The following is a 72,089-nucleotide window of genomic DNA, read 5'->3' as shown; positions in this document are numbered from 1 at the left end:
TTCTTCAATGATCATTGATCCTTGTTCATTCTTCATCGTTCATTGTTCATTGATCATTGATCCTTGTTCATTCTTCATCGTTCATTCATTATTGATCATTGATCCTTGTTCATTCTTCATCGTTCATTCTTCAATGATCATTGATCCTTGTTCATTCTTCATCGTTCATTCTTCATTGATCATTGATCGTTGTTCATTCTTCATCGTTCATTCTTCAATGATCATTGATCCTTGTTCATTCTTCATCGTTCATTCTTTAATTATCATTGATGCATATTCATTCTTCATCGTTCATTCTTCAATGATCATTGATCCTTGTTCATTCTTCATCGTTCCATCTTCAACGATCATTGATCCTTGTTCATTCTAAATCGTTCATTCTTCAATGCTCATTGATCCTGGTTCATTCTTCATCGTTCATTGTTCATTGATCATTGATCCTTGTTCATTCTTCATCGTTCATTCTTCAATGATCATTGATCCTTGTTCATTCTTCATCGTTCATTCTTTAATGATCATTGATCCATATTCATTCTTCATCGTTCATTCTTCAATGATCATTGATCCTTGTTCATTCTTCATCGTTCCATCTTCAATGATCATTGATTCTTGTTCATTCTAAATCGTTCATTCTTTAATGCTCATTGATCCTGGTTCATTCTTCATCGTTCATTGTTCATTGATCATTGATCCTTGTTCATTCTTCATCGTTCATTCTTCAATGATCATTGATCCTTGTTCATTCTTCATCGTTCATTCTTTAATGATCATTGATCCATATTCATTCTTCATCGTTCATTCTTCAATGATCATTGATCCTTGTTCATTCTTCATCGTTCATTCATTATTCATCATTGATCCTTGTACATTCTTCATCGTTCATTCTACAATGCTCATTGATCCTCGTTCATTCTTCATCCTTCATTGTTCATTGATCATTGATCCTTGTTCATTCTTCATCATTCATTCTTCAATTCTCATTGATCCTTGTTCATTCTTCATCGTTCATTGTTCATTAATCATTGATCCTTGTTCATTCTTCATCATTCCATCTTCAATGATCATTGATCCTTGTTCATTCTAAATCGTTCATTCTTCAATGCTCATTGATCCTGGTTCATTCTTCATCGTTCATTGTTCATTGATCATTGATCCTTGTTCATTCTTCATCGTTCATTCTTCAATGATCATTGATCCTTGTTCATTCTTCATCGTTCATTGTTCATTGATCATTGATCCTTGTTCATTCTTCATCGTTCATTCATTATTGATCATTGATCCTTGTTCATTCTTCATCGTTCATTCTTCAATGATCATTGATCCTTGTTCATTCTTCATCGTTCATTCTTCATTGATCATTGATCCTTGTTCATTCTTCATCGTTCATTCTTCAATGATCATTGATCCTTGTTCATTCTTCATCGTTCATTCTTTAATGATCATTGATCCATATTCATTCTTCATCGTTCATTCTTCAATGATCATTGATCCTTGTTCATTCTTCATCGTTCCATCTTCAACGATCATTGATCCTTGTTCATTCTAAATCGTTCATTCTTCAATGCTCATTGATCCTGGTTCATTCTTCATCGTTCATTGTTCATTGATCATTGATCCTTGTTCATTCTTCATCGTTCATTCTTCAATGATCATTGATCCTTGTTCATTCTTCATCGTTCATTCTTTAATGATCATTGATCCATATTCATTCTTCATCGTTCATTCTTCAATGATCATTGATCCTTGTTCATTCTTCATCGTTCCATCTTCAATGATCATTGATTCTTGTTCATTCTAAATCGTTCATTCTTCAATGCTCATTGATCCTGGTTCATTCTTCATCGTTCATTGTTCATTGATCATTGATCCTTGTTCATTCTTCATCGTTCATTCTTCAATGATCATTGATCCTTGTTCATTCTTCATCGTTCATTCTTTAATGATCATTGATCCATATTCATTCTTCATCGTTCATTGTTCATTGATTATTGATCCTTGTTCATTCTTCATCGTTCATTCTTCAATGATCATTGATCCTTGTTCATTCTTCATCGTTCATTCTTTAATGATCATTGATCCATATTCATTCTTCATCGTTCATTCTTCAATGATCATTGATCCTTGTTCATTCTTCATCGTTCATTGTTCATTGATCATTGATCCTTGTTCATTCTTCATCGTTCATTCTTCAATGATCATTGATCCTTGTTCATTCTTCATCGTTCATTCTTTAATGATCATTGATCCATATTCATTCTTCATCGTTCATTCTTCAATGATCATTGATCCTTGTTCATTCTTCATCGTTCATTCATTATTCATCATTGATCCTTGTACATTCCTCATCTTTCATTCTACAATGCTCATTGATCCTCGTTCATTCTTCATCGTTCATTGTTCATTGATCATTGATCCTTGTTCATTCTAAATCGTTCATTCTTCAATGCTCATTGATCCCGGTTCATTCTTCATCGTTCATTGTTCATTGATCATTCATCCTTGTTCATTCTTCATCGTTCATTCTTCAATGATCATTGATCCTTGTTCATTCTTCATCGTTCATTCTTTAATGATCATTGAGCCATATTCATTCTTCATCGTTCATTCTTCAATGATCATTGATCCTTGTTCATTCTTCATCGTTCCATCTTCAATGATCATTGATCCTTGTTCATTCTAAATCGTTCATTCTTCAATGCTCATTGATCCTGGTTCATTCTTCATCGTTCATTGTTCATTGATCATTGATCCTTGTTCATTCTTCATCGTTCATTCTTCAATGATCATTGATCCTTGTTCATTCTTCATCGTTCATTGTTCATTGATCATTGATCCTTGTTCATTCTTCATCGTTCATTCATTATTGATCATTGATCCTTGTTCATTCTTCATCGTTCATTTTTCAATGATCATTGATCCTTGTTCATTCTTCATCGTTCATTCTTCATTGATCATTGATCCTTGTTCATTCTTCATCGTTCATTCTTCAATGATCATTGATCCTTGTTCATTCTTCATCGTTCATTCTTTAATGATCATTGATCCATATTCATTCTTCATCGTTCATTCTTCAATGATCATTGATCCTTGTTCATTCTTCATCGTTCCATCTTCAACGATCATTGATCCTTGTTCATTCTAAATCGTTCATTCTTCAATGCTCATTGATCCTGATTCATTTTTCATCGTTCATTGTTCATTGATCATTGATCCTTGTTCATTCTTCATCGTTCATTCTTCAATGATCATTGATCCTTGTTCATTCTTCATCGTTCATTCTTTAATGATCATTGATCCATATTCATTCTTCATCGTTCATTCTTCAATGATCATTGATCCTTGTTCATTCTTCATCGTTCCATCTTCAATGATCATTGATTCTTGTTCATTCTAAATCGTTCATTCTTCAATGCTCATTGATCCTGGTTCATTCTTCATCGTTCATTGTTCATTGATCATTGATCCTTGATCATTCTTCATCGTTCATTCTTCAATGATCATTGATCCTTGTTCATTCTTCATCGTTCATTCTTTAATGATCATTGATCCATATTCATTCTTCATCGTTCATTGTTCATTGATCATTGATCCTTGTTCATTCTTCATCGTTCATTCTTCAATGATCATTGATCCTTGTTCATTCTTCATCGTTCATTGTTCATTGATCATTGATCCTTGTTCATTCTTCATCGTTCATTCATTATTGATCATTGATCCTTGTTCATTCTTCATCGTTCATTCTTCAATGATCATTGATCCTTGTTCATTCTTCATCGTTCATTCTTCATTGATCATTGATCCTTGTTCATTCTTCATCGTTCATTCTTCAATGATCATTGATCCTTGTTCATTCTTCATCGTTCATTCTTTAATTATCATTGATGCATATTCATTCTTCATCGTTCATTCTTCAATGATCATTGATCCTTGTTCATTCTTCATCGTTCCATCTTCAACGATCATTGATCCTTGTTCATTCTAAATCGTTCATTCTTCAATGCTCATTGATCCTGGTTCATTCTTCATCGTTCATTGTTCATTGATCATTGATCCTTGTTCATTCTTCATCGTTCATTCTTCAATGATCATTGATCCTTGTTCATTCTTCATCGTTCATTCTTTAATGATCATTGATCCATATTCATTCTTCATCGTTCATTCTTCAATGATCATTGATCCTTGTTCATTCTTCATCGTTCCATCTTCAATGATCATTGATTCTTGTTCATTCTAAATCGTTCATTCTTCAATGCTCATTGATCCTGGTTCATTCTTCATCGTTCATTGTTCATTGATCATTGATCCTTGTTCATTCTTCATCGTTCATTCTTCAATGATCATTGATCCTTGTTCATTCTTCATCGTTCATTCTTTAATGATCATTGATCCATATTCATTCTTCATCGTTCATTCTTCAATGATCATTGATCCTTGTTCATTCTTCATCGTTCATTCATTATTCATCATTGATCCTTGTACATTCTTCATCGTTCATTCTACAATGCTCATTGATCCTCGTTCATTCTTCATCCTTCATTGTTCATTGATCATTGATCCTTGTTCATTCTTCATCATTCATTCTTCAATTCTCATTGATCCTTGTTCATTCTTCATCGTTCATTGTTCATTAATCATTGATCCTTGTTCATTCTTCATCATTCCATCTTCAATGATCATTGATCCTTGTTCATTCTAAATCGTTCATTCTTCAATGCTCATTGATCCTGGTTCATTCTTCATCGTTCATTGTTCATTGATCATTGATCCTTGTTCATTCTTCATCGTTCATTCTTCAATGATCATTGATCCTTGTTCATTCTTCATCGTTCATTGTTCATTGATCATTGATCCTTGTTCATTCTTCATCGTTCATTCATTATTGATCATTGATCCTTGTTCATTCTTCATCGTTCATTCTTCAATGATCATTGATCCTTGTTCATTCTTCATCGTTCATTCTTCATTGATCATTGATCCTTGTTCATTCTTCATCGTTCATTCTTCAATGATCATTGATCCTTGTTCATTCTTCATCGTTCATTCTTTAATGATCATTGATCCATATTCATTCTTCATCGTTCATTCTTCAATGATCATTGATCCTTGTTCATTCTTCATCGTTCCATCTTCAACGATCATTGATCCTTGTTCATTCTAAATCGTTCATTCTTCAATGCTCATTGATCCTGGTTCATTCTTCATCGTTCATTGTTCATTGATCATTGATCCTTGTTCATTCTTCATCGTTCATTCTTCAATGATCATTGATCCTTGTTCATTCTTCATCGTTCATTCTTTAATGATCATTGATCCATATTCATTCTTCATCGTTCATTCTTCAATGATCATTGATCCTTGTTCATTCTTCATCGTTCCATCTTCAATGATCATTGATTCTTGTTCATTCTAAATCGTTCATTCTTCAATGCTCATTGATCCTGGTTCATTCTTCATCGTTCATTGTTCATTGATCATTGATCCTTGTTCATTCTTCATCGTTCATTCTTCAATGATCATTGATCCTTGTTCATTCTTCATCGTTCATTCTTTAATGATCATTGATCCATATTCATTCTTCATCGTTCATTGTTCATTGATTATTGATCCTTGTTCATTCTTCATCGTTCATTCTTCAATGATCATTGATCCTTGTTCATTCTTCATCGTTCATTCTTTAATGATCATTGATCCATATTCATTCTTCATCGTTCATTCTTCAATGATCATTGATCCTTGTTCATTCTTCATCGTTCATTGTTCATTGATCATTGATCCTTGTTCATTCTTCATCGTTCATTCTTCAATGATCATTGATCCTTGTTCATTCTTCATCGTTCATTCTTTAATGATCATTGATCCATATTCATTCTTCATCGTTCATTCTTCAATGATCATTGATCCTTGTTCATTCTTCATCGTTCATTCATTATTCATCATTGATCCTTGTACATTCCTCATCTTTCATTCTACAATGCTCATTGATCCTCGTTCATTCTTCATCGTTCATTGTTCATTGATCATTGATCCTTGTTCATTCTAAATCGTTCATTCTTCAATGCTCATTGATCCCGGTTCATTCTTCATCGTTCATTGTTCATTGATCATTCATCCTTGTTCATTCTTCATCGTTCATTCTTCAATGATCATTGATCCTTGTTCATTCTTCATCGTTCATTCTTTAATGATCATTGAGCCATATTCATTCTTCATCGTTCATTCTTCAATGATCATTGATCCTTGTTCATTCTTCATCGTTCCATCTTCAATGATCATTGATCCTTGTTCATTCTAAATCGTTCATTCTTCAATGCTCATTGATCCTGGTTCATTCTTCATCGTTCATTGTTCATTGATCATTGATCCTTGTTCATTCTTCATCGTTCATTCTTCAATGATCATTGATCCTTGTTCATTCTTCATCGTTCATTGTTCATTGATCATTGATCCTTGTTCATTCTTCATCGTTCATTCATTATTGATCATTGATCCTTGTTCATTCTTCATCGTTCATTTTTCAATGATCATTGATCCTTGTTCATTCTTCATCGTTCATTCTTCATTGATCATTGATCCTTGTTCATTCTTCATCGTTCATTCTTCAATGATCATTGATCCTTGTTCATTCTTCATCGTTCATTCTTTAATGATCATTGATCCATATTCATTCTTCATCGTTCATTCTTCAATGATCATTGATCCTTGTTCATTCTTCATCGTTCCATCTTCAACGATCATTGATCCTTGTTCATTCTAAATCGTTCATTCTTCAATGCTCATTGATCCTGATTCATTTTTCATCGTTCATTGTTCATTGATCATTGATCCTTGTTCATTCTTCATCGTTCATTCTTCAATGATCATTGATCCTTGTTCATTCTTCATCGTTCATTCTTTAATGATCATTGATCCATATTCATTCTTCATCGTTCATTCTTCAATGATCATTGATCCTTGTTCATTCTTCATCGTTCCATCTTCAATGATCATTGATTCTTGTTCATTCTAAATCGTTCATTCTTCAATGCTCATTGATCCTGGTTCATTCTTCATCGTTCATTGTTCATTGATCATTGATCCTTGTTCATTCTTCATCGTTCATTCTTCAATGATCATTGATCCTTGTTCATTCTTCATCGTTCATTCTTTAATGATCATTGATCCATATTCATTCTTCATCGTTCATTGTTCATTGATCATTGATCCTTGTTCATTCTTCATCGTTCATTCTTCAATGATCATTGATCCTTGTTCATTCTTCATCGTTCATTGTTCATTGATCATTGATCCTTGTTCATTCTTCATCGTTCATTCATTATTGATCATTGATCCTTGTTCATTCTTCATCGTTCATTCTTCAATGATCATTGATCCTTGTTCATTCTTCATCGTTCATTCTTCATTGATCATTGATCCTTGTTCATTCTTCATCGTTCATTCTTCAATGATCATTGATCCTTGTTCATTCTTCATCGTTCATTCTTTAATTATCATTGATGCATATTCATTCTTCATCGTTCATTCTTCAATGATCATTGATCCTTGTTCATTCTTCATCGTTCCATCTTCAACGATCATTGATCCTTGTTCATTCTAAATCGTTCATTCTTCAATGCTCATTGATCCTGGTTCATTCTTCATCGTTCATTGTTCATTGATCATTGATCCTTGTTCATTCTTCATCGTTCATTCTTCAATGATCATTGATCCTTGTTCATTCTTCATCGTTCATTCTTTAATGATCATTGATCCATATTCATTCTTCATCGTTCATTCTTCAATGATCATTGATCCTTGTTCATTCTTCATCGTTCCATCTTCAATGATCATTGATTCTTGTTCATTCTAAATCGTTCATTCTTCAATGCTCATTGATCCTGGTTCATTCTTCATCGTTCATTGTTCATTGATCATTGATCCTTGTTCATTCTTCATCGTTCATTCTTCAATGATCATTGATCCTTGTTCATTCTTCATCGTTCATTCTTTAATGATCATTGATCCATATTCATTCTTCATCGTTCATTCTTCAATGATCATTGATCCTTGTTCATTCTTCATCGTTCATTCATTATTCATCATTGATCCTTGTACATTCTTCATCGTTCATTCTACAATGCTCATTGATCCTCGTTCATTCTTCATCCTTCATTGTTCATTGATCATTGATCCTTGTTCATTCTTCATCATTCATTCTTCAATTCTCATTGATCCTTGTTCATTCTTCATCGTTCATTGTTCATTAATCATTGATCCTTGTTCATTCTTCATCATTCCATCTTCAATGATCATTGATCCTTGTTCATTCTAAATCGTTCATTCTTCAATGCTCATTGATCCTGGTTCATTCTTCATCGTTCATTGTTCATTGATCATTGATCCTTGTTCATTCTTCATCGTTCATTCTTCAATGATCATTGATCCTTGTTCATTCTTCATCGTTCATTGTTCATTGATCATTGATCCTTGTTCATTCTTCATCGTTCATTCATTATTGATCATTGATCCTTGTTCATTCTTCATCGTTCATTCTTCAATGATCATTGATCCTTGTTCATTCTTCATCGTTCATTCTTCATTGATCATTGATCCTTGTTCATTCTTCATCGTTCATTCTTCAATGATCATTGATCCTTGTTCATTCTTCATCGTTCATTCTTTAATGATCATTGATCCATATTCATTCTTCATCGTTCATTCTTCAATGATCATTGATCCTTGTTCATTCTTCATCGTTCCATCTTCAACGATCATTGATCCTTGTTCATTCTAAATCGTTCATTCTTCAATGCTCATTGATCCTGGTTCATTCTTCATCGTTCATTGTTCATTGATCATTGATCCTTGTTCATTCTTCATCGTTCATTCTTCAATGATCATTGATCCTTGTTCATTCTTCATCGTTCATTCTTTAATGATCATTGATCCATATTCATTCTTCATCGTTCATTCTTCAATGATCATTGATCCTTGTTCATTCTTCATCGTTCCATCTTCAATGATCATTGATTCTTGTTCATTCTAAATCGTTCATTCTTCAATGCTCATTGATCCTGGTTCATTCTTCATCGTTCATTGTTCATTGATCATTGATCCTTGTTCATTCTTCATCGTTCATTCTTCAATGATCATTGATCCTTGTTCATTCTTCATCGTTCATTCTTTAATGATCATTGATCCATATTCATTCTTCATCGTTCATTGTTCATTGATTATTGATCCTTGTTCATTCTTCATCGTTCATTCTTCAATGATCATTGATCCTTGTTCATTCTTCATCGTTCATTCTTTAATGATCATTGATCCATATTCATTCTTCATCGTTCATTCTTCAATGATCATTGATCCTTGTTCATTCTTCATCGTTCATTGTTCATTGATCATTGATCCTTGTTCATTCTTCATCGTTCATTCTTCAATGATCATTGATCCTTGTTCATTCTTCATCGTTCATTCTTTAATGATCATTGATCCATATTCATTCTTCATCGTTCATTCTTCAATGATCATTGATCCTTGTTCATTCTTCATCGTTCATTCATTATTCATCATTGATCCTTGTACATTCCTCATCTTTCATTCTACAATGCTCATTGATCCTCGTTCATTCTTCATCGTTCATTGTTCATTGATCATTGATCCTTGTTCATTCTAAATCGTTCATTCTTCAATGCTCATTGATACCGGTTCATTCTTCATCGTTCATTGTTCATTGATCATTCATCCTTGTTCATTCTTCATCGTTCATTCTTCAATGATCATTGATCCTTGTTCATTCTTCATCGTTCATTCTTTAATGATCATTGAGCCATATTCATTCTTCATCGTTCATTCTTCAATGATCATTGATCCTTGTTCATTCTTCATCGTTCCATCTTCAATGATCATTCATCCTTGTTCATTCTAAATCGTTCATTCTTCAATGCTCATTGATCCTGGTTCATTCTTCATCGTTCATTGTTCATTGATCATTGATCCTTGTTCATTCTTCATCGTTCATTCTTCAATGATCATTGATCCTTGTTCATTCTTCATGGTTCATTGTTCATTGATCATTGATCCTTGTTCATTCTTCATCGTTCATTCATTATTGATCATTGATCCTTGTTCATTCTTCATCGTTCATTTTTCAATGATCATTGATCCTTGTTCATTCTTCATCGTTCATTCTTCATTGATCATTGATCCTTGTTCATTCTTCATCGTTCATTCTTCAATGATCATTGATCCTTGTTCATTCTTCATCGTTCATTCTTTAATGATCATTGATCCATATTCATTCTTCATCGTTCATTCTTCAATGATCATTGATCCTTGTTCATTCTTCATCGTTCCATCTTCAACGATCATTGATCCTTGTTCATTCTAAATCGTTCATTCTTCAATGCTCATTGATCCTGATTCATTTTTCATCGTTCATTGTTCATTGATCATTGATCCTTGTTCATTCTTCATCGTTCATTCTTCAATGATCATTGATCCTTGTTCATTCTTCATCGTTCATTCTTTAATGATCATTGATCCATATTCATTCTTCATCGTTCATTCTTCAATGATCATTGATCCTTGTTCATTCTTCATCGTTCCATCTTCAATGATCATTGATTCTTGTTCATTCTAAATCGTTCATTCTTCAATGCTCATTGATCCTGGTTCATTCTTCATCGTTCATTGTTCATTGATCATTGATCCTTGTTCATTCTTCATCGTTCATTCTTCAATGATCATTGATCCTTGTTCATTCTTCATCGTTCATTCTTTAATGATCATTGATCCATATTCATTCTTCATCGTTCATTGTTCATTGATCATTGATCCTTGTTCATTCTTCATCGTTCATTCTTCAATGATCATTGATCCTTGTTCATTCTTCATCGTTCATTGTTCATTGATCATTGATCCTTGTTCATTCTTCATCGTTCATTCATTATTGATCATTGATCCTTGTTCATTCTTCATCGTTCATTCTTCAATGATCATTGATCCTTGTTCATTCTTCATCGTTCATTCTTCATTGATCATTGATCCTTGTTCATTCTTCATCGTTCATTCTTCAATGATCATTGATCCTTGTTCATTCTTCATCGTTCATTCTTTAATTATCATTGATGCATATTCATTCTTCATCGTTCATTCTTCAATGATCATTGATCCTTGTTCATTCTTCATCGTTCCATCTTCAACGATCATTGATCCTTGTTCATTCTAAATCGTTCATTCTTCAATGCTCATTGATCCTGGTTCATTCTTCATCGTTCATTGTTCATTGATCATTGATCCTTGTTCATTCTTCATCGTTCATTCTTCAATGATCATTGATCCTTGTTCATTCTTCATCGTTCATTCTTTAATGATCATTGATCCATATTCATTCTTCATCGTTCATTCTTCAATGATCATTGATCCTTGTTCATTCTTCATCGTTCCATCTTCAATGATCATTGATTCTTGTTCATTCTAAATCGTTCATTCTTCAATGCTCATTGATCCTGGTTCATTCTTCATCGTTCATTGTTCATTGATCATTGATCCTTGTTCATTCTTCATCGTTCATTCTTCAATGATCATTGATCCTTGTTCATTCTTCATCGTTCATTCTTTAATGATCATTGATCCATATTCATTCTTCATCGTTCATTCTTCAATGATCATTGATCCTTGTTCATTCTTCATCGTTCATTCATTATTCATCATTGATCCTTGTACATTCTTCATCGTTCATTCTACAATGCTCATTGATCCTCGTTCATTCTTCATCCTTCATTGTTCATTGATCATTGATCCTTGTTCATTCTTCATCATTCATTCTTCAATTCTCATTGATCCTTGTTCATTCTTCATCGTTCATTGTTCATTAATCATTGATCCTTGTTCATTCTTCATCATTCCATCTTCAATGATCATTGATCCTTGTTCATTCTAAATCGTTCATTCTTCAATGCTCATTGATCCTGGTTCATTCTTCATCGTTCATTGTTCATTGATCATTGATCCTTGTTCATTCTTCATCGTTCATTCTTCAATGATCATTGATCCTTGTTCATTCTTCATCGTTCATTGTTCATTGATCATTGATCCTTGTTCATTCTTCATCGTTCATTCATTATTGATCATTGATCCTTGTTCATTCTTCATCGTTCATTCTTCAATGATCATTGATCCTTGTTCATTCTTCATCGTTCATTCTTCATTGATCATTGATCCTTGTTCATTCTTCATCGTTCATTCTTCAATGATCATTGATCCTTGTTCATTCTTCATCGTTCATTCTTTAATGATCATTGATCCATATTCATTCTTCATCGTTCATTCTTCAATGATCATTGATCCTTGTTCATTCTTCATCGTTCCATCTTCAACGATCATTGATCCTTGTTCATTCTAAATCGTTCATTCTTCAATGCTCATTGATCCTGGTTCATTCTTCATCGTTCATTGTTCATTGATCATTGATCTTTGTTCATTCTTCATCGTTCATTCTTCAATGATCATTGATCCTTGTTCATTCTTCATCGTTCATTCTTTAATGATCATTGATCCATATTCATTCTTCATCGTTCATTCTTCAATGATCATTGATCCTTGTTCATTCTTCATCGTTCCATCTTCAATGATCATTGATTCTTGTTCATTCTAAATCGTTCATTCTTCAATGCTCATTGATCCTGGTTCATTCTTCATCGTTCATTGTTCATTGATCATTGATCCTTGTTCATTCTTCATCGTTCATTCTTCAATGATCATTGATCCTTGTTCATTCTTCATCGTTCATTCTTTAATGATCATTGATCCATATTCATTCTTCATCGTTCATTGTTCATTGATTATTGATCCTTGTTCATTCTTCATCGTTCATTCTTCAATGATCATTGATCCTTGTTCATTCTTCATCGTTCATTCTTTAATGATCATTGATCCATATTCATTCTTCATCGTTCATTCTTCAATGATCATTGATCCTTGTTCATTCTTCATCGTTCATTGTTCATTGATCATTGATCCTTGTTCATTCTTCATCGTTCATTCTTCAATGATCATTGATCCTTGTTCATTCTTCATCGTTCATTCTTTAATGATCATTGATCCATATTCATTCTTCATCGTTCATTCTTCAATGATCATTGATCCTTGTTCATTCTTCATCGTTCATTCATTATTCATCATTGATCCTTGTACATTCCTCATCTTTCATTCTACAATGCTCATTGATCCTCGTTCATTCTTCATCGTTCATTGTTCATTGATCATTGATCCTTGTTCATTCTAAATCGTTCATTCTTCAATGCTCATTGATCCCGGTTCATTCTTCATCGTTCATTGTTCATTGATCATTCATCCTTGTTCATTCTTCATCGTTCATTCTTCAATGATCATTGATCCTTGTTCATTCTTCATCGTTCATTCTTTAATGATCATTGAGCCATATTCATTCTTCATCGTTCATTCTTCAATGATCATTGATCCTTGTTCATTCTTCATCGTTCCATCTTCAATGATCATTGATCCTTGTTCATTCTAAATCGTTCATTCTTCAATGCTCATTGATCCTGGTTCATTCTTCATCGTTCATTGTTCATTGATCATTGATCCTTGTTCATTCTTCATCGTTCATTCTTCAATGATCATTGATCCTTGTTCATTCTTCATCGTTCATTGTTCATTGATCATTGATCCTTGTTCATTCTTCATCGTTCATTCATTATTGATCATTGATCCTTGTTCATTCTTCATCGTTCATTTTTCAATGATCATTGATCCTTGTTCATTCTTCATCGTTCATTCTTCATTGATCATTGATCCTTGTTCATTCTTCATCGTTCATTCTTCAATGATCATTGATCCTTGTTCATTCTTCATCGTTCATTCTTTAATGATCATTGATCCATATTCATTCTTCATCGTTCATTCTTCAATGATCATTGATCCTTGTTCATTCTTCATCGTTCCATCTTCAACGATCATTGATCCTTGTTCATTCTAAATCGTTCATTCTTCAATGCTCATTGATCCTGGTTCATTTTTCATCGTTCATTGTTCATTGATCATTGATCCTTGTTCATTCTTCATCGTTCATTCTTCAATGATCATTGATCCTTGTTCATTCTTCATCGTTCATTCTTTAATGATCATTGATCCATATTCATTCTTCATCGTTCATTCTTCAATGATCATTGATCCTTGTTCATTCTTCATCGTTCCATCTTCAATGATCATTGATTCTTGTTCATTCTAAATCGTTCATTCTTCAATGCTCATTGATCCTGGTTCATTCTTCATCGTTCATTGTTCATTGATCATTGATCCTTGTTCATTCTTCATCGTTCATTCTTCAATGATCATTGATCCTTGTTCATTCTTCATCGTTCATTCTTTAATGATCATTGATCCATATTCATTCTTCATCGTTCATTGTTCATTGATCATTGATCCTTGTTCATTCTTCATCGTTCATTCTTCAATGATCATTGATCCTTGTTCATTCTTCATCGTTCATTCTTTAATGATCATTGATCCATATTCATTCTTCATCGTTCATTCTTCAATGATCATTGATCCTTGTTCATTCTTCATCGTTCATTGTTCATTGATCATTGATCCTTGTTCATTCTTCATCGTTCATTCTTCAATGATCATTGATCCTTGTTCATTCTTCATCGTTCATTCTTTAATGATCATTGATCCATATTCATTCTTCATCGTTCATTCTTCAATGATCATTGATCCTTGTTCATTCTTCATCGTTCATTCATTATTCATCATTGATCCTTGTACATTCCTCATCTTTCATTCTACAATGCTCATTGATCCTCGTTCATTCTTAATCGTTCATTGTTCATTGATCATTGATCCTTGTTCATTCTTCATCGTTCATTCTTCAATGATCATTGATCCTTGTTCATTCTTCATCGTTCATTCTTTAATGATCATTGATCCATATTCATTCTTCATCGTTCATTCTTCAATGATCATTGATCCTTGTTCATTCTTCATCGTTCATTCATTATTCATCATTGATCCTTGTACATTCCTCATCTTTCATTCTACAATGCTCATTGATCCTCGTTCATTCTTCATCGTTCATTGTTCATTGATCATTGATTCTTGTTCATTCTAAATCGTTCATTTTTCAATGCTCATTGATCCTGGTTCATTCTTCATCGTTCATTGTTCATTGATCATTGATCCTTGTTCATTCTTCATCGTTCATTCTTTAATGATCCATATTCATTCTTCATCGTTCATTCTTCACTGATCATTGATCCTTGTTCATTCTTCATCGTTCATTGTTCATTGATCATTGATCCTTGTTCATTCTTCATCATTCATTCTTCAATGATCATTGATCCTTGTTCATTCTTCATCGTTCATTCTTTAATGATCATTGATCCATATTCATTCTTCATCGTTCATTCTTCAATGATCATTGATCCTTGTTCATTCTTCATCGTTCATTCATTATTCATCATTGATCCTTGTACATTCTTCATCGTTCATTCTACAATGCTCATTGATCCTCGTTCATTCTTCATCCTTCATTGTTCATTGATCATTGATTCTTGTTCATTCTTCATCATTCATTCTTCAATGCTCATTGATCCTTGTTCATTCTTCATCGTTCATTGTTCATTAATCATTGATCCTTGTTCATTCTTCATCGTTCCATCTTCAATGATCATTGATCCTTGTTCATTCTAAATCGTTCATTCTTCAATGCTCATTGATCCATGTTCATTCTTCATCGTTCATTGTTCATTGATCATTGATCCTTGTTCATTCTTCATCGTTCATTCTTCAATGATCATTGATCCTTGTTCATTCTTCATCGTTCATTCTTTAATGATCATTGATCCATATTCATTCTTCATCGTTCATTCTTCAATGATCATTGATCCTTGTTCATTCTTCATCGTTCCATCTTCAACGATCATTGATCCTTGTTCATTCTAAATCGTTCATTCTTCAATGCTCATTGATCCTGGTTCATTCTTCATCGTTCATTGTTCATTGATCATTGATCCTTGTTCATTCTTCATCGTTCATTCTTCAATGATCATTGATCCTTGTTCATTCTTCATCGTTCATTCTTTAATGATCATTGAACCATATTCATTCTTCATCGTTCATTCTTCAATGATCATTGATCCTTGTTCATTCTTCATCGTTCATTCATTATTCATCATTGATCCTTGTATATTCTTCATCGTTCATTCTACAATGCTCATTGATCCTGTTTCATTCTTCATCGTTCATTGTTCATTGATCATTGATCCTTGTTCATTCTTCATCGTTCATTCTTCAATGATCATTGATCCTTGTTCATTCTTCATCGTTCATTCATTATTCATCATTGATCCTTGTATATTCTTCATCGTTCATTCTACAATGCTCATTGATCCTGTTTCATTCTTCATCGTTCATTGTTCATTGATCATTGATCCTTGTTCATTCTTCATCGTTCATTCTTCAATGCTCATTGATCCTTGTTCATTCTTCATCGTTCATTGTTCATTAATCATTGATCCTTGTTCATTCTTCATCGTTCATTCATTATTGATCATTGATCCTTGTTCATTCTTCATCGTTCATTCTTCAATGATCAATTATCCTTGTTAATTCTATATCGTTCATTCTTTAATGATCATTGATCCTTGTTCATTCTTCATCGTTCCATCTTCAATGATCATTGATCCTTGTTCATTCTAAATCGTTGATTCCTCAATGCTCATTGATCCTGGTTCATTCTTCATCGTTCATTGTTCATTGATCATTGATCCTTGTTCATTCTTCATCGTTCATTCTTCAATGATCATTGATTTTTGTTCATTCTTCATCGTTCATTCTTTAATGATCATTGATCCATATTCATTCTTCATCGTTCAATCTTCAATGATCATTGATCCTTGCTCATTCTTCATCATTCATTCATTATTCATCATTGATCCTTGTACATTCTTCATCGTTCATTCTACAATGCTCATTGATCCTGGTTAATTCTTCATCGTTCATTCTTCAATGATCATTGATCCTTGTTCATTCTTCATCGTTCATTCTTTAATGATCATTGATCCATATTCATTCTTCATATTTCATTCTTCAATGATCATTGATCCTTGTTCATTCTTCATCGTTCATTCATTATTCATCATTGATCCTTGTACATTCTTCATCGTTCATTCTACAATGTTCATTGATCCTGGTTCATTCTTCATCGTTCATTGTTCATTGATCATTGATCCTCGTTCATTCTTCATCGTTCATTCTTCAATGCTCATTGATCCTTGTTCATTTTTCATCGTTCATTGTTCATTAATCATTGATCCTTGTTTATTCTTCATCGTTCCATCTTCAATGATCATTGATCCTTGTTCATTCTAAATCGTTCATTCTTCAATGCTCATTGATCCTGGTTCATTCTTCATCGTTCATTGTTCATTGATCATTCATCCTTGTTCATTCTTCATCGTTCATTCTTCAATGATCATTGATCCTTGTTCATTCTTCATCGTTCATTCTTTAATGATCATTGATCCATATTCATTCTTCATCGTTCATTCTTGAATGATCATTGATCCTTGTTCATTCTTCATCGTTCATTCATTATTCATCATTGATCCTTGTACATTCTTCATCGTTCATTCTACAATGCTCATTGATCCTCGTTCATTCTTCATCCTTCATTGTTCATTGATCATTGATCCTTGTTCATTCTTCATCATTCATTCTTCAATGCTCATTGATCCTTGTTCATTCTTCATCGTTCATTGTTCATTAATCATTGATCCTTGTTCATTCTTCATCGTTCCATCTTCAATGATCATTGATCCTTGTTCATTCTAAATCGTTCATTCTTCAATGCTCATTGATCCTGGTTCATTCTTCATCGTTCATTGTTCATTGATCATTGATCCTTGTTCATTCTTCATCGTTCATTCATTATTGATCATTGATCCTTGTTCATTCTTCATCGTTCATTCTTCAATGACAAATTATCCTTGTTCATTCTAAATCGTTCATTCTTTAATGATCATTGATCCTTGTTCATTCTTCATCGTTCCATCTTCAACGATCATTGATCCTTGTTCATTCTAAATCGTTCATTCTTCAATGCTCATTGATCCTGGTTCGTTCTTCATCGTTCATTGTTCATTGATCATTGATCCTTGTTCATTCTTCATCGTTCATTCTTCAATGATCATTGATACTTGTACATTCTTCATCGTTCATTCTACAATGCTCATTGATCCTCGTTCATTCTTCATCGTTCATTGTTCATTGATCATTAATCCTTGTTCATTCTTCATCGTTCATTCTTCAATGCTCATTGATCCTTGTTCATTCTTCATCGTTCATTGTTCATTAATCAGTGATCCTTGTTCATTCTTCATCGTTCATTCATTATTGATCATTGATCCTTGTTCATTCTTCATCGTTCATTCTTCAATGATCAATTATCCTTGTTCATTCTAAATCGTTCATTCTTTAATGATCATTGATCCTTGTTCATTCTTCATCGTTCCATCTTCAATGATCATTGATCCTTGTTCATTCTAAATCCTTCATTCTTCAATGCTCATTGATCCTGGTTCATTGTTCATCGTTCATTGTTCATTGATCATTGATCCTTGTTCATTCTTCATCGTTCATTCTTCAATGATCATTGATCCTTGTTCATTCTTCATCCTTCATTCTTTAATGATCATTGATCCATATTCATTCTTCATCGCTCATTCTTCAATGATCATTCATCCTTGTTCATTCTTCATCGTTCATTCATTATTCATCATTGAACCTTGTACATTCTTCATCGTTCATTCTACAATGCTCATTGATCTTGGTTCATTCTTCATCGTTCATGGTTCATTGATCATTGATCCTTGTTCATTCTTCATCGTTCATTCTTCAATGCTCATTGATCCTTGTTCATTCTTCATCGTTCATTGTTAATTAATCATTGATCCTTGTTCATTCTTCATCGTTCATTCATTATTGATCATTGATCCTTGTTCATTCTTCATCGTTCATTCTACAATGCTCATTGATCCTCGTTCATTCTTCATCGTTCATTGTTCATTGATCATTGATCCTTGTTCATTCTTCATCGTTCATTCTTTAATGATCATTGATCCATATTCATTCTTCATCGTTCATTCTTCAATGATCATTGATCCTTGTTCATTCTTCATCGTTCCATCTTCAATGATCATTGATTCTTGTTCATTCTAAATTGTTCATTCTTCAATGCTCATTGATCCTGGTTCATTCTTCATCGTTCATTGTTCATTGATCATTGATCCTTGTTCATTCTTCATCGTTCATTCTTCAATGATCATTGATCCTTGTTCATTCTTCATCGTTCATTCTTTAATGATCATTGATCCATATTCATTCTTCATCGTTCATTCTTCAATGATCATTGATCCTTATTCATTCTTCATCGTTCCATCTTCAATGATCATTGATCCTTGTTCATTCTAAATCGTTCATTCTTCAATGCTCATTGATCCTGGTTCATTCTTCATCGTTCATTCTTCAATGATCATTGATCCTTATTCATTCTTCATCGTTCATTCTTTAATGATCATTGATCCATATTCATTCTTCATCGTTCATTCTTCAATGATCATTGATCCTTGTTCATTCTTCATCGTTCCATCTTCAATGATCATTGATTCTTGTACATTCTAAATCGTTCATTCTTCAATGCTCATTGATCCTGGTTCATTCTTCATCGTTCATTGTTCATTGATCATTGATCCTTGTTCATTCTTCATCGTTCATTCTTTAATGATCCATATTCATTCTTCATCGTTCATTCTTCACTGATCATTGATCCTTGTTCATTCTTCATCGTTCATTGTTCATTGATCATTGATCCTTTTCATTCTTCATCACTCATTCTTCAATGATCATTGATCCTTGTTCATTCTTCATCGTTCATTCTTTAATGATCATTGATCCATATTCATTCTTCATCGTTCATTCTTCAATGATCATTGATCCTTGTTCATTCTTCATCGTTCATTCATTATTCATCATTGATCCTTGTTCATTCTTCATCGTTCATTCTACAATGCTCATTGATCCTCGTTCATTCTTCATCCTTCATTGTTCATTGATCATTGATCCTTGTTCATTCTTCATCATTCATTCTTCAATGCTCATTGATCCTTGTTCATTCTTCATCGTTCATTGTTCATTAATCATTGATCCTTGTTTATTCTTCATCGTTCCATCTTCAATGATCATTGATCCTTGTTCATTCTAAATCGTTCATTCTTCAATGCTCATTGATCCTGGTTCATTCTTCATCGTTCATTGTTCATTGATCATTCATCCTTGTTCATTCTTCATCGTTCATTCTTCAATGATCATTGATCCTTGTTCATTCTTCATCGTTCATTCTTTAATGATCATTGATCCATATTCATTCTTCATCGTTCATTCTTGAATGATCATTGATCCTTGTTCATTCTTCATCGTTCATTCATTATTCATCATTGATCCTTGTACATTCTTCATCGTTCATTCTACAATGCTCATTGATCCTCGTTCATTCTTCATCCTTCATTGTTCATTGATCATTGATCCTTGTTCATTCTTCATCATTCATTCTTCAATGCTCATTGATCCTTGTTCATTCTTCATCGTTCATTGTTCATTAATCATTGATCCTTGTTCATTCTTCATCGTTCCATCTTCAATGATCATTGATCCTTGTTCATTCTAAATCGTTCATTCTTCAATGCTCATTGATCCTGGTTCATTCTTCATCGTTCATTGTTCATTGATCATTGATCCTTGTTCATTCTTCATCGTTCATTCATTATTGATCATTGATCCTTGTTCATTCTTCATCGTTCATTCTTCAATGACAAATTATCCTTGTTCATTCTAAATCGTTCATTCTTTAATGATCATTGATCCTTGTTCATTCTTCATCGTTCCATCTTCAACGATCATTGATCCTTGTTCATTCTAAATCGTTCATTCTTCAATGCTCATTGATCCTGGTTCGTTCTTCATCGTTCATTGTTCATTGATCATTGATCCTTGTTCATTCTTCATCGTTCATTCTTCAATGATCATTGATACTTGTACATTCTTCATCGTTCATTCTACAATGCTCATTGATCCTCGTTCATTCTTCATCGTTCATTGTTCATTGATCATTAATCCTTGTTCATTCTTCATCGTTCATTCTTCAATGCTCATTGATCCTTGTTCATTCTTCATCGTTCATTGTTCATTAATCAGTGATCCTTGTTCATTCTTCATCGTTCATTCATTATTGATCATTGATCCTTGTTCATTCTTCATCGTTCATTCTTCAATGATCAATTATCCTTGTTCATTCTAAATCGTTCATTCTTTAATGATCATTGATCCTTGTTCATTCTTCATCGTTCCATCTTCAATGATCATTGATCCTTGTTCATTCTAAATCATTCATTCTTCAATGCTCATTGATCCTGGTTCATTGTTCATCGTTCATTGTTCATTGATCATTGATCCTTGTTCATTCTTCATCGTTCATTCTTCAATGATCATTGATCCTTGTTCATTCTTCATCCTTCATTCTTTAATGATCATTGATCCATATTCATTCTTCATCGCTCATTCTTCAATGATCATTCATCCTTGTTCATTCTTCATCGTTCATTCATTATTCATCATTGAACCTTGTACATTCTTCATCGTTCATTCTACAATGCTCATTGATCTTGGTTCATTCTTCATCGTTCATGGTTCATTGATCATTGATCCTTGTTCATTCTTCATCGTTCATTCTTCAATGCTCATTGATCCTTGTTCATTCTTCATCGTTCATTGTTAATTAATCATTGATCCTTGTTCATTCTTCATCGTTCATTCATTATTGATCATTGATCCTTGTTCATTCTTCATCGTTCATTCTACAATGCTCATTGATCCTCGTTCATTCTTCATCGTTCATTGTTCATTGATCATTGATCCTTGTTCATTCTTCATCGTTCATTCTTTAATGATCATTGATCCATATTCATTCTTCATCGTTCATTCTTCAATGATCATTGATCCTTGTTCATTCTTCATCGTTCCATCTTCAATGATCATTGATTCTTGTTCATTCTAAATTGTTCATTCTTCAATGCTCATTGATCCTGGTTCATTCTTCATCGTTCATTGTTCATTGATCATTGATCCTTGTTCATTCTTCATCGTTCATTCTTCAATGATCATTGATCCTTGTTCATTCTTCATCGTTCATTCTTTAATGATCATTGATCCATATTCATTCTTCATCGTTCATTCTTCAATGATCATTGATCCTTATTCATTCTTCATCGTTCCATCTTCAATGATCATTGATCCTTGTTCATTCTAAATCGTTCATTCTTCAATGCTCATTGATCCTGGTTCATTCTTCATCGTTCATTCTTCAATGATCATTGATCCTTATTCATTCTTCATCGTTCATTCTTTAATGATCATTGATCCATATTCATTCTTCATCGTTCATTCTTCAATGATCATTGATCCTTGTTCATTCTTCATCGTTCCATCTTCAATGATCATTGATTCTTGTACATTCTAAATCGTTCATTCTTCAATGCTCATTGATCCTGGTTCATTCTTCATCGTTCATTGTTCATTGATCATTGATCCTTGTTCATTCTTCATCGTTCATTCTTTAATGATCCATATTCATTCTTCATCGTTCATTCTTCACTGATCATTGATCCTTGTTCATTCTTCATCGTTCATTGTTCATTGATCATTGATCCTTTTCATTCTTCATCATTCATTCTTCAATGATCATTGATCCTTGTTCATTCTTCATCGTTCATTCTTTAATGATCATTGATCCATATTCATTCTTCATCGTTCATTCTTCAATGATCATTGATCCTTGTTCATTCTTCATCGTTCATTCATTATTCATCATTGATCCTTGTTCATTCTTCATCGTTCATTCTACAATGCTCATTGATCCTCGTTCATTCTTCATCCTTCATTGTTCATTGATCATTGATCCTTGTTCATTCTTCATCATTCATTCTTCAATGCTCATTGATCCTTGTTCATTCTTCATCGTTCATTGTTCATTAATCATTGATCCTTGTTTATTCTTCATCGTTCCATCTTCAATGATCATTGATCCTTGTTCATTCTAAATCGTTCATTCTTCAATGCTCATTGATCCTGGTTCATTCTTCATCGTTCATTGTTCATTGATCATTCATCCTTGTTCATTCTTCATCGTTCATTCTTCAATGATCATTGATCCTTGTTCATTCTTCATCGTTCATTCTTTAATGATCATTGATCCATATTCATTCTTCATCGTTCATTCTTGAATGATCATTGATCCTTGTTCATTCTTCATCGTTCATTCATTATTCATCATTGATCCTTGTACATTCTTCATCGTTCATTCTACAATGCTCATTGATCCTCGTTCATTCTTCATCCTTCATTGTTCATTGATCATTGATCCTTGTTCATTCTTCATCATTCATTCTTCAATGCTCATTGATCCTTGTTCATTCTTCATCGTTCATTGTTCATTAATCATTGATCCTTGTTCATTCTTCATCGTTCCATCTTCAATGATCATTGATCCTTGTTCATTCTAAATCGTTCATTCTTCAATGCTCATTGATCCTGGTTCATTCTTCATCGTTCATTGTTCATTGATCATTGATCCTTGTTCATTCTTCATCGTTCATTCATTATTGATCATTGATCCTTGTTCATTCTTCATCGTTCATTCTTCAATGACAAATTATCCTTGTTCATTCTAAATCGTTCATTCTTTAATGATCATTGATCCTTGTTCATTCTTCATCGTTCCATCTTCAACGATCATTGATCCTTGTTCATTCTAAATCGTTCATTCTTCAATGCTCATTGATCCTGGTTCATTCTTCATCGTTCATTGTTCATTGATCATTGATCCTTGTTCATTCTTCATCGTTCATTCTTCAATGATCATTGATACTTGTACATTCTTCATCGTTCATTCTACAATGCTCATTGATCCTCGTTCATTCTTCATCGTTCATTGTTCATTGATCATTAATCCTTGTTCATTCTTCATCGTTCATTCTTCAATGCTCATTTATCCTTGTTCATTCTTCATCGTTCATTGTTCATTAATCAGTGATCCTTGTTCATTCTTCATCGTTCATTCATTATTGATCATTGATCCTTGTTCATTCTTCATCGTTCATTCTTCAATGATCAATTATCCTTGTTCATTCTAAATCGTTCATTCTTTAATGATCATTGATCCTTGTTCATTCTTCATCGTTCCATCTTCAATGATCATTGATCCTTGTTCATTCTAAATCCTTCATTCTTCAATGCTCATTGATCCTGGTTCATTGTTCATCGTTCATTGTTCATTGATCATTGATCCTTGTTCATTCTTCATCGTTCATTCTTCAATGATCATTGATCCTTGTTCATTCTTCATCCTTCATTCTTTAATGATCATTGATCCATATTCATTCTTCATCGCTCATTCTTCAATGATCATTCATCCTTGTTCATTCTTCATCGTTCATTCATTATTCATCATTGAACCTTGTACATTCTTCATCGTTCATTCTACAATGCTCATTGATCTTGGTTCATTCTTCATCGTTCATGGTTCATTGATCATTGATCCTTGTTCATTCTTCATCGTTCATTCTTCAATGCTCATTGATCCTTGTTCATTTTTTATCGTTCATTGTTAATTAATCATTGATCCTTGTTCATTCTTCATCGTTCATTCATTATTGATCATTGATCCTTGTTCATTCTTCATCGTTCATTCTACAATGCTCATTGATCCTCGTTTATTCTTCATCGTTCATTGTTCATTGATCATTGATCCTTGTTCATTCTTCATCGTTCATTCTTTAATGATCATTGATCCATATTCATTCTTCATCGTTCATTCTTCAATGATCATTGATCCTTGTTCATTCTTCATCGTTCCATCTTCAATGATCATTGATTCTTGTTCATTCTTCAATGCTCATTGATCCTGGTTCATTCTTCATCGTTCATTGTTCATTGATCATTGATCCTTGTTCATTCTTCATCGTTCATTCTTCAATGATCATTGATCCTTGTTCATTCTTCATCGTTCATTCTTTAATGATCATTGATCCATATTCATTCTTCATCGTTCATTCTTCAATGATCATTGATCCTTATTCATTCTTCATCGTTCCATCTTCAATGATCATTGATCCTTGTTCATTCTAAATCGTTCATTCTTCAATGCTCATTGATCCTGGTTCATTCTTCATCGTTCATTCTTCAATGATCATTGATCCTTATTCATTCTTCATCGTTCATTCTTTAATGATCATTGATCCATATTCATTCTTCATCGTTCATTCTTCAATGATCATTGATCCTTGTTCATTCTTCATCGTTCCATCTTCAATGATCATTGATTCTTGTACATTCTAAATCGTTCATTCTTCAATGCTCATTGATCCTGGTTCATTCTTCATCGTTCATTGTTCATTGATCATTGATCCTTGTTCATTCTTCATCGTTCATTCTTTAATGATCCATATTCATTCTTCATCGTTCATTCTTCACTGATCATTGATCCTTGTTCATTCTTCATCGTTCATTGTTCATTGATCATTGATCCTTTTCATTCTTCATCATTCATTCTTCAATGATCATTGATCCTTGTTCATTCTTCATCGTTCATTCTTTAATGATCATTGATCCATATTCATTCTTCATCGTTCATTCTTCAATGATCATTGATCCTTGTTCATTCTTCATCGTTCATTCATTATTCATCATTGATCCTTGTTCATTCTTCATCGTTCATTCTACAATGCTCATTGATCCTCGTTCATTCTTCATCCTTCATTGTTCATTGATCATTGATCCTTGTTCATTCTTCATCATTCATTCTTCAATGCTCATTGATCCTTGTTCATTCTTCATCGTTCATTGTTCATTAATCATTGATCCTTGTTCATTCTTCATCGTTCCATCTTCAATGATCATTGATCCTTGTTCATTCTAAATCGTTCATTCTTCAATGCTCATTGATCCTGGTTCATTCTTCATCGTTCATTGTTCATTGATCATTGATCCTTGTTCATTCTTCATCGTTCATTCTTCAATGATCATTGATCCTTGTTCATTCTTCATCGTTCATTCTTTAATGATCATTGATCCATATTCATTCTTAATCGTTCATTCTTCAATGATCATTGATCCTTGTTCATTCTTCATCGTTCCATCTTCAATGATCATTGATCCTTGTTCATTCTAAATCGTTCATTCTTCAATGCTCATTGATCCTGGTTCATTGTTCATCGTTCATTGTTCATTGATCATTGATCCTTGTTCATTCTTCATCGTTCATTCTTCAATGATCATTGATCCTTGTTCAATGTTCATCCTTCATTCTTTAATGATCATTGATCCATATTCATTCTTCATCGCTCATTCTTCAATGATCATTCATCCTTGTTCATTCTTCATCGTTCATTCATTATTCATCATTGATCCTTGTACATTCTTCATCGTTCATTCTACAATGTTCATTGATCCTGGTTCATTCTTCATCGTTCATTGTTCATTGATCATTGATCCTCGTTCATTCTTCATCGTTCATTCTTCAATGCTCATTGATCCTTGTTCATTTTTCATCGTTCATTGTTCATTAATCATTGATCCTTGTTCATTCTTCATCGTTCCATCTTCAATGATCATTGATCCTTGTTCATTCTAAATCGTTCATTCTTCAATGCTCATTGATCCTGGTTCATTCTTCATCGTTCATTGTTCATTGATCATTCATCCTTGTTCATTCTTCATCGTTCATTCTTCAATGATCATTGATCCTTGTTCATTCTTCATCGTTCATTCTTTAATGATCATTGATCCATATTCATTCTTCATCGTTCATTCTTCAATGATCATTGATCCTTTTTCATTCTTCATCGTTCCATCTTCAATGATCATTGATCCTTGTTCATTCTAAATCGTTCATTCTTCAATGCTCATTGATCCTGGTTCATTGTTCATCGTTCATTGTTCATTGATCATTGATCCTTGTTCATTCTTCATCGTTCATTCTTCAATGATCATTGATCCTTGTTCATTCTAAATCGTTCATTCTTCAATGCTCATTGATCCTGGTTCATTCTTCATCGTTCATTGTTCATTGATCATTGATCCTTGTTCATTCTTCATCGTTCATTCTTCAATGATCATTGATCCTTGTTCATTCTTCATCGTTCATTCTTTAATGATCATTGATCCATATTCATTCTTCATCGTTCATTCTTCAATGATCATTGATCCTTGTTCATTCTTCATCGTTCCATCTTCAATGATCATTGATCCTTGTTCATTCTAAATCGTTCATTCTTCAATGCTCATTGATCCTGGTTCATTGTTCATCGTTCATTGTTCATTGATCATTGATCCTTGTTCATTCTTCATCGTTCATTCTTCAATGATCATTGATCCTTGTTCAATCTTCATCCTTCATTCTTTAATGATCATTGATCCATATTCATTCTTCATCGCTCATTCTTCAATGATCATTCATCCTTGTTCATTCTTCATCGTTCATTCATTATTCATCATTGATCCTTGTACATTCTTCATCGTTCATTCTACAATGCTCATTGATCTTGGTTCATTCTTCATCGTTCATTGTTCATTGATCATTGATCCTTGTTCATTCTTCATCGTTCATTCTTCAATGCTCATTGATCCTTGTTCATTCTTCATCGTTCATTGTTCATTAATCATTGATCCTTGTTCATTCTTCATCGTTCATTCATTATTGATCATTGATCCTTGTTCATTCTTCATCGTTCATTCTTCAATGATCAATTATCCTTGTTCATTCTAAATCGTTCATTCTTTAATGATCATTGATCCTTGTTCATTCTTCATCGTTCCATCTTCAATGATCATTGATCCTTGTTCATTCTAAATCGTTGATTCCTCAATGCTCATTGATCCTGGTTCATTCTTCATCGTTCATTGTTCATTGATCATTGATCCTTGTTCATTCTTCATTGTTCATTCTTCAATGATCATTGATTCTTGTTCATTCTTCATCGTTCATTCTTTAATGATCATTTATCCATATTCATTCTTCATCGTTCAATCTTCAATGATCATTGATCCTTGCTCATTCTTCATCATTCATTCATTATTCATCATTCATCCTTGTACATTCTTCATCGTTCATTCTACAATGCTCATTGATCCTGGTTCATTTTTCATCGTTCATTCTTCAATGATCATTGATCCTTGTTCATTCTTCATCGTTCATTCTTTAATGATCATTGATCCATATTCATTCTTCATATTTCATTCTTCAATGATCATTGATCCTTGTTCATTCTTCATCGTTCATTCATTATTCATCATTGATCCTTGTACATTCTTCATCGTTCATTCTACAATGTTCATTGATCCTGGTTCATTCTTCATCGTTCATTGTTCATTGATCATTGATCCTCGTTCATTATTCATCGTTCATTCTTCAATGCTCATTGATCCTTGTTCATTTTTCATCGTTCATTGTTCATTAATCATTGATCCTTGTTCATTCTTCATCGTTCCATCTTCAATGATCATTAATCCTTGTTCATTCTAAATCGTTCATTCTTCAATGCTCATTGATCCTGGTTCATTCTTCATCGTTCATTGTTCATTGATCATTCATCCTTGTTCATTCTTCATCGTTCTTTCTTCTCATTGATCCTTGTTCATTCTTCATCGTTCATTCTTTAATGATCATTGATCCATATTCATTCTTCATCGTTCATTCTTCAATGATCATTGATCCTTGTTCATTCTTCATCGTTCATTCATTATTCATCATTGATCCTTGTACATTCTTCATCGTTCATTCTACAATGCTCATTGATCCTCGTTCATTCTTCATCCTTCATTGTTCATTGATCATTGATCCTTGTTCATTCTTCATCATTCATTCTTCAATGCTCATTGATCCTTGTTCATTCTTCATCGTTCATTGTTCATTAATCATTGATCCTTGTTGATTCTTCATCGTTCCATCTTCAATGATCATTGATCCTTGTTCATTCTTCATCGTTCATTGTTCATTGATCATTGATCCTTGTTCATTCTTCATCGTTCATTCTTCAATGATCATTGATCCTTGTTCATTCTTCATCGTTCATTCTTTAATGATCATTGATCCATATTCATTCTTCATCGTTCATTCTTCAATGATTATTGATCCTTATTCATTCTTCATCGTTCATTCATTATTCATCATTGATCCTTGTACATTCCTCATCGTTCATTCTACAATGCTCATTGATCCTCGTTCATTCTTCATCGTTCATTGTTCATTGATCATTGATCCTTGTTCATTCTAAATCGTTCAATCTTCAATGCTCATTGATCCCGGTTCATTCTTGATGTAGGATCACCTACATCTAGTTCTGCTGAGCTAGCCAAGATCAATATAATGATGCATCAAATGGAAGACGCTAAAATTCAAGGTCCAAAACTGAAATCCTTTAATGTCGTAGTCATAAACTAAGTCTTCTTTTTTTTTTTTTGGGTCGTTTTATTATTTAAGTCGTTTATTTTATTTCGAGTATTTGGGTCTTTTGTTTTCTTCGAAATGATATAAGCCAGGTTTAGGATCAAGCTTAATCATTTCTCATGCTTAGTTAGTCGAGTTGTACTTTTCTTTTATTTGAGTTTAGTATTTAATTTTGCTCATGGGTCGAATATTATGCGATTGAAACGCAAGCAAGCAGCTGAAAATATCAAGCAAATAAACCAAGGAAATATGAAGAATATAAATATGAAGGTTCAGCAAGTGGAAGATTAAAAAAATATATTTAGCAAAATCAAGTTGTTTGAGACAGCAAATAAACCAAGGACATATGAAGATATTTGCAAATCATACAAGAATTCAGCCGTTGGGAAATCTGATTTTGGTTCATTATTACATGAAGATCTTTTCTACAAAAAACAAATCAGCCTAGAAAATAGCCTATGAAGACTTTGTAAGATATAGCTATGCACTACAAAATAGCCTAATTATTTCCATAGAAGATTGTAAGATGCAACTTGCAAGTGGACTTGCAAGTGGATTCCTAGCCGTTAAGAAACAAGCAACATTCTGATTTTTTTGCTTTTTAATTTAATTTTTTTTTTTTTTATTATTTATTTATTTTTTGTTGGGCTGATTTCCTTTTAGTATAAATAGGCTTGTAGTTCATGTAATGAAGGCATTCAGCTTGCATAATACAAACACAACCCTTTGAGCAATTTTCCTTGTTCTTATTTGCAATTTACTTTAACTTGGATTAGTTTAAGTAATTTGAAGTTCCTATGCTTTTCATACTTTTGGCTAAAGTTTGAATGTGTTCTTAGGAGCCCTTAGATTTGTTTCGTGGTGTATCTGTATCGAAGCAACCTTTGGCAAGCCATTTTCAGTTTGAAAAATCAACACATACATTTCATTTTTCCCTTGTTATAAAACCACAAAATCACAAAAACAAATTCATTAAACGAAAACAGCAAACTACGTGTGCTTATAGCTTGGTTTTGTTTTGAGGCATACCAATCTATATCAATTCTTCATCGTTCATTGTTCATTGATCATTCATCCTTGTTCATTCTTCATCGTTCATTCTTCAATGATCATTGATCCTTGTTCATTCTTCATCGTTCATTCTTTAATGATCCATATTCATTCTTCATCGTTCATTCTTCACTGATCATTGATCCTTGTTCATTCTTCATCGTTCATTCATTATTCATCATTGATCCTTGTACATTCTTCATCGTTCATTCTTCATCGTTCATTGTTCATTGATCATTAATCCTTGTTCATTCTTCATCGTTCATTGTTCATTAATCATTGATCCTTGTTCATTCTTCATCGTTCATTCATTATTGATCATTGATCCTTGTTCATTCTTCATCGTTCATTCTTCAATGATCAATTATCCTTGTTCATTTAAAATCGTTCATTCTTTAATGATCATTGATCCTTGTTCATTCTTCATCGTTCCATCTTCAATGATCATTGATCCTTGTTCATTCTAAATCCTTCATTCTTCAATGCTCATTGATCCTGGTTCATTGTTCATCGTTCATTGTTCATTGATCATTGATCCTTGTTCATTCTTCATCGTTCATTCTTCAATGATCATTGATCCTTGTTCATTCTTCATCCTTCATTCTTTAATGATCATTGATCCATATTCATTCTTCATCGCTCATTCTTCAATGATCATTCATCCTTGTTCATTCTTCATCGTTCATTCATTATTCATCATTGATCCTTGTACATTCTTCATCGTTCATTATACAATGCTTATTGATCTTGGTTCATTCTTCATCGTTCATGGTTCATTGATCATTGATCCTTGTTCATTCTTCATCGTTCAATCTTCAATGCTCATTGATCCTTGTTCATTCTTCATCGTTCATTGTTCATTAATCATTGATCCTTGTTCATTCTTCATCGTTCATTCATTATTGATCATTGATCCTTGTTCATTCTTCATCGTTCATTCTACAATGCTCATTGATCCTCGTTCATTCTTCATCGTTCATTGTTCATTGATCATTGATCCTTGTTCATTCTTCATCGTTCATTCTTTAATGATCATTGATCCATATTCATTCTTCATCGTTCATTCTTCAATGATCATTGATCCTTGTTCATTCTTCATCGTTCCATCTTCAATGATCATTGATTCTTATTCATTCTAAATCGTTCATTCTTCAATGCTCATTGATCCTGGTTCATTCTTCATCGTTCATTGTTCATTGATCATTGATCCTTGTTCATTCTTCATCGTTCATTCTTCAATGATCATTGATCCTTGTTCATTCTTCACCGTTCATTCTTTAATGATCATTGATCCATATTCATTCTTCATCGTTCATTCTTCAATGATCATTGATCCTTGTTCATTCTTCATCGTTCCATCTTCAATGATCATTGATCCTTGTTCATTCTAAATCGTTCATTCTTCAATGCTCATTGATCCTGGTTCATTCTTCATCGTTCATTGTTCATTGATCATTAATCCTTGTTCATTCTTCATCGTTCATTCTTCAATGATCATTGATCCTTGTTCATTCTTCATCGTTCATTCTTTAATGATCATTGATCCATATTCATTCTTCATCGTTCATTCTTCAATGATCACTGATCCTTGTTCATTCTTCATCGTTCCATCTTCAATGATCATTGATTCTTATTCATTCTAAATCGTTCATTCTTCAATGCTCATTGATCCTGGTTCATTCTTCATCGTTCATTGTTCATTGATCATTGATTGATCCTTGTTCATTCTTCATCGTTCATTCTTCAATGCTCATTGATCCTTGTTCATTCTTCATCGTTCATTGTTCATTGATCATTGATCCTTGTTCATTCTTCATCGTTCATTCTTCAATGATCATTGATCCTTGTTCATTCATCATCGTTCATTCTTTAATGATCCATATTCATTCTTCATCGTTCATTCTTCACTGATCATTGATCCTTGTTCATTCTTCATCGTTCATTCATTATTCATCATTGATCCTTGTACATTCTTCATCGTTCATTCTACAATGCTCATTGATCCTCGTTCATTCTTCATCGTTCATTGTTCATTGATCATTAATCCTTGTTCATTCTTCATCGTTCATTGTTCATTAATCATTGATCCTTGTTCATTCTTCATCGTTCATTCATTATTGATCATTGATCCTTGTTCATTCTTCATCGTTCATTCTTCAATGATCAATTATCCTTGTTCATTCAAAATCGTTCATTCTTTAATGATCATTGATCCTTGTTCATTCTTCATCGTTCCATCTTCAATGATCATTGATCCTTGTTCATTCTAAATCCTTCATTCTTCAATGCTCATTGATCCTGGTTCATTGTTCATCGTTCATTGTTCATTGATCATTGATCCTTGTTCATTCTTCATCGTTCATTCTTCAATGATCATTGATCCTTGTTCATTCTTCATCCTTCATTCTTTAATGATCATTGATCCATATTCATTCTTCATCGCTCATTCTTCAATGATCATTCATCCTTGTTCATTCTTCATCGTTCATTCATTATTCATCATTGATCCTTGTACATTCTTCATCGTTCATTCTACAATGCTTATTGATCTTGGTTCATTCTTCATCGTTCATGGTTCATTGATCATTGATCCTTGTTCATTCTTCATCATTCATTCTTCAATGCTCATTGATCCTTGTTCATTCTTCATCGTTCATTGTTCATTAATCATTGATCCTTGTTCATTCTTCATCGTTCATTCATTATTGATCATTGATCCTTGTTCATTCTTCATCGTTCATTCTACAATGCTCATTGATCCTCGTTCATTCTTCATCGTTCATTGTTCATTGATCATTGATCCTTGTTCATTCTTCATCGTTCATTCTTTAATGATCATTGATCCATATTCATTCTTCATCGTTCATTCTTCAATGATCATTGATCCTTGTTCATTCTTCATCGTTCCATCTTCAATGATCATTGATTCTTATTCATTCTAAATCGTTCATTCTTCAATGCTCATTGATCCTGGTTCATTCTTCATCGTTCATTGTTCATTGATCATTGATCCTTGTTCATTCTTCATCGTTCATTCTTCAATGATCATTGATCCTTGTTCATTCTTCACCGTTCATTCTTTAATGATCATTGATCCATATTCATTCTTCATCGTTCATTCTTCAATGATCATTGATCCTTGTTCATTCTTCATCGTTCATTGTTCATTGATCATTGATCCTTGTTCATTCTTCATCGTTCATTCTTCAATGATCATTGATCCTTGTTCATTCATCATCGTTCATTCTTTAATGATCCATATTCATTCTTCATCGTTCATTCTTCACTGATCATTGATCCTTGTTCATTCTTCATCGTTCATTCATTATTCATCATTGATCCTTGTACATTCTTCATCGTTCATTCTACAATGCTCATTGATCCTCGTTCATTCTTCATCGTTCATTGTTCATTGATCATTAATCCTTGTTCATTCTTCATCGTTCATTGTTCATTAATCATTGATCCTTGTTCATTCTTCATCGTTCATTCATTATTGATCATTGATCCTTGTTCATTCTTCATCGTTCATTCTTCAATGATCAATTATCCTTGTTCATTCAAAATCGTTCATTCTTTAATGATCATTGATCCTTGTTCATTCTTCATCGTTCCATCTTCAATGATCATTGATCCTTGTTCATTCTAAATCCTTCATTCTTCAATGCTCATTGATCCTGGTTCATTCTTCATCGTTCATTGTTCATTGATCATTGATCCTTGTTCATTCTTCATCGTTCATTCTTCAATGATCATTGATCCTTGTTCATTCTTCATCCTTCATTCTTTAATGATCATTGATCCATATTCATTCTTCATCGCTCATTCTTCAATGATCATTCATCCTTGTTCATTCTTCATCGTTCATTCATTATTCATCATTGATCCTTGTACATTCTTCATCGTTCATTCTACAATGCTTATTGATCTTGGTTCATTCTTCATCGTTCATGGTTCATTGATCATTGATCCTTGTTCATTCTTCATCATTCATTCTTCAATGCTCATTGATCCTTGTTCATTCTTCATCGTTCATTGTTCATTAATCATTGATCCTTGTTCATTCTTCATCGTTCATTCATTATTGATCATTGATCCTTGTTCATTCTTCATCGTTCATTCTACAATGCTCATTGATCCTCGTTCATTCTTCATCGTTCATTGTTCATTGATCATTGATCCTTGTTCATTCTTCATCGTTCATTCTTTAATGATCATTGATCCATATTCATTCTTCATCGTTCATTCTTCAATGATCATTGATCCTTGTTCATTCTTCATCGTTCCATCTTCAATGATCATTGATTCTTGTTCATTCTAAATCGTTCATTCTTCAATGCTCATTGATCCTGGTTCATTCTTCATCGTTCATTGTTCATTGATCATTGATCCTTGTTCATTCTTCATCGTTCATTCTTCAATGATCATTGATCCTTGTTCATTCTTCACCGTTCATTCTTTAATGATCATTGATCCATATTCATTCTTCATCGTTCATTCTTCAATGATCATTGATCCTTGTTCATTCTTCATCGTTCCATCTTCAATGATCATTGATCCTTGTTCATTCTAAATCGTTCATTCTTCAATGCTCATTGATCCTGGTTCATTCTTCATCGTTCATTGTTCATTGATCATTAATCCTTGTTCATTCTTCATCGTTCATTCTTCAATGATCATTGATCCTTGTTCATTCTTCATCGTTCATTCTTTAATGATCATTGATCCATATTCATTCTTCATCGTTCATTCTTCAATGATCGCTGATCCTTGTTCATTCTTCATCGTTCCATCTTCAATGATCATTGATTCTTATTCATTCTAAATCGTTCATTCTTCAATGCTCATTGATCCTGGTTCATTCTTCATCGTTCATTGTTCATTGATCATTGATCCTTGTTCATTCTTCATCGTTCATTCTTCAATGCTCATTGATCCTTGTTCATTCTTCATCGTTCATTGTTCATTGATCATTGATCCTTGTTCATTCTTCATCGTTCATTCTTCAATGATCATTGATCCTTGTTCATTCATCATCGTTCATTCTTTAATGATCCATATTCATTCTTCATCGTTCATTCTTCACTGATCATTGATCCTTGTTCATTCTTCATCGTTCATTCATTATTCATCATTGATCCTTGTACATTCTTCATCGTTCATTCTACATTGCTCATTGATCCTCGTTCATTCTTCATCGTTCATTGTTCATTGATCATTAATCCTTGTTCATTCTTCATCGTTCATTGTTCATTAATCATTGATCCTTGTTCATTCTTCATCGTTCATTCATTATTGATCATTGATCCTTGTTCATTCTTCATCGTTCATTCTTCAATGATCAATTATCCTTGTTCATTCAAAATCGTTCATTCTTTAATGATCATTGATCCTTGTTCATTCTTCATCGTTCCATCTTCAATGATCATTGATCCTTGTTCATTCTAAATCCTTCATTCTTCAATGCTCATTGATCCTGGTTCATTCTTCATCGTTCATTGTTCATTGATCATTGATCCTTGTTCATTCTTCATCGTTCATTCTTCAATGATCATTGATCCTTGTTCATTCTTCATCCTTCATTCTTTAATGATCATTGATCCATATTCATTCTTCATCGCTCATTCTTCAATGATCATTCATCCTTGTTCATTCTTCATCGTTCATTCATTATTCATCATTGATCCTTGTACATTCTTCATCGTTCATTCTACAATGCTTATTGATCTTGGTTCATTCTTCATCGTTCATGGTTCATTGATCATTGATCCTTGTTCATTCTTCATCATTCATTCTTCAATGCTCATTGATCCTTGTTCATTCTTCATCGTTCATTGTTCATTAATCATTGATCCTTGTTCATTCTTCATCGTTCATTCATTATTGATCATTGATCCTTGTTCATTCTTCATCGTTCATTCTACAATGCTCATTGATCCTCGTTCATTCTTCATCGTTCATTGTTCATTGATCATTGATCCTTGTTCATTCTTCATCGTTCATTCTTTAATGATCATTGATCCATATTCATTCTTCATCGTTCATTCTTCAATGATCATTGATCCTTGTTCATTCTTCATCGTTCCATCTTCAATGATCATTGATTCTTGTTCATTCTAAATCGTTCATTCTTCAATGCTCATTGATCCTGGTTCATTCTTCATCGTTCATTGTTCATTGATCATTGATCCTTGTTCATTCTTCATCGTTCATTCTTCAATGATCATTGATCCTTGTTCATTCTTCATCGTTCATTGTTCATTGATCATTGATCCTTGTTCATTCTTCATCGTTCATTCTTCAATGCTCATTGATCCTTGTTCATTCTTCATCGTTCATTGTTCATTGATCATTGATCCTTGTTCATTCTTCATCGTTCATTCTTCAATGATCATTGATCCTTGTTCATTCATCATCGTTCATTCTTTAATGATCCATATTCATTCTTCATCGTTCATTCTTCACTGATCATTGATCCTTGTTCATTCTTCATCGTTCATTCATTATTCATCATTGATCCTTGTACATTCTTCATCGTTCATTCTACAATGCTCATTGATCCTCGTTCATTCTTCATCGTTCATTGTTCATTGATCATTAATCCTTGTTCATTCTTCAATGCTCATTGATCCTTGTTCATTCTTCATCGTTCATTGTTCATTAATCATTGATCCTTGTTCATTCTTCATCGTTCATTCATTATTGATCATTGATCCTTGTTCATTCTTCATCGTTCATTCTTCAATGATCAATTATCCTTGTTCATTCTAAATCGTTCATTCTTTAATGATCATTGATCCTTGTTCATTCTTCATCGTTCCATCTTCAATGATCATTGATCCTTGTTCATTCTAAATCCTTCATTCTTCAATGCTCATTGATCCTGGTTCATTGTTCATCGTTCATTGTTCATTGATCATTGATCCTTGTTCATTCTTCATCGTTCATTCTTCAATGATCATTGATCCTTGTTCATTCTTCATCCTTCATTCTTTAATGATCATTGATCCATATTCATTCTTCATCGCTCATTCTTCAATGATCATTCATCCTTGTTCATTCTTCATCGTTCATTCATTATTCATCATTGATCCTTGTAAATTCTTCATCGTTCATTCTACAATGCTTATTGATCTTGGTTCATTCTTCATCGTTCATGGTTCATTGATCATTGATCCTTGTTCATTCTTCATCGTTCATTCTTCAATGCTCATTGATCCTTGTTCATTCTTCATCGTTCATTGTTTATTAATCATTGATCCTTGTTCATTCTTCATCGTTCATTCATTATTGATCATTGATCCTTGTTCATTCTTCATCGTTCATTCTACAATGCTCATTGATCCTCGTTCATTCTTCATCGTTCATTGTTCATTGATCATTGATCCTTGTTCATTCTTCATCGTTCATTCTTTAATGATCATTGATCCATATTCATTCTTCATCGTTCATTCTTCAATGATCATTGATCCTTGTTCATTCTTCATCGTTCCATCTTCAATGATCATTGATTCTTGTTCATTCTAAATCGTTCATTCTTCAATGCTCATTGATCCTGGTTCATTCTTCATCGTTCATTGTTCATTGATCATTGATCCTTGTTCATTCTTCATCGTTCATTCTTTAATGATCATTGATCCATATTCATTCTTCATCGTTCATTCTTCAATGATCATTGATCCTTGTTCATTCTTCATCGTTCCATCTTCAATGATCATTGATTCTTGTTCATTCTAAATCGTTCATTCTTCAATGCTCATTGATCCTGGTTCATTCTTCATCGTTCATTGTTCATTGATCATTGATCCTTGTTCATTCTTCATCGTTCATTCTTTAATGATCCATATTCATTCTTCATCGTTCATTCATTATTCATGATTGATCCTTGTACATTCTTCATCGTTCATTCTACAATGCTCATTGATCCTCGTTCATTCTTCATCGTTCATTGTTCATTGATCATTAATCCTTGTTCATTCTTCATCGTTCATTCTTCAATGCTCATTGATCCTTGTTCATTCTTCATCGTTCATTTTTCATTAATCATTGATCCTTGTTCATTCTTCATCGTTCATTCATTATTGATCATTGATCCTTGTTCATTCTTCATCGTTCATTCTTCAATGATCATTGATCCTTGTTCATTCTTCATCGTTCATTCTTTAATGATCATTAATCCATATTCATTCTTCATCGTTCATTCTTCAATGATCATTGATCCTTGTTCATTCTTCATCGTTCATTGTTCATTGATCATTGATCCTTGTTCATTCTTCATCGTTCATTCTTTAATAATCATTGATCCATATTCATTCTTCATCGTTCATTCTTCAATGATCATTGATCCTTGTTCATTCTTCATCGTTCATTCATTATTCATCATTCATCCTTGTACATTCTTCATCGTTCATTCTTCAATGCTCATTGATCTTGGTTCATTCTTCATCGTTCATGGTTCATTGATCATTGATCCTTGTTCATTCTTCATCGTTCATTCTTCAATGATCAATTATCCTTGTTCATTCTAAATCGTTCATTCTTTAATGATCATTGATCCTTGTTCATTCTTCATCGTTCCATCTTCAATGATCATTGATCCTTGTTCATTCTAAATCGTTCATTCTTCAATGCTCATTGATCCTGGTTCATTCTTCATCGTTCATTGTTCATTGATCATTGATCCTTGTTCATTCTTCATCGTTCATTCTTCAATGATCATTGATCCTTGTTCATTCTTCATCCTTCATTCTTTAATGATCATTGATCCATATTCATTCTTCATCGCACATTCTTCAATGATCATTCATCCTTGTTCATTCTTCATCGTTCATTCATTATTCATCATTGAACCTTGTACATTCTTCATCGTTCATTCTACAATGCTCATTGATCTTGGTTCATTCTTCATCGTTCATGGTTCATTGATCATTGATCCTTGTTCATTCTTCATCGTTCATTCTTCAATGCTCATTGATCCTTGTTCATTCTTCATCGTTCATTGTTCATTAATCATTGATCCTTGTTCATTCTTCATCGTTCATTCATTATTGATCATTGATCCTTGTTCATTCTTCATCGTTCATTCTACAATGCTCATTGATCCTCGTTCATTCTTCATCGTTCATGGTTCATTGATCATTGATCCTTGTTCATTCTTCATCGTTCATTCTTCAATGATCAATTATCCTTGTTCATTCTAAATCGTTCATTCTTTAATGATCATTGATCCTTGTTCATTCTTCATCGTTCCATCTTCAATGATCATTGATTCTTGTTCATTCTAAATCGTTCATTCTTCAATGCTCATTGATCCTGGTTCATTCTTCATCGTTCATTGTTCATTGAACATTGATCCTTGTTCATTCTTCATCGTTCATTCTTCAATGATCATTGATCCTTGTTCATTCTTCATCGTTCATTCTTTAATGATCATTGATCCATATTCATTCTTCATCATTCATTCTTCAATGACCATTGATCCTTATTCATTCTTCATCGTTCCATCTTCAATGATCATTGATCCTTGTTCATTCTAAATCGTTCATTCTTCAATGCTCATTGATCCTGGTTCATTCTTCATCGTTCATTGTTCATTGATCATTGATCCTTGTTCATTCTTCATCGTTCATTCTTCAATGATCATTGATACTTGTTCATTCTTCATCGTTCATTCTTTAATGATCATTGATCCATGTTCATTCTTCATCGTTCATTCTTCAATGATCATTGATCCTTGTTCATTCTTCATCGTTCATTCATTATTCATCATTCATCCTTGTACATTCTTCATCGTTCATTCTACAATGCTCATTGATCCTCGTTCATTCTTCATCGTTCATTCTACAATGCTCATTGATCCTCGTTCATTCTTCATCGTTCATTGTTCATTGATCATTGATCCTTGTTCATTCTTCATCGTTCATTCTTCAATGCTCATTGATCCTTGTTCATTCTTCATCGTTCATTGTTCATTGATCATTGATCCTTGTTCATTCTTCATCGTTCATTCTTCAATGATCATTGATCCTTGTTCATTCATCATCGTTCATTCTTTAATGATCCATATTCATTCTTCATCGTTCATTCTTCACTGATCATTCATCCTTGTTCATTCTTCATCGTTCATTCATTATTCATCATTGAACCTTGTACATTCTTCATCGTTCATTCTACAATGCTCATTGATCTTGGTTCATTCTTCATCGTTCATGGTTCATTGATCATTGATCCTTGTTCATTCTTCATCGTTCATTCTTCAATGCTCATTGATCCTTGTTCATTCTTCATCGTTCATTGTTCATTAATCATTGATCCTTGTTCATTCTTCATCGTTCATTCATTATTGATCATTGATCCTTGTTCATTCTTCATCGTTCATTCTACAATGCTCATTGATCCTCGTTCATTCTTCATCGTTCATGGTTCATTGATCATTGATCCTTGTTCATTCTTCATCGTTCATTCTTCAATGATCAATTATCCTTGTTCATTCTAAATCGTTCATTCTTTAATGATCATTGATCCTTGTTCATTCTTCATCGTTCCATCTTCAATGATCATTGATTCTTGTTCATTCTAAATCGTTCATTCTTCAATGCTCATTGATCCTGGTTCATTCTTCATCGTTCATTGTTCATTGAACATTGATCCTTGTTCATTCTTCATCGTTCATTCTTCAATGATCATTGATCCTTGTTCATTCTTCATCGTTCATTCTTTAATGATCATTGATCCATATTCATTCTTCATCATTCATTCTTCAATGATCATTGATCCTTATTCATTCTTCATCGTTCCATCTTCAATGATCATTGATCCTTGTTCATTCTAAATCGTTCATTCTTCAATGCTCATTGATCCTGGTTCATTCTTCATCGTTCATTGTTCATTGATCATTGATCCTTGTTCATTCTTCATCGTTCATTCTTCAATGATCATTGATACTTGTTCATTCTTCATCGTTCATTCTTTAATGATCATTGATCCATGTTCATTCTTCATCGTTCATTCTTCAATGATCATTGATCCTTGTTCATTCTTCATCGTTCATTCATTATTCATCATTCATCCTTGTACATTCTTCATCGTTCATTCTACAATGCTCATTGATCCTCGTTCATTCTTCATCGTTCATTCTACAATGCTCATTGATCCTCGTTCATTCTTCATCGTTCATTGTTCATTGATCATTGATCCTTGTTCATTCTTCATCGTTCATTCTTCAATGCTCATTGATCCTTGTTCATTCTTCATCGTTCATTGTTCATTGATCATTGATCCTTGTTCATTCTTCATCGTTCATTCTTCAATGATCATTGATCCTTGTTCATTCATCATCGTTCATTCTTTAATGATCCATATTCATTCTTCATCGTTCATTCTTCACTGATCATTGATCCTTGTTCATTCTTCATCGTTCATTCATTATTCATCATTGATCCTTGTACATTCTTCATCGTTCATTCTACAATGCTCATTGATCCTCGTTCATTCTTCATCGTTTATTGTTCATTGATCATTAATCCTTGTTCATTCTTCATCGTTCATTCTTCAATGATCATTGATCCTTGTTCATTCTTCATCCTTCATTCTTTAATGATCATTGATCCATATTCATTCTTCATCGCTCATTCTTCAATGATCATTCATCCTTGTTCATTCTTCATCGTTCATTCATTATTCATCATTGATCCTTGTACATTCTTCATCGTTCATTCTACAATGCTTATTGATCTTGGTTCATTCTTCATCGTTCATGGTTCATTGATCATTGATCCTTGTTCATTCTTCATCGTTCATTGTTCATTAATCATTGATCCTTGTTCATTCTTCATCGTTCATTCATTATTGATCATTGATCCTTGTTCATTCTTCATCGTTCATTCTACAATGCTCATTGATCCTCGTTCATTCTTCATCGTTCATGGTTCATTGATCATTGATCCTTGTTCATTCTTCATCGTTCATTCTTCAATGATCAATTATCCTTGTTCATTCTAAATCGTTCATTCTTTAATGATCATTGATCCTTGTTCATTCTTCATCGTTCCATATTCAATGATCATTGATTCTTGTTCATTCTAAATCGTTCATTCTTCAATGCTCATTGATCCTGGTTCATTCTTCATCGTTCATTGTTCATTGAACATTGATCCTTGTTCATTCTTCATCGTTCATTCTTCAATGATCATTGATCCTTGTTCATTCTTCATCGTTCATTCTTTAATGATCATTGATCCATATTCATTCTTCATCATTCATTCTTCAATGATCATTGATCCTTATTCATTCTTCATCGTTCCATCTTCAATGATCATTGATCCTTGTTCATTCTAAATCGTTCATTCTTCAATGCTCATTGATCCTGGTTCATTCTTCATCGTTCATTGTTCATTGATCATTGATCCTTGTTCATTCTTCATCGTTCATTCTTCAATGATCATTGATACTTGTTCATTCTTCATCGTTCATTCTTTAATGATCATTGATCCATGTTCATTCTTCATCGTTCATTCTTCAATGATCATTGATCCTTGTTCATTCTTCATCGTTCATTCATTATTCATCATTCATCCTTGTACATTCTTCATCGTTCATTCTACAATGCTCATTGATCCTCGTTCATTCTTCATCGTTCATTCTACAATGCTCATTGATCCTCGTTCATTCTTCATCGTTCATTGTTCATTGATCATTGATCCTTGTTCATTCTTCATCGTTCATTCTTCAATGCTCATTGATCCTTGTTCATTCTTCATCGTTCATTGTTCATTGATCATTGATCCTTGTTCATTCTTCATCGTTCATTCTTCAATGATCATTGATCCTTGTTCATTCATCATCGTTCATTCTTTAATGATCCATATTCATTCTTCATCGTTCATTCTTCACTGATCATTGATCCTTGTTCATTCTTCATCGTTCATTCATTATTCATCATTGATCCTTGTACATTCTTCATCGTTCATTCTACAATGCTCATTGATCCTCGTTCATTCTTCATCGTTTATTGTTCATTGATCATTAATCCTTGTTCATTCTTCATCGTTCATTCTTCAATGATCATTGATCCTTGTTCATTCTTCATCCTTCATTCTTTAATGATCATTGATCCATATTCATTCTTCATCGCTCATTCTTCAATGATCATTCATCCTTGTTCATTCTTCATCGTTCATTCATTATTCATCATTGATCCTTGTACATTCTTCATCGTTCATTCTACAATGCTTATTGATCTTGGTTCATTCTTCATCGTTCATGGTTCATTGATCATTGATCCTTGTTCATTCTTCATCGTTCATTGTTCATTAATCATTGATCCTTGTTCATTCTTCATCGTTCATTCATTATTGATCATTGATCCTTGTTCATTCTTCATCGTTCATTCTACAATGCTCATTGATCCTCGTTCATTCTTCATCGTTCATTGTTCATTGATCATTGATCCTTGTTCATTCTTCATCGTTCATTCTTTAATGATCATTGATCCATATTCATTCTTCATCGTTCATTCTTCAATGATCATTGATCCTTGTTCATTCTTCATCGTTCCATCTTCAATGATCATTGATTCTTGTTCATTCTAAATCGTTCATTCTTCAATGCTCATTGATCCTGGTTCATTCTTCATCGTTCATTGTTCATTGATCATTGATCCTTGTTCATTCTTCATCGTTCATTCTTCAATGATCATTGATCCTTGTTCATTCTTCATCGTTCATTGTTCATTGATCATTGATCCTTGTTCATTTTTCATCGTTCATTCTTCAATGCTCATTGATCCTTGTTCATTCTTCATCGTTCATTGTTCATTGATCATTGATCCTTGTTCATTCTTCATCGTTCATTCTTCAATGATCATTGATCCTTGTTCATTCATCATCGTTCATTCTTTAATGATCCATATTCATTCTTCATCGTTCATTCTTCACTGATCATTGATCCTTGTTCATTCTTCATCGTTCATTCATTATTCATCATTGATCCTTGTACATTCTTCATCGTTCATTCTACAATGCTCATTGATCCTCGTTCATTCTTCATCGTTCATTGTTCATTGATCATTAATCCTTGTTCATTCTTCATCGTTCATTCTTCAATGCTCATTGATCCTTGTTCATTCTTCATCGTTCATTGTTCATTAATCATTGATCCTTGTTCATTCTTCATCGTTCATTCATTATTGATCATTGATCCTTGTTCATTCTTCATCGTTCATTCTTCAATGATCAATTATCCTTGTTCATTCTAAATCGTTCATTCTTTAATGATCATTGATCCTTGTTCATTCTTCATCGTTCCATCTTCAATGATCATTGATCCTTGTTCATTCTAAATCCTTCATTCTTCAATGCTCATTGATCCTGGTTCATTGTTCATCGTTCATTGTTCATTGATCATTGATCCTTGTTCATTCTTCATCGTTCATTCTTCAATGATCATTGATCCTTGTTCATTCTTCATCCTTCATTCTTTAATGATCATTGATCCATATTCATTCTTCATCGCTCATTCTTCAATGATCATTCATCCTTGTTCATTCTTCATCGTTCATTCATTATTCATCATTGATCCTTGTAAATTCTTCATCGTTCATTCTACAATGCTTATTGATCTTGGTTCATTCTTCATCGTTCATGGTTCATTGATCATTGATCCTTGTTCATTCTTCATCGTTCATTCTTCAATGCTCATTGATCCTTGTTCATTCTTCATCGTTCATTGTTCATTAATCATTGATCCTTGTTCATTCTTCATCGTTCATTCATTATTGATCATTGATCCTTGTTCATTCTTCATCGTTCATTCTACAATGCTCATTGATCCTCGTTCATTCTTCATCGTTCATTGTTCATTGATCATTGATCCTTGTTCATTCTTCATCGTTCATTCTTTAATGATCATTGATCCATATTCATTCTTCATCGTTCATTCTTCAATGATCATTGATCCTTGTTCATTCTTCATCGTTCCATCTTCAATGATCATTGATTCTTGTTCATTCTAAATCGTTCATTCTTCAATGCTCATTGATCCTGGTTCATTCTTCATCGTTCATTGTTCATTGATCATTGATCCTTGTTCATTCTTCATCGTTCATTCTTTAATGATCATTGATCCATATTCATTCTTCATCGTTCATTCTTCAATGATCATTGATCCTTGTTCATTCTTCATCGTTCCATCTTCAATGATCATTGATTCTTGTTCATTCTAAATCGTTCATTCTTCAATGCTCATTGATCCTGGTTCATTCTTCATCGTTCATTGTTCATTGATCATTGATCCTTGTTCATTCTTCATCGTTCATTCTTTAATGATCCATATTCATTCTTCATCGTTCATTCATTATTCATGATTGATCCTTGTACATTCTTCATCGTTCATTCTACAATGCTCATTGATCCTCGTTCATTCTTCATCGTTCATTGTTCATTGATCATTAATCCTTGTTCATTCTTCATCGTTCATTCTTCAATGCTCATTGATCCTTGTTCATTCTTCATCGTTCATTTTTCATTAATCATTGATCCTTGTTCATTATTCATCGTTCATTCATTATTGATCATTGATCCTTGTTCATTCTTCATCGTTCATTCTTCAATGATCAATTATCCTTGTTCATTCTAAATCGTTCATTCTTTAATGATCATTGATCCTTGTTCATTCTTCATCGTTCCATCTTCAATGATCATTGATCCTTGTTCATTCTAAATCGTTCATTCTTCAATTCTCATTGATCCTGGTTCATTCTTCATCGTTCATTGTTCATTGATCATTGATCCTTGTTCATTCTTCATCGTTCATTCTTCAATGCTCATTGATCCTTGTTCATTCTTCATCGTTCATTGTTCATTAATCATTGATCCTTGTTCATTCTTCATCGTTCATTCATTATTGATCATTGATCCTTGTTCATTCTTCATCGTTCATTCTTCAATGATCATTGATCCTTGTTCATTCTTCATCGTTCATTCTTTAATGATCATTAATCCATATTCATTCTTCATCGTTCATTCTTCAATGATCATTGATCCTTGTTCATTCTTCATCGTTCATTGTTCATTGATCATTGATCCTTGTTCATTCTTCATCGTTCATTCTTCAATGATCATTGATCCTTGTTCATTCTTCATCGTTCATTCTTAAATAATCATTGATCCATATTCATTCTTCATCGTTCATTCTTCAATGATCATTGATCCTTGTTCATTCTTCATCGTTCATTCATTATTCATCATTCATCCTTGTACATTCTTCATCGTTCATTCTTCAATGCTCATTGATCTTGGTTCATTCTTCATCGTTCATGGTTCATTGATCATTGATCCTTGTTCATTCTTCATCGTTCATTCTTCAATGATCAATTATCCTTGTTCATTCTAAATCGTTCATTCTTTAATGATCATTGATCCTTGTTCATTCTTCATCGTTCCATCTTCAATGATCATTGATCCTTGTTCATTCTAAATCGTTCATTCTTCAATGCTCATTGATCCTGGTTCATTCTTCATCGTTCATTGTTCATTGATCATTGATCCTTGTTCATTCTTCATCGTTCATTCTTCAATGATCATTGATCCTTGTTCATTCTTCATCCTTCATTCTTTAATGATCATTGATCCATATTCATTCTTCATCGCTCATTCTTCAATGATCATTCATCCTTGTTCATTCTTCATCGTTCATTCATTATTCATCATTGAACCTTGTACATTCTTCATCGTTCATTCTACAATGCTCATTGATCTTGGTTCATTCTTCATCGTTCATGGTTCATTGATCATTGATCCTTGTTCATTCTTCATCGTTCATTCTTCAATGCTCATTGATCCTTGTTCATTCTTCATCGTTCATTGTTCATTAATCATTGATCCTTGTTCATTCTTCATCGTTCATTCATTATTGATCATTGATCCTTGTTCATTCTTCATCGTTCATTCTACAATGCTCATTGATCCTCGTTCATTCTTCATCGTTCATGGTTCATTGATCATTGATCCTTGTTCATTCTTCATCGTTCATTCTTCAATGATCAATTATCCTTGTTCATTCTAAATCGTTCATTCTTTAATGATCATTGATCCTTGTTCATTCTTCATCGTTCCATCTTCAATGATCATTGATTCTTGTTCATTCTAAATCGTTCATTCTTCAATGCTCATTGATCCTGGTTCATTCTTCATCGTTCATTGTTCATTGAACATTGATCCTTGTTCATTCTTCATCGTTCATTCTTCAATGATCATTGATCCTTGTTCATTCTTCATCGTTCATTCTTTAATGATCATTGATCCATATTCATTCTTCATCATTCATTCTTCAATGATCATTGATCCTTATTCATTCTTCATCGTTCCATCTTCAATGATCATTGATCCTTGTTCATTCTAAATCGTTCATTCTTCAATGCTCATTGATCCTGGTTCATTCTTCATCGTTCATTGTTCATTGATCATTGATCCTTGTTCATTCTTCATCGTTCATTCTTCAATGATCATTGATACTTGTTCATTCTTCATCGTTCATTCTTTAATGATCATTGATCCATGTTCATTCTTCATCGTTCATTCTTCAATGATCATTGATCCTTGTTCATTCTTCATCGTTCATTCATTATTCATCATTCATCCTTGTACATTCTTCATCGTTCATTCTACAATGCTCATTGATCCTCGTTCATTCTTCATCGTTCATTCTACAATGCTCATTGATCCTCGTTCATTCTTCATCGTTCATTGTTCATTGATCATTGATCCTTGTTCATTCTTCATCGTTCATTCTTCAATGCTCATTGATCCTTGTTCATTCTTCATCGTTCATTGTTCATTGATCATTGATCCTTGTTCATTCTTTATCGTTCATTCTTCAATGATCATTGATCCTTGTTCATTCATCATCGTTCATTCTTTAATGATCCATATTCATTCTTCATCGTTCATTCTTCACTGATCATTGATCCTTGTTCATTCTTCATCGTTCATTCATTATTCATCATTGATCCTTGTACATTCTTCATCGTTCATTCTACAATGCTCATTGATCCTCGTTCATTCTTCATCGTTTATTGTTCATTGATCATTAATCCTTGTTCATTCTTCATCGTTCATTCTTCAATGATCATTGATCCTTGTTCATTCTTCATCCTTCATTCTTTAATGATCATTGATCCATATTCATTCTTCATCGCTCATTCTTCAATGATCATTCATCCTTGTTCATTCTTCATCGTTCATTCATTATTCATCATTGATCCTTGTACATTCTTCATCGTTCATTCTACAATGCTTATTGATCTTGGTTCATTCTTCATCGTTCATGGTTCATTGATCATTGATCCTTGTTCATTCTTCATCGTTCATTGTTCATTAATCATTGATCCTTGTTCATTCTTCATCGTTCATTCATTATTGATCATTGATCCTTGTTCATTCTTCATCGTTCATTCTACAATGCTCATTGATCCTCGTTCATTCTTCATCGTTCATTCTTTAATGATCATTGATCCATATTCATTCTTCATCGTTCATTCTTCAATGATCATTGATCCTTGTTCATTCTTCATCGTTCCATCTTCAATGATCATTGATTCTTGTTCATTCTAAATCGTTCATTCTTCAATGCTCATTGATCCTGGTTCATTCTTCATCGTTCATTGTTCATTGATCATTGATCCTTGTTCATTCTTCATCGTTCATTCTTCAATGATCATTGATACTTGTTCATTCTTCATCGTTCATTCTTTAATGATCATTGATCCATGTTCATTCTTCATCGTTCATTCTTCAATGATCATTGATCCTTGTTCATTCTTCATCGTTCATTCATTATTCATCATTCATCCTTGTACATTCTTCATCGTTCATTCTACAATGCTCATTGATCCTCGTTCATTCTTCATCGTTCATTCTACAATGCTCATTGATCCTCGTTCATTCTTCATCGTTCATTGTTCATTGATCATTGATCCTTGTTCATTCTTCATCGTTCATTCTTCAATGCTCATTGATCCTTGTTCATTCTTCATCGTTCATTGTTCATTGATCATTGATCCTTGTTCATTCTTCATCGTTCATTCTTCAATGATCATTGATCCTTGTTCATTCATCATCGTTCATTCTTTAATGATCCATATTCATTCTTCATCGTTCATTCTTCACTGATCATTGATCCTTGTTCATTCTTCATCGTTCATTCATTATTCATCATTGATCCTTGTACATTCTTCATCGTTCATTCTACAATGCTCATTGATCCTCGTTCATTCTTCATCGTTTATTGTTCATTGATCATTAATCCTTGTTCATTCTTCATCGTTCATTCTTCAATGATCATTGATCCTTGTTCATTCTTCATCCTTCATTTTTTAATGATCATTGATCCATATTCATTCTTCATCGCTCATTCTTCAATGATCATTCATCCTTGTTCATTCTTCATCGTTCATTCATTATTCATCATTGATCCTTGTACATTCTTCATCGTTCATTCTACAATGCTTATTGATCTTGGTTCATTCTTCATCGTTCATGGTTCATTGATCATTGATCCTTGTTCATTCTTCATCGTTCATTGTTCATTAATCATTGATCCTTGTTCATTCTTCATCGTTCATTCATTATTGATCATTGATCCTTGTTCATTCTTCATCGTTCATTCTACAATGCTCATTGATCCTCGTTCATTCTTCATCGTTCATTGTTCATTGATCATTGATCCTTGTTCATTCTTCATCGTTCATTCTTTAATGATCATTGATCCATATTCATTCTTCATCGTTCATTCTTCAATGATCATTGATCCTTGTTCATTCTTCATCGTTCCATCTTCAATGATCATTGATTCTTGTTCATTCTAAATCGTTCATTCTTCAATGCTCATTGATCCTGGTTCATTCTTCATCGTTCATTGTTCATTGATCATTGATCCTTGTTCATTCTTCATCGTTCATTCTTCAATGATCATTGATCCTTGTTCATTCTTCATCGTTCATTGTTCATTGATCATTGATCCTTGTTCATTTTTCATCGTTCATTCTTCAATGCTCATTGATCCTTGTTCATTCTTCATCGTTCATTGTTCATTGATCATTGATCCTTGTTCATTCTTCATCGTTCATTCTTCAATGATCATTGATCCTTGTTCATTCATCATCGTTCATTCTTTAATGATCCATATTCATTCTTCATCGTTCATTCTTCACTGATCATTGATCCTTGTTCATTCTTCATCGTTCATTCATTATTCATCATTGATCCTTGTACATTCTTCATCGTTCATTCTACAATGCTCATTGATCCTCGTTCATTCTTCATCGTTCATTGTTCATTGATCATTAATCCTTGTTCATTCTTCATCGTTCATTCTTCAATGCTCATTGATCCTTGTTCATTCTTCATCGTTCATTGTTCATTAATCATTGATCCTTGTTCATTCTTCATCGTTCATTCATTATTGATCATTGATCCTTGTTCATTCTTCATCGTTCATTCTTCAATGATCAATTATCCTTGTTCATTCTAAATCGTTCATTCTTTAATGATCATTGATCCTTGTTCATTCTTCATCGTTCCATCTTCAATGATCATTGATCCTTGTTCATTCTAAATCCTTCATTCTTCAATGCTCATTGATCCTGGTTCATTGTTCATCGTTCATTGTTCATTGATCATTGATCCTTGTTCATTCTTCATCGTTCATTCTTCAATGATCATTGATCCTTGTTCATTCTTCATCCTTCATTCTTTAATGATCATTGATCCATATTCATTCTTCATCGCTCATTCTTCAATGATCATTCATCCTTGTTCATTCTTCATCGTTCATTCATTATTCATCATTGATCCTTGTAAATTCTTCATCGTTCATTCTACAATGCTTATTGATCTTGGTTCATTCTTCATCGTTCATGGTTCATTGATCATTGATCCTTGTTCATTCTTCATCGTTCATTCTTCAATGCTCATTGATCCTTGTTCATTCTTCATCGTTCATTGTTCATTAATCATTGATCCTTGTTCATTCTTCATCGTTCATTCATTATTGATCATTGATCCTTGTTCATTCTTCATCGTTCATTCTACAATGCTCATTGATCCTCGTTCATTCTTCATCGTTCATTGTTCATTGATCATTGATCCTTGTTCATTCTTCATCGTTCATTCTTTAATGATCATTGATCCATATTCATTCTTCATCGTTCATTCTTCAATGATCATTGATCCTTGTTCATTCTTCATCGTTCCATCTTCAATGATCATTGATTCTTGTTCATTCTAAATCGTTCATTCTTCAATGCTCATTGATCCTGGTTCATTCTTCATCGTTCATTGTTCATTGATCATTGATCCTTGTTCATTCTTCATCGTTCATTCTTTAATGATCATTGATCCATATTCATTCTTCATCGTTCATTCTTCAATGATCATTGATCCTTGTTCATTCTTCATCGTTCCATCTTCAATGATCATTGATTCTTGTTCATTCTAAATCGTTCATTCTTCAATGCTCATTGATCCTGGTTCATTCTTCATCGTTCATTGTTCATTGATCATTGATCCTTGTTCATTCTTCATCGTTCATTCTTTAATGATCCATATTCATTCTTCATCGTTCATTCATTATTCATGATTGATCCTTGTACATTCTTCATCGTTCATTCTACAATGCTCATTGATCCTCGTTCATTCTTCATCGTTCATTGTTCATTGATCATTAATCCTTGTTCATTCTTCATCGTTCATTCTTCAATGCTCATTGATCCTTGTTCATTCTTCATCGTTCATTTTTCATTAATCATTGATCCTTGTTCATTATTCATCGTTCATTCATTATTGATCATTGATCCTTGTTCATTCTTCATCGTTCATTCTTCAATGATCAATTATCCTTGTTCATTCTAAATCGTTCATTCTTTAATGATCATTGATCCTTGTTCATTCTTCATCGTTCCATCTTCAATGATCATTGATCCTTGTTCATTCTAAATCGTTCATTCTTCAATTCTCATTGATCCTGGTTCATTCTTCATCGTTCATTGTTCATTGATCATTGATCCTTGTTCATTCTTCATCGTTCATTCTTCAATGCTCATTGATCCTTGTTCATTCTTCATCGTTCATTGTTCATTAATCATTGATCCTTGTTCATTCTTCATCGTTCATTCATTATTGATCATTGATCCTTGTTCATTCTTCATCGTTCATTCTTCAATGATCATTGATCCTTGTTCATTCTTCATCGTTCATTCTTTAATGATCATTAATCCATATTCATTCTACATCGTTCATTCTTCAATGATCATTGATCCTTGTTCATTCTTCATCGTTCATTGTTCATTGATCATTGATCCTTGTTCATTCTTCATCGTTCATTCTTCAATGATCATTGATCCTTGTTCATTCTTCATCGTTCATTCTTTAATAATCATTGATCCATATTCATTCTTCATCGTTCATTCTTCAATGATCATTGATCCTTGTTCATTCTTCATCGTTCATTCATTATTCATCATTCATCCTTGTACATTCTTCATCGTTCATTCTTCAATGCTCATTGATCTTGGTTCATTCTTCATCGTTCATGGTTCATTGATCATTGATCCTTGTTCATTCTTCATCGTTCATTCTTCAATGATCAATTATCCTTGTTCATTCTAAATCGTTCATTCTTTAATGATCATTGATCCTTGTTCATTCTTCATCGTTCCATCTTCAATGATCATTGATCCTTGTTCATTCTAAATCGTTCATTCTTCAATGCTCATTGATCCTGGTTCATTCTTCATCGTTCATTGTTCATTGATCATTGATCCTTGTTCATTCTTCATCGTTCATTCTTCAATGATCATTGATCCTTGTTCATTCTTCATCCTTCATTCTTTAATGATCATTGATCCATATTCATTCTTCATCGCTCATTCTTCAATGATCATTCATCCTTGTTCATTCTTCATCGTTCATTCATTATTCATCATTGAACCTTGTACATTCTTCATCGTTCATTCTACAATGCTCATTGATCTTGGTTCATTCTTCATCGTTCATGGTTCATTGATCATTGATCCTTGTTCATTCTTCATCGTTCATTCTTCAATGCTCATTGATCCTTGTTCATTCTTCATCGTTCATTCATTATTGATCATTGATCCTTGTTCATTCTTCATCGTTCATTCTACAATGCTCATTGATCCTCGTTCATTCTTCATCGTTCATGGTTCATTGATCATTGATCCTTGTTCATTCTTCATCGTTCATTCTTCAATGATCAATTATCCTTGTTCATTCTAAATCGTTCATTCTTTAATGATCATTGATCCTTGTTCATTCTTCATCGTTCCATCTTCAATGATCATTGATTCTTGTTCATTCTAAATCGTTCATTCTTCAATGCTCATTGATCCTGGTTCATTCTTCATCGTTCATTGTTCATTGAACATTGATCCTTGTTCATAATTCATCGTTCATTCTTCAATGATCATTGATCCTTGTTCATTCTTCATCGTTCATTCTTTAATGATCATTGATCCATATTCATTCTTCATCATTCATTCTTCAATGATCATTGATCCTTATTCATTCTTCATCGTTCCATCTTCAATGATCATTGATCCTTGTTCATTCTAAATCGTTCATTCTTCAACGCTCATTGATCCTGGTTCATTCTTCATCGTTCATTGTTCATTGATCATTGATCCTTGTTCATTCTTCATCGTTCATTCTTCAATGATCATTGATACTTGTTCATTCTTCATCGTTCATTCTTTAATGATCATTGATCCATGTTCATTCTTCATCGTTCATTCTTCAATGATCATTGATCCTTGTTCATTCTTCATCGTTCATTCATTATTCATCATTCATCCTTGTACATTCTTCATCGTTCATTCTACAATGCTCATTGATCCTCGTTCATTCTTCATCGTTCATTCTACAATGCTCATTGATCCTCGTTCATTCTTCATCGTTCATTGTTCATTGATCATTGATCCTTGTTCATTCTTCATCGTTCATTCTTCAATGCTCATTGATCCTTGTTCATTCTTCATCGTTCATTGTTCATTGATCATTGATCCTTGTTCATTCTTCATCGTTCATTCTTCAATGATCATTGATCCTTGTTCATTCATCATCGTTCATTCTTTAATGATCCATATTCATTCTTCATCGTTCATTCTTCACTGATCATTGATCCTTGTTCATTCTTCATTGTTCATTCATTATTCATCATTGATCCTTGTACATTCTTCATCGTTCATTCTACAATGCTCATTGATCCTCGTTCATTCTTCATCGTTTATTGTTCATTGATCATTAATCCTTGTTCATTCTTCATCGTTCATTCTTCAATGCTCATTGATCCTTGTTCATTCTTCATCGTTCATTGTTCATTAATCATTGATCCTTGTTCATTCTTCATCGTTCATTCATTATTGATCATTGATCCTTGTTCATTCTTCATCGTTCATTCTTCAATGATCAATTATCCTTGTTCATTCTAAATCGTTCATTCTTTAATGATCATTGATCCTTGTTCATTCTTCATCGTTCCATCTTCAATGATCATTGATCCTTGTTCATTCTAAATCCTTCATTCTTCAATGCTCATTGATCCTGGTTCATTGTTCATCGTTCATTGTTCATTGATCATTGATCCTTGTTCATTCTTCATCGTTCATTCTTCAATGATCATTGATCCTTGTTCATTCTTCATCCTTCATTCTTTAATGATCATTGATCCATATTCATTCTTCATCGCTCATTCTTCAATGATCATTCATCCTTGTTCATTCTTCATCGTTCATTCATTATTCATCATTGATCCTTGTACATTCTTCATCGTTCATTCTACAATGCTTATTGATCTTGGTTCATTCTTCATCGTTCATGGTTCATTGATCATTGATCCTTGTTCATTCTTCATCGTTCATTGTTCATTAATCATTGATCCTTGTTCATTCTTCATCGTTCATTCATTATTGATCATTGATCCTTGTTCATTCTTCATCGTTCATTCTACAATGCTCATTGATCCTCGTTCATTCTTCATCGTTCATTGTTCATTGATCATTGATCCTTGTTCATTCTTCATCGTTCATTCTTTAATGATCATTGATCCATATTCATTCTTCATTGTTCATTCTTCAATGATCATTGATCCTTGTTCATTCTTCATCGTTCCATCTTCAATGATCATTGATTCTTGTTCATTCTAAATCGTTCATTCTTCAATGCTCATTGATCCTGGTTCATTCTTCATCGTTCATTGTTCATTGATCATTGATCCTTGTTCATTCTTCATCGTTCATTCTTCAATGATCATTGATCCTTGTTCATTCTTCATCGTTCATTGTTCATTGATCATTGATCCTTGTTCATTCTTCATCGTTCATTCTTCAATGCTCATTGATCCTTGTTCATTCTTCATCGTTCATTGTTCATTGATCATTGATCCTTGTTCATTCTTCATCGTTCATTCTTCAATGATCATTGATCCTTGTTCATTCATCATCGTTCATTCTTTAATGATCCATATTCATTCTTCATCGTTCATTCTTCACTGATCATTGATCCTTGTTCATTCTTCATCGTTCATTCATTATTCATCATTGATCCTTGTACATTCTTCATCGTTCATTCTACAATGCTCATTGATCCTCGTTCATTCTTCATCGTTCATTGTTCATTGATCATTAATCCTTGTTCATTCTTCATCGTTCATTCTTCAATGCTCATTGATCCTTGTTCATTCTTCATCGTTCATTGTTCATTAATCATTGATCCTTGTTCATTCTTCATCGTTCATTCATTATTGATCATTGATCCTTGTTCATTCTTCATCGTTCATTCTTCAATGATCAATTATCCTTGTTCATTCTAAATCGTTCATTCTTTAATGATCATTGATCCTTTTTCATTCTTCATCGTTCCATCTTCAATGATCATTGATCCTTGTTCATTCTAAATCCTTCATTCTTCAATGCTCATTGATCCTGGTTCATTGTTCATCGTTCATTGTTCATTGATCATTGATCCTTGTTCATTCTTCATCGTTCATTCTTCAATGATCATTGATCCTTGTTCATTCTTCATCCTTCATTCTTTAATGATCATTGATCCATATTCATTCTTCATCGCTCATTCTTCAATGATCATTCATCCTTGTTCATTCTTCATCGTTCATTCATTATTCATCATTGATCCTTGTACATTCTTCATCGTTCATTCTACAATGCTTATTGATCTTGGTTCATTCTTCATCGTTCATGGTTCATTGATCATTGATCCTTGTTCATTCTTCATCGTTCATTGTTCATTAATCATTGATCCTTGTTCATTCTTCATCGTTCATTCATTATTGATCATTGATCCTTGTTCATTCTTCATCGTTCATTCTACAATGCTCATTGATCCTCGTTCATTCTTCATCGTTCATTGTTCATTGATCATTGATCCTTGTTCATTCTTCATCGTTCATTCTTTAATGATCATTGATCCATATTCATTCTTCATCGTTCATTCTTCAATGATCATTGATCCTTGTTCATTCTTCATCGTTCCATCTTCAATGATCATTGATTCTTGTTCATTCTAAATCGTTCATTCTTCAATGCTCATTGATCCTGGTTCATTCTTCATCGTTCATTGTTCATTGATCATTGATCCTTGTTCATTCTTCATCGTTCATTCTTCAATGATCATTGATCCTTGTTCATTCTTCATCGTTCATTGTTCATTGATCATTGATCCTTGTTCATTCTTCATCGTTCATTCTTCAATGCTCATTGATCCTTGTTCATTCTTCATCGTTCATTGTTCATTGATCATTGATCCTTGTTCATTCTTCATCGTTCATTCTTCAATGATCATTGATCCTTGTTCATTCATCATCGTTCATTCTTTAATGATCCATATTCATTCTTCATCGTTCATTCTTCACTGATCATTGATCCTTGTTCATTCTTCATCGTTCATTCATTATTCATCATTGATCCTTGTACATTCTTCATTGTTCATTCTACAATGCTCATTGATCCTCGTTCATTCTTCATCGTTCATTGTTCATTGATCATTAATCCTTGTTCATTCTTCATCGTTCATTCTTCAATGCTCATTGATCCTTGTTCATTCTTCATCGTTCATTGTTCATTAATCATTGATCCTTGTTCATTCTTCATCGTTCATTCATTATTGATCATTGATCCTTGTTCATTCTTCATCGTTCATTCTTCAATGATCAATTATCCTTGTTCATTCTAAATCGTTCATTCTTTAATGATCATTGATCCTTGTTCATTCTTCATCGTTCCATCTTCAATGATCATTGATCCTTGTTCATTCTAAATCCTTCATTCTTCAATGCTCATTGATCCTGGTTCATTGTTCATCGTTCATTGTTCATTGATCATTGATCCTTGTTCATTCTTCATCGTTCATTCTTCAATGATCATTGATCCTTGTTCATTCTTCATCCTTCATTCTTTAATGATCATTGATCCATATTCATTCTTCATCGCTCATTCTTCAATGATCATTCATCCTTGTTCATTCTTCATCGTTCATTCATTATTCATCATTGATCCTTGTACATTCTTCATCGTTCATTCTACAATGCTTATTGATCTTGGTTCATTCTTCATCGTTCATGGTTCATTGATCATTGATCCTTGTTCATTCTTCATCGTTCATTGTTCATTAATCATTGATCCTTGTTCATTCTTCATCGTTCATTCATTATTGATCATTGATCCTTGTTCATTCTTCATCGTTCATTCTACAATGCTCATTGATCCTCGTTCATTCTTCATCGTTCATTGTTCATTGATCATTGATCCTTGTTCATTCTTCATCGTTCATTCTTTAATGATCATTGATCCATATTCATTCTTCATTGTTCATTCTTCAATGATCATTGATCCTTGTTCATTCTTCATCGTTCCATCTTCAATGATCATTGATTCTTGTTCATTCTAAATCGTTCATTCTTCAATGCTCATTGATCCTGGTTCATTCTTCATCGTTCATTGTTCATTGATCATTGATCCTTGTTCATTCTTCATCGTTCATTCTTCAATGATCATTGATCCTTGTTCATTCTTCATCGTTCATTGTTCATTGATCATTGATCCTTGTTCATTCTTCATCGTTCATTCTTCAATGCTCATTGATCCTTGTTCATTCTTCATCGTTCATTGTTCATTGATCATTGATCCTTGTTCATTCTTCATCGTTCATTCTTCAATGATCATTGATCCTTGTTCATTCATCATCGTTCATTCTTTAATGATCCATATTCATTCTTCATCGTTCATTCTTCACTGATCATTGATCCTTGTTCATTCTTCATCGTTCATTCATTATTCATCATTGATCCTTGTACATTCTTCATCGTTCATTCTACAATGCTCATTGATCCTCGTTCATTCTTCATCGTTCATTGTTCATTGATCATTAATCCTTGTTCATTCTTCATCGTTCATTCTTCAATGCTCATTGATCCTTGTTCATTCTTCATCGTTCATTGTTCATTAATCATTGATCCTTGTTCATTCTTCATCGTTCATTCATTATTGATCATTGATCCTTGTTCATTCTTCATCGTTCATTCTTCAATGATCAATTATCCTTGTTCATTCTAAATCGTTCATTCTTTAATGATCATTGATCCTTTTTCATTCTTCATCGTTCCATCTTCAATGATCATTGATCCTTGTTCATTCTAAATCCTTCATTCTTCAATGCTCATTGATCCTGGTTCATTGTTCATCGTTCATTGTTCATTGATCATTGATCCTTGTTCATTCTTCATCGTTCATTCTTCAATGATCATTGATCCTTGTTCATTCTTCATCCTTCATTCTTTAATGATCATTGATCCATATTCATTCTTCATCGCTCATTCTTCAATGATCATTCATCCTTGTTCATTCTTCATCGTTCATTCATTATTCATCATTGATCCTTGTACATTCTTCATCGTTCATTCTACAATGCTTATTGATCTTGGTTCATTCTTCATCGTTCATGGTTCATTGATCATTGATCCTTGTTCATTCTTCATCGTTCATTGTTCATTAATCATTGATCCTTGTTCATTCTTCATCGTTCATTCATTATTGATCATTGATCCTTGTTCATTCTTCATCGTTCATTCTACAATGCTCATTGATCCTCGTTCATTCTTCATCGTTCATTGTTCATTGATCATTGATCCTTGTTCATTCTTCATCGTTCATTCTTTAATGATCATTGATCCATATTCATTCTTCATCGTTCATTCTTCAATGATCATTGATCCTTGTTCATTCTTCATCGTTCCATCTTCAATGATCATTGATTCTTGTTCATTCTAAATCGTTCATTCTTCAATGCTCATTGATCCTGGTTCATTCTTCATCGTTCATTGTTCATTGATCATTGATCCTTGTTCATTCTTCATCGTTCATTCTTCAATGATCATTGATCCTTGTTCATTCTTCATCGTTCATTGTTCATTGATCATTGATCCTTGTTCATTCTTCATCGTTCATTCTTCAATGCTCATTGATCCTTGTTCATTCTTCATCGTTCATTGTTCATTGATCATTGATCCTTGTTCATTCTTCATCGTTCATTCTTCAATGATCATTGATCCTTGTTCATTCATCATCGTTCATTCTTTAATGATCCATATTCATTCTTCATCGTTCATTCTTCACTGATCATTGATCCTTGTTCATTCTTCATCGTTCATTCATTATTCATCATTGATCCTTGTACATTCTTCATTGTTCATTCTACAATGCTCATTGATCCTCGTTCATTCTTCATCGTTCATTGTTCATTGATCATTAATCCTTGTTCATTCTTCATCGTTCATTCTTCAATGCTCATTGATCCTTGTTCATTCTTCATCGTTCATTGTTCATTAATCATTGATCCTTGTTCATTCTTCATCGTTCATTCATTATTGATCATTGATCCTTGTTCATTCTTCATCGTTCATTCTTCAATGATCAATTATCCTTGTTCATTCTAAATCGTTCATTCTTTAATGATCATTGATCCTTGTTCATTCTTCATCGTTCCATCTTCAATGATCATTGATCCTTGTTCATTCTAAATCCTTCATTCTTCAATGCTCATTGATCCTGGTTCATTGTTCATCGTTCATTGTTCATTGATCATTGATCCTTGTTCATTCTTCATCGTTCATTCTTCAATGATCATTGATCCTTGTTCATTCTTCATCCTTCATTCTTTAATGATCATTGATCCATATTCATTCTTCATCGCTCATTCTTCAATGATCATTCATCCTTGTTCATTCTTCATCGTTCATTCATTATTCATCATTGATCCTTGTAAATTCTTCATCGTTCATTCTACAATGCTTATTGATCTTGGTTCATTCTTCATCGTTCATGGTTCATTGATCATTGATCCTTGTTCATTCTTCATCGTTCATTCTTCAATGCTCATTGATCCTTGTTCATTCTTCATCGTTCATTGTTCATTAATCATTGATCCTTGTTCATTCTTCATCGTTCATTCATTATTGATCATTGATCCTTGTTCATTCTTCATCGTTCATTCTACAATGCTCATTGATCCTCGTTCATTCTTCATCGTTCATTGTTCATTGAACATTGATCCTTGTTCATTCTTCATCGTTCATTCTTTAATGATCATTGATCCATATTCATTCTTCATCGTTCATTCTTCAATGATCATTGATCCTTGTTCATTCTTCATCGTTCCATCTTCAATGATCATTGATTCTTGTTCATTCTAAATCGTTCATTCTTCAATGCTCATTGATCCTGGTTCATTCTTCATCGTTCATTGTTCATTGATCATTGATCCTTGTTCATTCTTCATCGTTCATTCTTTAATGATCATTGATCCATATTCATTCTTCATCGTTCATTCTTCAATGATCATTGATCCTTGTTCATTCTTCATCGTTCCATCTTCAATGATCATTGATTCTTGTTCATTCTAAATCGTTCATTCTTCAATGCTCATTGATCCTGGTTCATTCTTCATCGTTCATTGTTCATTGATCATTGATCCTTGTTCATTCTTCATCGTTCATTCTTCAATGATCATTGATCCTTGTTCATTCTTCATCGTTCATTGTTCATTGATCATTGATCCTTGTTCATTCTTCATCGTTCATTCTTCAATGCTCATTGATCCTTGTTCATTCTTCATCGTTCATTGTTCATTGATCATTGATCCTTGTTCATTCTTCATCGTTCATTCTTCAATGATCATTGATCCTTGTTCATTCATCATCGTTCATTCTTTAATGATCCATATTCATTCTTCATCGTTCATTCTTCACTGATCATTGATCCTTGTTCATTCTTCATCGTTCATTCATTATTCATCATTGATCCTTGTACATTCTTCATCGTTCATTCTACAATGCTCATTGATCCTCGTTCATTCTTCATCGTTCATTGTTCATTGATCATTAATCCTTGTTCATTCTTCATCGTTCATTCTTCAATGCTCATTGATCCTTGTTCATTCTTCATCGTTCATTGTTCATTAATCATTGATCCTTGTTCATTCTTCATCGTTCATTCATTATTGATCATTGATCCTTGTTCATTCTTCATCGTTCATTCTTCAATGATCAATTATCCTTGTTCATTCTAAATCGTTCATTCTTTAATGATCATTGATCCTTGTTCATTCTTCATCGTTCCATCTTCAATGATCATTGATCCTTGTTCATTCTAAATCCTTCATTCTTCAATGCTCATTGATCCTGGTTCATTGTTCATCGTTCATTGTTCATTGATCATTGATCCTTGTTCATTCTTCATCGTTCATTCTTCAATGATCATTGATCCTTGTTCATTCTTCATCCTTCATTCTTTAATGATCATTGATCCATATTCATTCTTCATCGCTCATTCTTCAATGATCATTCATCCTTGTTCATTCTTCATCGTTCATTCATTATTCATCATTGATCCTTGTACATTCTTCATCGTTCATTCTACAATGCTTATTGATCTTGGTTCATTCTTCATCGTTCATGGTTCATTGATCATTGATCCTTGTTCATTCTTCATCGTTCATTGTTCATTAATCATTGATCCTTGTTCATTCTTCATCGTTCATTCATTATTGATCATTGATCCTTGTTCATTCTTCATCGTTCATTCTACAATGCTCATTGATCCTCGTTCATTCTTCATCGTTCATTGTTCATTGATCATTGATCCTTGTTCATTCTTCATCGTTCATTCTTTAATGATCATTGATCCATATTCATTCTTCATCGTTCATTCTTCAATGATCATTGATCCTTGTTCATTCTTCATCGTTCCATCTTCAATGATCATTGATTCTTGTTCATTCTAAATCGTTCATTCTTCAATGCTCATTGATCCTGGTTCATTCTTCATCGTTCATTGTTCATTGATCATTGATCCTTGTTCATTCTTCATCGTTCATTCTTCAATGATCATTGATCCTTGTTCATTCTTCATCGTTCATTGTTCATTGATCATTGATCCTTGTTCATTCTTCATCGTTCATTCTTCAATGCTCATTGATCCTTGTTCATTCTTCATCGTTCATTGTTCATTGATCATTGATCCTTGTTCATTCTTCATCGTTCATTCTTCAATGATCATTGATCCTTGTTCATTCATCATCGTTCATTCTTTAATGATCCATATTCATTCTTCATCGTTCATTCTTCACTGATCATTGATCCTTGTTCATTCTTCATCGTTCATTCATTATTCATCATTGATCCTTGTACATTCTTCATCGTTCATTCTACAATGCTCGTTGATCCTCGTTCATTCTTCATCGTTCATTGTTCATTGATCATTAATCCTTGTTCATTCTTCATCGTTCATTCTTCAATGCTCATTGATCCTTGTTCATTCTTCATCGTTCATTGTTCATTAATCATTGATCCTTGTTCATTCTTCATCGTTCATTCATTATTGATCATTGATCCTTGTTCATTCTTCATCGTTCATTCTTCAATGATCAATTATCCTTGTTCATTCTAAATCGTTCATTCTTTAATGATCATTGATCCTTGTTCATTCTTCATCGTTCCATCTTCAATGATCATTGATCCTTGTTCATTCTAAATCCTTCATTCTTCAATGCTCATTGATCCTGGTTCATTGTTCATCGTTCATTGTTCATTGATCATTGATCCTTGTTCATTCTTCATCGTTCATTCTTCAATGATCATTGATCCTTGTTCATTCTTCATCCTTCATTCTTTAATGATCATTGATCCATATTCATTCTTCATCGCTCATTCTTCAATGATCATTCATCCTTGTTCATTCTTCATCGTTCATTCATTATTCATCATTGATCCTTGTAAATTCTTCATCGTTCATTCTACAATGCTTATTGATCTTGGTTCATTCTTCATCGTTCATGGTTCATTGATCATTGATCCTTGTTCATTCTTCATCGTTCATTCTTCAATGCTCATTGATCCTTGTTCATTCTTCATCGTTCATTGTTCATTAATCATTGATCCTTGTTCATTCTTCATCGTTCATTCATTATTGATCATTGATCCTTGTTCATTCTTCATCGTTCATTCTACAATGCTCATTGATCCTCGTTCATTCTTCATCGTTCATTGTTCATTGATCATTGATCCTTGTTCATTCTACATCGTTCATTCTTTAATGATCATTGATCCATATTCATTCTTCATCGTTCATTCTTCAATGATCATTGATCCTTGTTCATTCTTCATCGTTCCATCTTCAATGATCATTGATTCTTGTTCATTCTAAATCGTTCATTCTTCAATGCTCATTGATCCTGGTTCATTCTTCATCGTTCATTGTTCATTGATCATTGATCCTTGTTCATTCTTCATCGTTCATTCTTTAATGATCATTGATCCATATTCATTCTTCATCGTTCATTCTTCAATGATCATTGATCCTTGTTCATTCTTCATCGTTCCATCTTCAATGATCATTGATTCTTGTTCATTCTAAATCGTTCATTCTTCAATGCTCATTGATCCTGGTTCATTCTTCATCGTTCATTGTTCATTGATCATTGATCCTTGTTCATTCTTCATCGTTCATTCTTTAATGATCCATATTCATTCTTCATCGTTCATTCATTATTCATGATTGATCCTTGTACATTCTTCATCGTTCATTCTACAATGCTCATTGATCCTCGTTCATTCTTCATCGTTCATTGTTCATTGATCATTAATCCTTGTTCATTCTTCATCGTTCATTCTTCAATGCTCATTGATCCTTGTTCATTCTTCATCGTTCATTTTTCATTAATCATTGATCCTTGTTCATTATTCATCGTTCATTCATTATTGATCATTGATCCTTGTTCATTCTTCATCGTTCATTCTTCAATGATCAATTATCCTTGTTCATTCTAAATCGTTCATTCTTTAATGATCATTGATCCTTGTTCATTCTTCATCGTTCCATCTTCAATGATCATTGATCCTTGTTCATTCTAAATCGTTCATTCTTCAATTCTCATTGATCCTGGTTCATTCTTCATCGTTCATTGTTCATTGATCATTGATCCTTGTTCATTCTTCATCGTTCATTCTTCAATGCTCATTGATCCTTGTTCATTCTTCATCGTTCATTGTTCATTAATCATTGATCCTTGTTCATTCTTCATCGTTCATTCATTATTGATCATTGATCCTTGTTCATTCTTCATCGTTCATTCTTCAATGATCATTGATCCTTGTTCATTCTTCATCGTTCATTCTTTAATGATCATTAATCCATATTCATTCTTCATCGTTCATTCTTCAATGATCATTGATCCTTGTTCATTCTTCATCGTTCATTGTTCATTGATCATTGATCCTTGTTCATTCTTCATCGTTCATTCTTCAATGATCATTGATCCTTGTTCATTCTTCATCGTTCATTAATAATCATTGATCCATATTCATTCTTCATCGTTCATTCTTCAATGATCATTGATCCTTGTTCATTCTTCATCGTTCATTCATTATTCATCATTCATCCTTGTACATTCTTCATCGTTCATTCTTCAATGCTCATTGATCTTGGTTCATTCTTCATCGTTCATGGTTCATTGATCATTGATCCTTGTTCATTCTTCATCGTTCATTCTTCAATGATCAATTATCCTTGTTCATTCTAAATCGTTCATTCTTTAATGATCATTGATCCTTGTTCATTCTTCATCGTTCCATCTTCAATGATCATTGATCCTTGTTCATTCTAAATCCTTCATTCTTCAATGCTCATTGATCCTGGTTCATTGTTCATCGTTCATTGTTCATTGATCATTGATCCTTGTTCATTCTTCATCGTTCATTCTTCAATGATCATTGATCCTTGTTCATTCTTCATCCTTCATTCTTTAATGATCATTGATCCATATTCATTCTTCATCGCTCATTCTTCAATGATCATTCATCCTTGTTCATTCTTCATCGTTCATTCATTATTCATCATTGATCCTTGTAAATTCTTCATCGTTCATTCTACAATGCTTATTGATCTTGGTTCATTCTTCATCGTTCATGGTTCATTGATCATTGATCCTTGTTCATTCTTCATCGTTCATTCTTCAATGCTCATTGATCCTTGTTCATTCTTCATCGTTCATTGTTCATTAATCATTGATCCTTGTTCATTCTTCATCGTTCATTCATTATTGATCATTGATCCTTGTTCATTCTTCATCGTTCATTCTACAATGCTCATTGATCCTCGTTCATTCTTCATCGTTCATTGTTCATTGATCATTGATCCTTGTTCATTCTTCATCGTTCATTCTTTAATGATCATTGATCCATATTCATTCTTCATCGTTCATTCTTCAATGATCATTGATCCTTGTTCATTCTTCATCGTTCCATCTTCAATGATCATTGATTCTTGTTCATTCTAAATCGTTCATTCTTCAATGCTCATTGATCCTGGTTCATTCTTCATCGTTCATTGTTCATTGATCATTGATCCTTGTTCATTCTTCATCGTTCATTCTTTAATGATCATTGATCCATATTCATTCTTCATCGTTCATTCTTCAATGATCATTGATCCTTGTTCATTCTTCATCGTTCCATCTTCAATGATCATTGATTCTTGTTCATTCTAAATCGTTCATTCTTCAATGCTCATTGATCCTGGTTCATTCTTCATCGTTCATTGTTCATTGATCATTGATCCTTGTTCATTCTTCATCGTTCATTCTTTAATGATCATTGATCCATATTCATTCTTCATCGTTCATTCTTCAATGATCATTGATCCTTGTTCATTCTTCATCGTTCCATCTTCAATGATCATTGATTCTTGTTCATTCTAAATCGTTCATTCTTCAATGCTCATTGATCCTGGTTCATTCTTCATCGTTCATTGTTCATTGATCATTGATCCTTGTTCATTCTTCATCGTTCATTCTTCAATGATCATTGATCCTTGTTCATTCTTCATCGTTCATTGTTCATTGATCATTGATCCTTGTTCATTCTTCATCGTTCATTCTTCAATGCTCATTGATCCTTGTTCATTCTTCATCGTTCATTGTTCATTGATCATTGATCCTTGTTCATTCTTCATCGTTCATTCTTCAATGATCATTGATCCTTGTTCATTCATCATCGTTCATTCTTTAATGATCCATATTCATTCTTCATCGTTCATTCTTCACTGATCATTGATCCTTGTTCATTCTTCATCGTTCATTCATTATTCATCATTGATCCTTGTACATTCTTCATCGTTCATTCTACAATGCTCATTGATCCTCGTTCATTCTTCATCGTTCATTGTTCATTGATCATTAATCCTTGTTCATTCTTCATCGTTCATTCTTCAATGCTCATTGATCCTTGTTCATTCTTCATCGTTCATTGTTCATTAATCATTGATCCTTGTTCATTCTTCATCGTTCATTCATTATTGATCATTGATCCTTGTTCATTCTTCATCGTTCATTCTTCAATGATCAATTATCCTTGTTCATTCTAAATCGTTCATTCTTTAATGATCATTGATCCTTGTTCATTCTTCATCGTTCCATCTTCAATGATCATTGATCCTTGTTCATTCTAAATCCTTCATTCTTCAATGCTCATTGATCCTGGTTCATTGTTCATCGTTCATTGTTCATTGATCATTGATCCTTGTTCATTCTTCATCGTTCATTCTTCAATGATCATTGATCCTTGTTCATTCTTCATCCTTCATTCTTTAATGATCATTGATCCATATTCATTCTTCATCGCTCATTCTTCAATGATCATTCATCCTTGTTCATTCTTCATCGTTCATTCATTATTCATCATTGATCCTTGTACATTCTTCATCGTTCATTCTACAATGCTTATTGATCTTGGTTCATTCTTCATCGTTCATGGTTCATTGATCATTGATCCTTGTTCATTCTTCATCGTTCATTGTTCATTAATCATTGATCCTTGTTCATTCTTCATCGTTCATTCATTATTGATCATTGATCCTTGTTCATTCTTCATCGTTCATTCTACAATGCTCATTGATCCTCGTTCATTCTTCATCGTTCATTGTTCATTGATCATTGATCCTTGTTCATTCTTCATCGTTCATTCTTTAATGATCATTGATCCATATTCATTCTTCATCGTTCATTCTTCAATGATCATTGATCCTTGTTCATTCTTCATCGTTCCATCTTCAATGATCATTGATTCTTGTTCATTCTAAATCGTTCATTCTTCAATGCTCATTGATCCTGGTTCATTCTTCATCGTTCATTGTTCATTGATCATTGATCCTTGTTCATTCTTCATCGTTCATTCTTCAATGATCATTGATCCTTGTTCATTCTTCATCGTTCATTGTTCATTGATCATTGATCCTTGTTCATTCTTCATCGTTCATTCTTCAATGCTCATTGATCCTTGTTCATTCTTCATCGTTCATTGTTCATTGATCATTGATCCTTGTTCATTCTTCATCGTTCATTCTTCAATGATCATTGATCCTTGTTCATTCATCATCGTTCATTCTTTAATGATCCATATTCATTCTTCATCGTTCATTCTTCACTGATCATTGATCCTTGTTCATTCTTCATCGTTCATTCATTATTCATCATTGATCCTTGTACATTCTTCATCGTTCATTCTACAATGCTCGTTGATCCTCGTTCATTCTTCATCGTTCATTGTTCATTGATCATTAATCCTTGTTCATTCTTCATCGTTCATTCTTCAATGCTCATTGATCCTTGTTCATTCTTCATCGTTCATTGTTCATTAATCATTGATCCTTGTTCATTCTTCATCGTTCATTCATTATTGATCATTGATCCTTGTTCATTCTTCATCGTTCATTCTTCAATGATCAATTATCCTTGTTCATTCTAAATCGTTCATTCTTTAATGATCATTGATCCTTGTTCATTCTTCATCGTTCCATCTTCAATGATCATTGATCCTTGTTCATTCTAAATCCTTCATTCTTCAATGCTCATTGATCCTGGTTCATTGTTCATCGTTCATTGTTCATTGATCATTGATCCTTGTTCATTCTTCATCGTTCATTCTTCAATGATCATTGATCCTTGTTCATTCTTCATCCTTCATTCTTTAATGATCATTGATCCATATTCATTCTTCATCGCTCATTCTTCAATGATCATTCATCCTTGTTCATTCTTCATCGTTCATTCATTATTCATCATTGATCCTTGTAAATTCTTCATCGTTCATTCTACAATGCTTATTGATCTTGGTTCATTCTTCATCGTTCATGGTTCATTGATCATTGATCCTTGTTCATTCTTCATCGTTCATTCTTCAATGCTCATTGATCCTTGTTCATTCTTCATCGTTCATTGTTCATTAATCATTGATCCTTGTTCATTCTTCATCGTTCATTCATTATTGATCATTGATCCTTGTTCATTCTTCATCGTTCATTCTACAATGCTCATTGATCCTCGTTCATTCTTCATCGTTCATTGTTCATTGATCATTGATCCTTGTTCATTCTACATCGTTCATTCTTTAATGATCATTGATCCATATTCATTCTTCATCGTTCATTCTTCAATGATCATTGATCCTTGTTCATTCTTCATCGTTCCATCTTCAATGATCATTGATTCTTGTTCATTCTAAATCGTTCATTCTTCAATGCTCATTGATCCTGGTTCATTCTTCATCGTTCATTGTTCATTGATCATTGATCCTTGTTCATTCTTCATCGTTCATTCTTTAATGATCATTGATCCATATTCATTCTTCATCGTTCATTCTTCAATGATCATTGATCCTTGTTCATTCTTCATCGTTCCATCTTCAATGATCATTGATTCTTGTTCATTCTAAATCGTTCATTCTTCAATGCTCATTGATCCTGGTTCATTCTTCATCGTTCATTGTTCATTGATCATTGATCCTTGTTCATTCTTCATCGTTCATTCTTTAATGATCCATATTCATTCTTCATCGTTCATTCATTATTCATGATTGATCCTTGTACATTCTTCATCGTTCATTCTACAATGCTCATTGATCCTCGTTCATTCTTCATCGTTCATTGTTCATTGATCATTAATCCTTGTTCATTCTTCATCGTTCATTCTTCAATGCTCATTGATCCTTGTTCATTCTTCATCGTTCATTTTTCATTAATCATTGATCCTTGTTCATTATTCATCGTTCATTCATTATTGATCATTGATCCTTGTTCATTCTTCATCGTTCATTCTTCAATGATCAATTATCCTTGTTCATTCTAAATCGTTCATTCTTTAATGATCATTGATCCTTGTTCATTCTTCATCGTTCCATCTTCAATGATCATTGATCCTTGTTCATTCTAAATCGTTCATTCTTCAATTCTCATTGATCCTGGTTCATTCTTCATCGTTCATTGTTCATTGATCATTGATCCTTGTTCATTCTTCATCGTTCATTCTTCAATGCTCATTGATCCTTGTTCATTCTTCATCGTTCATTGTTCATTAATCATTGATCCTTGTTCATTCTTCATCGTTCATTCATTATTGATCATTGATCCTTGTTCATTCTTCATCGTTCATTCTTCAATGATCATTGATCCTTGTTCATTCTTCATCGTTCATTCTTTAATGATCATTAATCCATATTCATTCTTCATCGTTCATTCTTCAATGATCATTGATCCTTGTTCATTCTTCATCGTTCATTGTTCATTGATCATTGATCCTTGTTCATTCTTCATCGTTCATTCTTCAATGATCATTGATCCTTGTTCATTCTTCATCGTTCATTAATAATCATTGATCCATATTCATTCTTCATCGTTCATTCTTCAATGATCATTGATCCTTGTTCATTCTTCATCGTTCATTCATTATTCATCATTCATCCTTGTACATTCTTCATCGTTCATTCTTCAATGCTCATTGATCTTGGTTCATTCTTCATCGTTCATGGTTCATTGATCATTGATCCTTGTTCATTCTTCATCGTTCATTCTTCAATGATCAATTATCCTTGTTCATTCTAAATCGTTCATTCTTTAATGATCATTGATCCTTGTTCATTCTTCATCGTTCCATCTTCAATGATCATTGATCCTTGTTCATTCTAAATCCTTCATTCTTCAATGCTCATTGATCCTGGTTCATTGTTCATCGTTCATTGTTCATTGATCATTGATCCTTGTTCATTCTTCATCGTTCATTCTTCAATGATCATTGATCCTTGTTCATTCTTCATCCTTCATTCTTTAATGATCATTGATCCATATTCATTCTTCATCGCTCATTCTTCAATGATCATTCATCCTTGTTCATTCTTCATCGTTCATTCATTATTCATCATTGATCCTTGTAAATTCTTCATCGTTCATTCTACAATGCTTATTGATCTTGGTTCATTCTTCATCGTTCATGGTTCATTGATCATTGATCCTTGTTCATTCTTCATCGTTCATTCTTCAATGCTCATTGATCCTTGTTCATTCTTCATCGTTCATTGTTCATTAATCATTGATCCTTGTTCATTCTTCATCGTTCATTCATTATTGATCATTGATCCTTGTTCATTCTTCATCGTTCATTCTACAATGCTCATTGATCCTCGTTCATTCTTCATCGTTCATTGTTCATTGATCATTGATCCTTGTTCATTCTTCATCGTTCATTCTTTAATGATCATTGATCCATATTCATTCTTCATCGTTCATTCTTCAATGATCATTGATCCTTGTTCATTCTTCATCGTTCCATCTTCAATGATCATTGATTCTTGTTCATTCTAAATCGTTCATTCTTCAATGCTCATTGATCCTGGTTCATTCTTCATCGTTCATTGTTCATTGATCATTGATCCTTGTTCATTCTTCATCGTTCATTCTTTAATGATCATTGATCCATATTCATTCTTCATCGTTCATTCTTCAATGATCATTGATCCTTGTTCATTCTTCATCGTTCCATCTTCAATGATCATTGATTCTTGTTCATTCTAAATCGTT

The sequence above is a fragment of the Amaranthus tricolor genome, chromosome 7 (genome assembly GCF_026212465.1).
Source record: "Amaranthus tricolor cultivar Red isolate AtriRed21 chromosome 7, ASM2621246v1, whole genome shotgun sequence".
NCBI lineage: Eukaryota > Viridiplantae > Streptophyta > Magnoliopsida > Caryophyllales > Amaranthaceae > Amaranthus > Amaranthus tricolor.
Note: the sequence above shows the minus strand (reverse complement) of the source record.